Source organism: Ostrea edulis, chromosome 1 (genome assembly GCF_947568905.1).
Source record: "Ostrea edulis chromosome 1, xbOstEdul1.1, whole genome shotgun sequence".
NCBI lineage: Eukaryota > Metazoa > Mollusca > Bivalvia > Ostreida > Ostreidae > Ostrea > Ostrea edulis.
Window position 1 is genome coordinate 89,490,110 of NC_079164.1, and position 72,089 is coordinate 89,562,198.

At 36.1% G+C, this 72,089-nt stretch overlaps 4 protein-coding genes across 18 annotated transcripts in view; 3 read left to right on the forward strand and 1 right to left on the reverse strand.

Moving 5' to 3' along the window:
• Positions 1–843: 843 nt before the first annotated feature.
• LOC125675419 (AP-1 complex subunit beta-1-like) lies at positions 844–30,326 on the reverse strand. 3 transcript variants are annotated; one of them, XM_056165135.1, is made up of 20 exons: positions 30,267–30,326; positions 26,300–26,365; positions 24,429–24,534; positions 22,922–23,057; positions 22,389–22,640; positions 21,994–22,118; positions 20,945–21,013; positions 20,378–20,740; positions 18,046–18,211; positions 17,462–17,550; positions 17,223–17,325; positions 16,250–16,348; positions 13,040–13,299; positions 12,528–12,756; positions 11,234–11,326; positions 10,813–10,958; positions 10,570–10,699; positions 8,774–8,945; positions 3,608–3,762; positions 844–1,218 (listed from the first exon to the last, which is right to left on the reverse strand). In XM_056165135.1, the coding sequence occupies exons 2-20, from the start codon at positions 26,334–26,336 to the stop codon at positions 1,144–1,146; spliced, it is 2,805 nt and encodes a 934-aa protein (XP_056021110.1). In that variant the 5' UTR covers positions 26,337–26,365; positions 30,267–30,326; the 3' UTR covers positions 844–1,143. The 3 variants fall into 3 exon arrangements, with proteins under 3 accessions (XP_056021110.1, XP_056021108.1, XP_048769031.2); XM_056165133.1 differs by lacking the exon at positions 30,267–30,326 and adding an exon at positions 30,122–30,196; XM_048913074.2 differs by lacking the exons at positions 844–1,218; positions 3,608–3,762; positions 8,774–8,945; positions 30,267–30,326 and adding an exon at positions 30,122–30,196 and having other exon boundaries at positions 10,568–10,699; positions 10,778–10,958.
• An 18,953-nt stretch (positions 30,327–49,279) lies between these two features.
• Positions 49,280–50,740, forward strand: LOC130046450 (uncharacterized). Its single transcript, XM_056144834.1, has one exon. It carries the CDS (start codon positions 49,280–49,282, stop codon positions 50,738–50,740), a length of 1,461 nt encoding a protein of 486 aa, XP_056000809.1.
• Positions 50,741–55,276: 4,536 nt separating this feature from the next.
• Positions 55,277–59,205, forward strand: LOC125665977 (peroxisome assembly protein 12-like). The gene is given in 6 exon segments (XM_056165149.1): positions 55,277–55,325; positions 57,126–57,352; positions 57,790–57,931; positions 57,933–57,962; positions 58,236–58,324; positions 58,460–59,205. Coding segments are annotated over 5 exon segments (600 nt in total). The 5' UTR covers positions 55,277–55,325; positions 57,126–57,131; the 3' UTR covers positions 58,578–59,205.
• Positions 59,206–62,577: 3,372 nt separating this feature from the next.
• The window catches only part of LOC125675218 (trichohyalin-like), an 86,660-nt gene continuing 77,148 nt past the window's right edge, over positions 62,578–72,089 (forward strand). For 2 of the 13 annotated variants that reach the window (XM_048912739.2, XM_048912797.2), the window contains exon 1: positions 64,212–64,543. In XM_048912739.2, coding sequence (XP_048768696.2) covers positions 64,508–64,543 — 36 coding nt within the window. In that variant the 5' untranslated portion in view covers positions 64,212–64,507. Of the gene's footprint in view, positions 62,664–64,099; positions 64,544–72,089 lie in introns of those variants that run through there. The other 11 variants (XM_056165163.1, XM_048912762.2, XM_048912786.2 and 8 more) reach the window with 10 other exon arrangements.

Sequence of the window (72,089 nt, forward strand, 5' to 3'; positions counted from 1 at the left end):
ACTTTCAAACATGATATGTATTGAAAAAGTTATAGAAAGGATAACAAAATTTGTGAAGAAGGAAGCTAACGAACCTTTTCTTACCAGGCCCCACACAGTGCTCTAGATATGATCTGGACTCGATTTGAAATATGTATAGCTATGAAATTCCAAAATGAGGCCACAGTGTCATACATTTGAGTTGCAACAGCTCAATAATGGAATGATAGCTGCAATACTGTAGCTCTCTCAGATTTTTTTTCCCTCCAGAAAATGTCAGAATAAAAAAAATTGGATAGGACTACATTATTGCAGCTATTGGAATGGCTGCTCGTGAGTAATGTGGTCCAATTAGGCCTCTTGTTTTCACAGTTTATCAGGGTCCACAATCGATGCATTACTTGCACTCTTTCTTTAGAGCGTCATTGTAGCATGTTCCCTCTTGTTTCTTCATCTACAAAACTTTTGTTTTGTAGGATTTTTTACCTCTAGTTCTGTCAGATTATGAATTGAGGGATTTAGTACCTGCGATTTGTTGTGGAAATTTCTTGTCACACATAAATTGTAATGTCAGTTTTACAAAACTGAAGTCAAGCAAAAAAATCCGAATTTTCAGTCTGTTATAAGTATGCTAAACAAAGAAAGAATTCACTTTAAAATCCTCTGAAAAACTGAATTGTAATAAATGTAAGCAGATACTGGTACCATCATTTAAATTTAAATCTATGATAACCATCATTTATATTAAGTTGTCACATATGTTTAGATGAAGTCAAATGTGCATATAAAATAAAAAGGCCATGTGAGTTTATGTGATGTGTCCTGTTGTTCTGTATAAATGGACTTAAGAGAAAACGTGCACAATTTGATGAAAGACATTTTAATGAAGCAGCTAGAACTTTCATATAAATACCAAATAAGATATACATGTTGATAATTTGCATTTAACCTTTAAGGTGTACCTACAGATGACAACATAAAAAAGTCGTATGTGTAGAATTATGGTCATTGATGATAAAACACTGCGCACTGCTTCCAGCAATACAATATATGTAGTGACTCGGTAGATTACACGTAACGAGTTTTGTACGATTCACAACACCAACAACACATTAAAATAGGTCTGCAAATAATGCCATTCGACAAGCAAGTTTACAACAGTCTTTAGTTGTGAAGTATGGTTTCAATAGCTTGCTGTATTCCTTGGTAAACGTCCGTTGCTTTGGCCTTTAGCAATAACTGAAAAAATAAAGAATAAAATCATCACAAATCATTCAGTATAAGCCCTTTCCTGAAGCTTGTTTATTTGCAAATTCTGTAAATACTCCTCCCACTGAATAAAATGATCTAGTAGGGTGACCTTTCAGTATTTGTAGTTTAGGAGCCCTCCCCTTTATATCACAAGCATTAAACAGGTATAATACGAACACATGTAACTTTACACATCAAACATTTCTTTCACATTTGTAGGTTACAATTTCTTCATATTTCGCTTGTTCAAGTAATTCAAAAAACAATTTTGCCCCCATAATCAGAAATTCAGTTGCACATAGTTTTTGGTCTCTCTGGGTGTCCTTAAAAATTTTACTTTTGAATGGTTGGTGATAAGGATTTCACATGTGTATTCCTTGTGATAAGACCTTTTTTTCAAGTAGAAAATTTTTTGATCTCATGATCTTGACCTTGGGGTTTAACCTACTTTTGAATTTTTTTTTACCTTGGCCATAACATTTGAATGGTTAGGTCTATAAGGCTTTCATATCTCGCATGTGTATTCCTTGTGACAAGCTGACCTTTCCTTGATACCAGAATGACTTTGCTGCCATACAGGGGCATCAGTGTTTTATGAACACATCCTGGGTTTTTTTTTACATACAAGGGTCCATCATTAATTATTTAATTTTAACTCGCTGATCACTGTTTAAAACTGGACTAGGATTGTCCAAAGTGTTAGAATTGTCAAGAAAAAACTTTTCTTATGTAATAAGGGTTTCCTTAATTGCTTAATTTTTCATTTCATATCTGCATAACAAAGTACAATTAATTCACTTTGACTTCACACATATATTCTAATTTATTGCTGACCAAAACTGTAAATAAAACACTAATTTAGATTAGGCTGAAAATTTGAGCAACAAATATAGCTGCTTGGCTAATTTTATCATTGGATTTTGCTCTTTTTCCTAAAATTTGATGGGGCCTGGGCTGATCCAAAGGTCAATGGTGGAGAGTGATCACAGACTCACTAATACACAAGAAAGTCAAAATACAAGCCTATCATTATGTGAGAATGTCATAACAAGCCTATCATTATGTGAGATTGTCATAACAAGCCTATCATTATGTGAGAATGTTATAACAAGCCTATCATTATGTGAGAATGTTATAACAAGCCTATCATTATGTGAGAATGTCATAACACAAGCCTATCATTATGCGAGAATACAAATAAAGTAAACAAGAGGCAATGCTCATTAAGAATACCCCCCCCCCCCCCCCCCCCCCCCCCCGCTTACCCCAATCTCCCAAAGGGTGTTCCATGAGATGAAAAAAGCCGTTAAAGAATTTAAATGGAAACCATATTGCTACTTCGATGTCCAGTGCACGTGACCTTTGACCTTTTGACCCCAAAATCGATAGGGAACATCTTCATCCCATGGGTAGTCCATATGTATGATATGGTGACTGTAGGTGGAAAGGATAACGCTTTAGAGCCCGGAAACCATATTGCTACTTCGATGTCCAGTGTGCTTGACCTTTGACCCCAAAATCGATAGGGAACATCTTCATCCCATGGGTAGTCCATATGTATGATATGGTGACTGTAGGTGGAAAGGATAACGCTTTAGAGCCCGGAAACCATATTGCTACTTCGATGATATGGTGACGGTAGGTGGGAAGGATAATGCTTTAGAGCCCGGAAACCATTGCGTCTACAGATGGACGGACAGACAGACGGACAACCCGATTCCAGTATAACCCCCCCCCCCCCCCACAACTTGACAACTTGTTGCGAGGGGTATAAAAACCGGAGACCAACACCTTGAGATTATTACGGGAGATCCTCGCAGGTGGATACCATGCGGGATTGAACAGGGTCTGCATTAGCTGCAATAATGTAGCCCTTTTTTTTTTTTAGGGAGAGATCCCGAAAACATCAGAATAAAAAAAAATTGGATAGGGCTACATTATTGCAGCTAGGTCTGCATCAAAAAGTATAAACTTGAAGAAATGAAACAGTTAACCAACACATCATGAGAATACAGTGTGAATTTTATTTGGTTTATCAGAACGTGATGACAACGTACCACCTCTAGGTCAAAACCGTTCAATTAAATGAAATTCATGCTGCATTCTCATGATATGTTGGTGATCTGTCATATTTCTTCAAGATTAGGAGGGAATGTCAAAACACAAGCCTGCCATCAAACTTTATCATGGGAATAAAGATTGATAAAAATAATATTTTTAAAATTCACAGCAGCTGAACAACGGCAGGGCCAAGATGACTCAGATGAGTGATGTGGCCAGTGGTCCTCTTGTTTTGGTGAACACTTCAATATCAGTACTGAAACAGTGTTTTCACAAGTGATAAACAAATGCATTTATTTACTTTGATGACACTTACCATAAAATTGGGGTTATTCGGTTGTATCTTTAATTCTGCTAATACCCAGATTCCATTTGTTAATTTGAGAGATTGGTACAATATATCTTGTCCTTCAACATTTTGTTTGGCTATGGTAAACACATTGTTGTTCTTTAATTTCTGTGATATAGTGTCTAAAAGAAAATCAAGGATTTCAAAAATTTTAGTCATCTTCAAACAAAAAAGTAAGAATTCTCACAGATAAACATTATTGTACTATTGTCATGTCAATCATATCCAATCTGACAAATGTCACAATGATTTGATGATTATAAATATGATTTTCTAACAAACACCCCCATCAAAACATTTTGACACAGGTTCATATTGAAATGCAAGAGGTCAATGGGTCACAGTGCTCAAATGTCTATAGTTGCATTCTCCTACATAAAAACATTAAATCACGACAATATGTCCCTATACTTGTCCCATGGCGGGAATGATTAAGTTTCAATCTACACCACATGAATAAGTTTGCATACATATTTAAATAAATAAATATTTATTCTGTATATACATACATACAAACATACATACATAAATATCAAGGATAACCCATGAAAGCTCGAAAGCTTAATTATTTCCAAAGGGGTCCTTTGATGCACAAATGTTTACGTTAGGTCATTTATGTGGGAGGAAACCGGAATACCCGGAGGAAACCCACATGTCCAGGCAGGCAACCGCCATACCCTTTCACATACAACCACTGCCGATCATGGGGATCGAACTCTGGTCGCAGCAGTGAAAAGCGAGAGTGCTACCTCTGCACTGCCCGGAAATATTTCACCCGTGTTATCCTTCATCAGATGATTTCTTTAATGTAACAAGAGGCCCACAGGCCTCATCAGTCAGCTGAGTATTTTAGTTAAAAGTATCACTAGTCCCAAGGGCTAAAATTCTAAGAAAAATTTTCTGTTCTGAATAGATCTAAGCTAAATTCTGCATGATATTCAGCAACAGCATAAAACAAGATGTGTTTTTAAATCTCCATGCAATGCCCTCATAAGTGTATATACTGATGAAAGGCTCTATATAATATGATATTCATGTATGTATTATCATTGAATCACTAATTTGAACCCATCCTACTGTCAAAACCCTGGGGTTGCTGTATCAGCAAACTTAAAGAAGTCCTTCAAATGATAAAGAGAAGAATCACTATCATAATTTTGGTTCCACCCTGAAGCCAAATATGGGCAGCGGAAAGGGCAAAAATTACATTTTTTTTTAAAATTGATGGCAATTTAAATTCACCAATCAAAAAACTATCATAGATGACACTAAATGCAAAATGAACAGTCTTCTTTGCAAAATAGATATACATAAAATCAACCGAAAGTGTGTATATACAAATCAAACGAAAACAGTAAAATCAACAAACATAAATACAAAACGAACAGACATCGACACAAAACAAGCGGACGCACAAAGATAAACGCCAGGTGGCGTTCTTTGTGAAAGATTATGCGTCATTGAATATTGTGTTCTACACAATATTTAAAGCGCGAAATCCTCGGTTCAGCATCCCAAAATGGCCACGGAAAAAGCAGAGGGAAACACTTCTGATGTCATTAGACATTAGACAAGCCTCTAGGTTGCAAATTAAGATATATACTGGCTACCCCCCCCCCCCCCCCCCCCTTTCCCTACATTGCATTGTAGAACGAAGCCGCCCCCTTCTTTATATGTATGCTGTTGAAGTTTGGAATAGAAAACATCTTTTAGGGATATTTGGTCCCTTTTTAGCTCACCTGAGCTGAAAGCTCAAGAGAACTTTTCTGATCGCTTTTTGTCCGTCGTCTGTCTGTCTGTCTGTTAAACTTTTCACATTTTCAACTTCTTCTCCAGAACCACTGGGCCAATTTCAACCAAACATGGCCAAAAGCATACTTGGGTGAAGGGCTTTCAAGTTTGTTCAAATGAAGGGCCATGTCCCTTTCAAAGGGGAGATAATCACAAAAATGCAAAAATAGGGTGGGGTCATTTAAAAATCTTCTTCTCAAGAACCACTGGGCCAAAAGAGCTGAAATTTACCTGAAAGCTTCCTGACATATTGCAGATTCAAGTTTGTTCAAATCATGGGCCCCGGCGGTAGGATGGGGCCACAAGGGGGGATCAAAGTTTTACATACAAATATATAGGGGAAAACTTTAAAAAATTTCTTCTCAAGAACCACTAAGCCAGAAAAGCTGAGATTTACATGAAAGCTTCCTGACATAATGCAGATTCAAGTTTGTTCAAATCATGGGCCCCTGGGGTCGGATGGGGCCACAATAGGGGATCAAATGTTTACATACAAATATATAGGAAAAACCTTTAAAAATCTTCTTCTCAAGAACCACTAAGCCAGAAAAGCTGATTTTTATATGAAAACTTTCTGACATAGTGCAGATTCAAGTTTGTTCAAATCATGGGCCCCGGGGATAAGATGGGGCCCCAAGGGGGGATCAAAGTTTTACACACAAATATATAGGGAAAAACTTTAAAAATCTTCTTCTCAAGAACCACTAAGCCAGAAAAGCCGAGATTTACATGAAAGCTTCCTGACATAATGCAGATTCAAGTTTGTTCAAATCATGGGCTCCGGGGGTTGGATGGGGTCACAATAGGGTATCAAATGTTTACATACAAATATATAGGAAAAATCTTCTCAAATTAAGAACCTCTAAGCCAGAAAAGCTGATTTTTACATGAAAACTTTCTGACATAGTGCAGATTCAAGTTTGTTCAAATCATGGCCCCCGGGGGTAGGATGGGGCCACAAGGGGGGGGGGGTCAAAGTTTTACATACAAATATATAGTTAAAATCTTTTTCTCAATAACCACTGAGTCAGAAAAGCTGATATTTACAATAAAACTTTCTGACATAGTGCAGATTCAAGTTTGTTCAAATCATGGCCCCCAGGGGGTAGGATGGGACCACAAGTGGGGGGGTGGGGGGGGTAAAAGTTTTACATACAAATATAGGAAAAAGCTTTAAAAATCTTCTTCTCAAGAACCATTGGGCCAAAGAAGTTGACATTTACATGAAAGATTTCTGACATAGTGTAGATTCAAGTTTGCAAAGGGTAGTTTGGGCCATAATAGGGACTAAGGTTTTACATGCAAATATATATGGAAAGTCTTCAGATATGGGCCAAGGTGACTCAGGTGAGCGATGTGGCCCATGGGCCTCTTGTTTATTTTCGTTTGATTGACAAGAATTTTAGACGAGTTATCCTCCCCCTTTCCCTTCAGAAAAAAAACAAGCTATATGTCTGATGCTCTTTAAAAGATTCTTATGTGCATTTCTGGCAACTTTCTTGCATACTGTTATGAAAAAATAATTTGATTTAGTCAATATTAGCCCTAGATTGAAGAAATAATATAGATATGTTTCTAACATAGCCTACCAAAATATCGTGTAATTTCATTCCAATTTTACCTCGCAAAAATTTGTCATGTAATTGGATATGTAAGGTATTTTATATCTATTAGAAAATATTTTATTATGATTAATGTTTCGAATTTGAATATGGCGTTTTATTAGTCTGGATCACAGAAAACAGCGCACATGCTCTACATGTGTTCCGAATGGCTTATGAGTCATTAAACCGATTCGTAGGGAATCATCCGAGGTTTACCGAATGCTCAAATTTAAACGCCACCTAGCGTTTATTTATTCGTCCGCTTGTTTTGTATTTATGTCTGTTGATTGCGTTTTTGATAATTCGTTTCACATTTATGTTTGTTGGTGTAACTTTTTTGTTTGATTTATATATAGTGATACTTTGTGCTGATTTAATGTATATTCACATTGCAAAGAAGACAGTTGATTTTGCATTTAAGACCATTAATTATAGTTTATTGGATTGTTGAATTTAATTACGATTGATTTTGTAAAAAATGTAATTTTTGCCCTTTCCGCTGCCCATAGCCAAACCCCTACTTCCTAGGATCATGAAATTTACAATTTTGGTAAAGGACCAGTCATATTCCTTCTAAATATCCATTTAGTTTCAATTTAGTATCATTTACATGTTTTGCACAAATACATTACATGTTTTGCACATATACATTATATATACCAAGGTTGACCCCGCCCTGGAGTCTGAATCTCTACCCCAGGGATCATGAAATTTACAATTTTGGTAAAGGCTTTCCTGATCTACATGTATGTGTGGTTTTAGAGAAGATTTTTGAAAATTGGTAAATTTTTGACAGTTTTTGCCCTGCCCCTCTAGCCCCAGAAGTGCAGGAAACCTGAAATTTACAATTTACATCCCCCTTGTCCCAAAGATACTTCATACCAAAGTTGAAAAGAATTGGAATGATATAAGTTATCAAGAAGAAGTTGAAAATGTGCAAAGTGACTCCATTAATCTAAAGATATAACTCCATCTGAACACGAATCATGCTGTGGACAAACTTGAATTTACACTACATGAGGATGTTTACAAATTAATTTATCAAGGTAATTAATGTACCCTTGTAGTTCTTGAGAACATTTTGTAAAGTAATTTGAAGATTTCTTTGTAAAGCATTAAACCCTTGCTCTGACCTCTGACAAGGGTTATGATGTGAACAACCATATATCTACAATGTACATGATGTATGAGCTTGCTTATAAATTTGTACTTACCTAGTTCCTAAGAAAATTCAAAACACCCTATATATTAATTCTTATGTAACATTTTGAGCCTCTTGTGTCCCTGGCTAGGCCATGGTAGGAACAAAGTTGATTTTTTAATTTGACAAAATTGTACCCTTGTGATTTATTGAAGATTTTTCTTGTATACAATGTAAAACTTCAAACCCCTACCCTGACTTCAAGGATCACAGTTTGAAATAACCTGAATCTTCATTACAAAGAGAATATTCTTTGCAGATTACAACATTTCTAGCTCAGTGGTTTCTAAGTGAAAGATTGTTTAAACATTCACACCCCTATTTCACTATTTCTTCCTCATCTCCCTGTGGAATAGGACATGATGCATCATTTGAAATTTTAATCCCCCTTTTCCAAGAATATGTTTTGTTGCATTAGTAGAAATTCTTAGATAATAAGATCATGTGAAAAGTTGAACAACAGACAGATGGACGTTGGACAAACTTCGAATAGAAAAGTTCACTTCAGCTTTCAGAATAAAAATCCTGTACATGTACCTGCATTATGCTGTATGTTAGAAATCTCATATTGGACTTCATTTTGGGCTGGAATGTCTTTCCATGTAGCTAAAAATACACGTTTTTCCATTTCTCCATCTTCCGTAAACAATACATGCATAGGTACTAGACAGCTGAAGTAAAACACATCAATGTTGTTCTTAATTGCCACCTACAAGAAAAATATATATATTTCGCAAATTATATGGTCGTTATAACGATCTAGTTTGCCAATACAACCTAAAATTGGGTCAGGTGCTGTCTGGCGTGTTTTGTGCCAATTGATAGAACGTTCTTGACACACTGGTTTTGGCTGCGGATGACTCAGTTTGCCTGGTCGGGATGTGGGGCTCGCGGCGCTTGTGGCCAATCGACGGGGGATGCTTACTCCTCCTAGTCACTAGTCCGAAATATCTGACGTTTTCCTGGCTTTTTTATGATTTTGATATTTACTGTGCCAGGAAAACGTCAGAACTGGCGCCATTACGTAAACTGGAAATTCGCCGTCTGCACCTGGAGGCGGCATTCTCGGGCCAATTTTAAATACTTGCGAGCCGAATTTAATGTTAAAGTCATAATTAATCAATAAAACGATGCATTTTGTACTAACTAATATCAATTAAAAGAAAATATCACTCCGAAATTCGATAACATTAAGCACACAATTGTAGTCAACCGAATTTTCGCTGTCATTTGAGCGAACGAGTCATGTGACTCAAAACAGCTCAACTGTTTGTTAAAATGTTTTCATGAGGCTGTTTATGTTATTAAAGAACCCATAAAATCGATATTAGGAAGTACAAGAAGCATCGTTTTATTGATTAATTATGACTTTAACATTAAATTCGGCTCGCAAGTATTTAAAATCGGCCCGAGAATGCCGCCTCAAGCTGGAGGCGGCGAATTTCCAGTTTACGTAATGGCGCCGGTTCTGATGTTTTCCTGGCACGACAAATATCAAAATCATAAAAAAGCCAGGAAAACGTCAGATATTTCGGACTACCTAGTCACCTGATCCCACCTCTGTTGTGTCCAGGGGTCCGTGTTTGCCCAACTATCTATTTTGTATTGCTTATGGGATTTATGAGATTGATCACTTGAGGGAGAATTTACTACCTTTCAGGGCAATACCTGTATCCATAATGAAAAAAACTGGAAAACCACTTCAATTTGACCTGCTTTTAGCCCTAAAGTAGGTCACAGTGCATCAATCCAGCTGAAATGCAATCTGAACTCGTATTCTTCCGAGAGGAAGCTTGTGACAAAATTTCAGGGCAATATCTGTATCCATAACAAAAAAGGTCCAGAAGACTGTTTGACCTACTTTTAGCTCTAAAGTAGGTCATAGTGACCAATCCAGCTGAAATGCAAACTCAATTTTGCACTTCTTGAGGGTCAAATTGTGACCAAATTTCAATGCTGTACATACATGAAAGGTGAAGATAACGAACAGTGATCAATCTTTTAACTTCTATAAGGAATACAAAATAGAGAGTTGGGCGAAAACAGACCCCTGGACATACCTGAAGTGGGATCAGGTGCTTAGGAGGAGATGCATCCGTTATGGAAAAAGGTCCGGCAAACATTACCTCGGACAGACAGCACCATGACATAATACGTCCCGTCTTACAATGGGCATATAAAAACAATGTACCCTTTGTGGGGCAAATAGACAGAGTGAAGCAATATGCCCCAGCATTAGCCATTGGAGTGTAAAGAAATGGACAATGAAATTAAATGAATATTCATTAGAAATGGTACCTGTATTTACTGGACCATACAAATTACAAATGTACCTGTAGATTTGTGAGTGGGTCCATACGTTGTACTGCTCCCAATGTGTTTAGCTGTAATGAGTAACTAGTGCTCTGGTTAGGGAGTAATGCTAAGGAAATGTTTATTGGGGCTGCAGGCGTCAGACCAAAACTGTAAAAGTTCAACATTGTTTCATGTCATCAACCCACATCTATGGACCCGATTTATCATCAAAATCATCCCACATACCCTATATAATATCTTGTTTTATAATGTCTCTTTACCTATTTTTATTAAACTGTATAGCAATTCCTGTCATGGGATGCATGGCTTTGTTTGCGAATGTCAGCTCCATTATTATATTTCCCTGCTTTCTGTTAAAGGTTCCAGTCACTTCCATGCCTTTACCTTTGGAGGCAGGTAACCACACCTACAGTACACACAATTTATAAGAGTCAGTATGGTACATGTATGTTCTGCTGCCCAATGAAATGGTGCCTAATGAATACCAAATTCATCACATGCACTTTCTATCTTAACTTCAGTCAGTCACCTTATTTTGAGAAAAAAATTGAAGATGTTTATATGCCAACATGACAATGGGTCACCTTAGTATGACCTAAACATGGATTTCTTTTACATGTGCATAAAGGTATTTATCTATCATGTTTCAATGACACTGAGAAAAGTTTGCAGATAGCTCACCTCTTGTGGAGGAACATAGGATTGTATAGCTGGCATACCAAATATATCACCCAGTTCTCCTAATGAATCCCCGGCAGGGGCGGGTCCACCAAGCTGAAACATACACAAGGAGCATCTAAATCTCTCCTGTATTTGATAAACAATCAATTCTGCAGACAATAAAAATAATCCTTAAAGGTTAAAGATACATGTGAATGTATATTAACGATCATCCAGTAAGTTAAAATGTTGTAATACATACTCAAACCATATACAACATGTAGTTGTATACTTCCATTATTATGAATATAAAATTCAAATCCTGTGCCAGGTCCTATGAAGAATGAAATCTGCGCATTGTGGCTGTTTTACTATGTGTACAGATAAATGGCAATATCACTCTTATGGAGCACCAAAATTAAGATATACTCAAATAATTGAAAATATCTTTAATCATTTGAAAAAATTGTAAATTCAATTATTGCATGCAATAACTGAATTGATGCGCACATCAGATCAATTATTGCTCTCATCATTTCAATCAAAGAGAGCATGCATTAATACAATTATTATGAACAATAACTGAATTAATATGTGCATTAATTGAATAGAATTGAGAGCAATAATTTATATGATGCGTGCATTAAATGAATTGATGAGAGCAATGATTGATTTGATATGCACATCAATATGTGGTGGAATTATTGCTCGCAAAATTGCATGTAGAGCTCGGTATAAAGGATTTGATGATCTCTTTAATTCAATTGAAGATATCTTTAATTATTTACAACAATTTTGTATAAGGAATTAATGTGCTCATCAATTCTTTTAAATAAAGCAACAATTCAATTAAAGAGATCAATAATGTTGCATTGAAGAAATCTCTAATCATATAGTTGCTCTCTCTATAAAAGAATTATTTCATGCATCACTTGAATTAATAATGTCAGTGATTTAATTAAAGAAAGCAATAATTCAATTATTGCACACATTAATTGAATTATTGCTCTCTTCAATTGAATTGTAGTGCGCATCAATTCAATTGTTGATATCATCAATTCATTTGAAGAGAGTAACAATTCAATTATAGCGCTCATCAATTCAATAGAATGATTAATGCTATCTACAATTCAATTAATGTGCGCAATAATTCAGAATTGAAGATGTCACTAATTATTTGAAGAGATCTTTAATTGAATTGTTGCACACATCAAATGATATGATGATATCTTCAAATAATTATATTAAATATGTCTTCAATTATTGGAGTTTATGTTAATTTGGTGCTCCATACACTCTTGCTATCTATACTGACCAGAGAATCCAAGCCTTCACTCAAGAGATCAATGCCTCCTCCACCCTGTACAGGAGTTTGTGATGTGGGCTGTGGGGGATACATTTGCTGCTGCTGCATGGAGGGTTCTCCAAGGTCCATGTAGAGGAGGTCTCCGATGAGGGAGTCCACACCCGGTATGACTGTAGCCTGAGGTCCTGCCGGGGTCTCTGCCTCCTGTGTGGTCACTTGCTCTTCCCCAACATTTCCTCTGCAGAAGAGTACATATTCTTTTCAACAAGGATGATTTGAAAAAAAAATAATGCAATTAAATTTCAAATGCCATTCATCACAGTACTTCATAGAAATATATAAAAGTAATACATGTAATGAAAAAAGGTTAGGTTTTTACACAGCCATTACAATTCGTTTTGACAATTTTTCCTTCTTTCAAAAATGTGTAATATGATATCTTCAAACTCTGGTTTTCGTATTACTATCTTCATAGTTTCACATTTGTAATTGTTAGACATTGTCCACGAGAATTGACTTACGACTGTGATCTGGGTGGCAGGATTTTCCGTAGAGATGATTTGCTGCCCTCCACAAAAGCATTTGGAGGCTTATGATACACAGAGGCTAGACTGGATATATTACAGATTAACTCGTCCAGTAATGTGGGCTCAATGAGATCTTCTTCCTCATAGATGAGCAGTTTCTCGGCCAGGACGACCTCTTTAGCAGCTGCCGGGTCAGTGGACAGAAGTCTCCAGTAGATGTAGCCTCGATCGCGGAGGTCAGGATTGTCACTATCCTGTGTGATACATAAAATGGACATAAATTCATCACCTATGTTGATTAAATTTAATAAAACATGGATTCAACTCTCCTACCAGTCAACTTTTAAGAATTCACTCTTAATCAATATATAATCATATGTATATTGAAGATTTTAATTACTGATTCATACATGCTAACTTCATACATATTTACTGTGTGACCAGACTCGGCACTAGTTGTACAAGTTACTGTGTGACCAGACTCGGCACTAGTTGTACAAGTTACTGTGTGACCAGACTTGACACTAGTTGTACAAGTTACTGTGTGACCAGACTCGACACTAGTTGTACAAGTTACTGTGTGACCAGATTCGGCACTAGTTGTACAAGTTACTGTGTGACTGGACTCAACACTAGTTGTACAAGTTACTGTGTGACTAGACTCGGCACTAGTTGTATAAGTTACTGTGTGACCAGACTCGGTACTAGTTGTACAAGTTACTGTGTGACCAGACTTGACACTAGTAGTACAAGTTACTGTGTGACCAGACTCAACACTAGTTGTACAAGTTACTGTGTGACCAGACTCAACACTAGTAGTACAAGTTACTGTGTGACCAGACTCAACACTAGTTGTACAAGTTACTGTGTGACCAAACTCAACACTAGTTGTACAAGTTACTGTGTGACCAGACTTGACACTAGTTGTACAAGATACTGTGTGACCAGACTTCACACTAGTTGTACAAGTTACTGTGTGACCAAACTCAACACTAGTTGTACAAGATACTGTGTGACCAGACTTGACACTAGTTGTACAAGTTACTGTGTGACCAGACTCAACACTAGTTGTACAAGATACTGTGTGACCAGACTTGACACTAGTTGTACAAGTTACTGTGTGACCAGACTCAACACTAGTTATACAAGTTACTGTGTGACCAGACTTGACACTAGTTGTACAAGTTACTGTGTGACTAGACTTGGCACTAGTTGTACAAGTTACTGTGTGACCAGACTCAACACTAGTTGTACAAGTTACTGTGTGACCAGACTCGGTACTAGTTGTACAAGTTACTGTGTGACCAGACTTGACACTAGTTGTACAAGTTACTGTGTGACCAGACTCGGTACTAGTTGTACAAGTTACTGTGTGACCAGACTTGACACTAGTTGTACAAGTTACTGTGTGACTGGACTCAACACTAGTTGTACAAGTTACTGTGTGACCAGACTCAACACTAGTTGTACAAGTTACTGTGTGACCAGACTCAACACTAGTAGTACAAGTTACTGTGTGACCAGACTTCACACTAGTTGTACAAGTTACTGTGTGACAAGACTTGGCACTAGTTGTACAAGTTACTGTGTGACCAGACTCAACACTAGTTGTACAAGTTACTGTGTGACCAGACTTGACAATAGTTGTACAAGCTACTGTGTGACAAGACTCGGTACTAGTTGTACAAGTTACTGTGTGACCAGACTCAACACTAGTAGTACAAGTTACTGTGTGACCAGACTCGGTACTAGTTGTACAAGTTACTGTGTGACCAGACTCGGCACTAGTTGTACAAGTTACTGTGTGACCAGACTTGACACTAGTAGTACAAGTTACTGTGTGACCAGACTCGGTACTAGTTGTACAAGTTACTGTGTGACCAGACTCGGTACTAGTTGTACAAGTTACTGTGTGACCAGACTTGACACTAGTAGTACAAGTTACTGTGTGACCAGACTCGGTACTAGTTGTACAAGTTACTGTGTGACCAGACTCAACACTAGTTGTACAAGTTACTGTGTGACCAGACTCAACACTAGTAGTACAAGTTACTGTGTGACCAGACTCAACACTAGTTGTACAAGTTACTGTGTGACCAGACTCGGTACTAGTCGTACAAGTTACTGTGTGACCAGACTTGACACTAGTTGTACAAGTTACTGTGTGACCAGATTCGGTACTAGTTGTACAAGTTACTGTGTGACCAGACTCAACACTAGTTGTACAAGTTACTGTGTGACCAGACTCAACACTAGTTGTACAAGTTACTGTGTGACCAGACTTGACACTAGTTGTACAAGTTACTGTGTGACCAGACTCAACACTAGTAGTACAAGTTACTGTGTGACCAGACTCAACACTAGTAGTACAAGTTACTGTGTGACCAGACTCGGTACTAGTCGTACAAGTTACTGTGTGACCAGACTCGGTACTAGTTGTACAAGTTACTGTGTGACCAGACTCGGAACTAGTTGTACAAGTTACTGTGTGACCAGACTCGGTACTAGTTGTACAAGTTACTGTGTGACCAGACTCAACACTAGTTGTACAAGTTACTGTGAGACCAGACTCAACACTAGTAGTACAAGTTACTGTGTGACCAGACTCGGTACTATTCATACAAGTTACTGTTGACCAGACTCGGCACTAGTTGTACAAGTTACTGTGTGACCAGACTCAACACTAGTAGTACAAGTTACTGTGTGACCAGACTCGGTACTAGTTGTACAAGTTACTGTGTGACCAGACTCGGTACTAGTTGTACAAGTTACTGTGTGACCAGACTCAGTACTAGTTGTAGAAGTTACTGTGTGACCAGACTCGGTACTAGTTGTACAAGTTACTGTTGACCAGACTCGGTACTAGTTGTACAAGTTACTGTGTGACCAGACTTGACACTAGTTGTACAAGTTACTGTGTGACCAGACTCGGAACTAGTTGTACAAGTTACTGTGTGACTGGACTCAACACTAGTAGTACAAGTTACTGTGTGACAAGACTCGGCACTAGTTGTACAAGTTACTGTGTGACCAGATTCGGCACTAGTTGTACAAGTTACTGTGTGACCAGACTCGGTACTAGTAGTACAAGTTACTGTGTGACCAAACTCGATACTAGTTGTACAAGTTACTGTGATTACTGATGTTAGCCTGTCTAATCAGACTCGACACTGTTGTATAGGTCTTATCAATACTGATACTAACCTGTGTGGCCAGACTTAACACTTGTTGTACAAGTTCCTGTGTGTCTGTTGGTCTTTTTAAAAACAATTTCACTATGGCTGTGAGCAGCTGAAGTTGCACCTGTAGAAAATATCAAACCAATTAAAGAACATTTCATTAAAGTATTAGCTTGTTTTGTCTTAATGAATTGACATACATGTACACTGTACATGGTTGGTAATCCAATAATCCAAAGTGATATTCATGCAGTTAAAGTTCCAGTATAGCCTTGTGAGTTTTATTTTACAAAGACAAGCCCGTGTATCACTGTTACATTGAGACATTAGCTGAATAACTACCAAGGTGATGCTTCTCCATTACTTTTCTTACGTAAAATGAGCCATTTTTGGTAGGTAAAACATTGACAAGATATTACAGAATAAACAAAATACACTGTATGTGACAATCAGAAAGCCTTAACCATGAAACCATTTACTTACAAGCTTAGTCATATAATACTGCGGAATCATTTTAATTCGTGGGACTCAATGTTCGTGGGTAATCATAATTTTGCTGGTTCGACATGGGTAAGCGATACGATGTCACTAGGAGAGATAAGTCTACTTGATTTGAAAAATGTTCGAGGACACGTAAATTCGTGGGTAAGAGTGACCCACTAACTCCACGAACATCAATCCCCCATGAACAGTGATGATTCCACGGTATTTCAAGATAAGGTGAATTTTCCCTCGTTATTTTTCATTCATTTTGTCCTTATACTAAACAGCGATTTTAAAACTGAGTGAAAGTAAATTTCTTCTTACTTTAAAGTAGCAATTTAAAAAACAATTTTGGACGAATTTAAATCTGGAAAAGTGCATGAATTAATATAACACAAGGTAAAAATTCCTCTGTATACATATTTTACATATAGTGTATCATGATATTTATATGTACAGATTAAAACTTTGATTAATCCAGTTTTAATCTGATAATGGATTTTCTGACATTTCACCTGAGTATTTTCATCCTGGAATCCTTCAAGGAAACTTTCCAAGAGTTCATCTGCGTTGTCTATTCTCTCTGCATATTCACCAATGATCCAAATCATGGAAGCTCTGTATGAAAATATAGCGACAATTTTCACCTGTGCAATCAAATCATGATCTGCTGATGAAATATACTTTAAAACATTTTTTCTGAAGAAAAGATTGCATGGTTTTATGAAATATATGTTTTTGAGCTTTAACTTACTTTGCTTCAGGTTCATCCAATGTGTCCAGATTTTCACAAAGTGTGGCAATTATGCTTTCATACTTGTTGGGATATTTTCTGAAGATGTCCTGTAAAAGTACAGCAATAATATTAATGATAAATTTTTCATTTTTATAAATTAAATTGCATACATGTTATATCATTAATATATGTCAAGTTCTTCAATGCTTATATTTAATTCAAATTTTGGATTTAAAGAAAAAACTGGATGTGTTGGAGCAACACAATGCCTCGATGGCCATATATCTCTGCTAAAAGTTATCCAACTGACGCATGCATACACATGTATATTACTTGACATGCACATTTTCATAATATACCTAAATCCCAAATTTCAATTCAATAAGTCGATCCATGTATGACTGTGATAATGAGTGATACTGTGAACTGTTTGAAGTTTTACATCACTTACATCCTACAGTATCTTGTTTCTACAATAAAATTGGGGTATATTGCCAGGTCTGTTTTAAAGCTAGCATATTTTGATTGTTCCTGGTTGTGGCAAGTAAAAATGTAAAATCAATATAAGGTTGTATATATGAACATTCCTGTATCATCAGTACCTTAATGACCACAATGGCCTCCTGTACAACATAGTTAACCTTGGTCTGTATAAGGTCCAACAGTGTGCTGACACACCTCTCAGCAGCAGGCGCCACCTTGATGGCACAACGACCAATGGCTCGCACCGACTTCCTTACAAAGTCAACGTCCACTTCCGTAGCATACCTACATGTACATGTATTACATAATTCAAAATTCACCATTCCTCTTTGTACATAGTGTTATCCAATAATTTTAATTTTGTCTGCATGTCCTAATCTGAACTGTTCATTTTCATACTGTACTTCCTCATTAAATTAGACCTGTCCTTATGGGACTAATACATACCCCCTATGGGGCCCAGTCATATCAGGAACTATTTGAAATGTTGTATAGTTGAAGATCAGGGAGACATGATTTCTAACATACATGTATTCATGTTTGACCTAAATACAAGTTTTTAGGATACACTATCAATAATCAGAGTGTAATTAAGAATGTACCAATTTTTAAGAAAATCCATGCACTAGTCAATAAGAAGGTGTCTGAACAAAATCATGCCCACAAACAGATGGACAGACGGACAGACAGACACATAGGATGATTCCATTATATCTCCCATAAACTTAATCAGTAGTCTGTGAGAGAACATGTCATCACAAAATCTGAAACATTATCGATTCAAGAATAGAAATGACTGGGTTAAATTGCTTTAAAGTATGTTATATTTATCATAGAAACAGCAGTACAAAACATACTAGAAAAATGACATATAAAATGTAGAATTTAAAAAAAAGACAGAAGTACTTTTGAAATGTCATATGTATATCTTCAATGTTATTATAACATCTATAATGTACAAGGTCTGTAAAATGTCAAGTAAAAGCTGTGAGGAGTTGGTTATTCGAAGTAGGTACCACGCTTAAAAAATGACAAAGTGGCAACTACATATAAATTTTTCAAAGAATGTCCAATCACTTCCAAAAAGACACATGCACATCTTCAATGCTTCCATAAAAGCTGTACATGCAAGGTCTGAAGGATGTCAAATAAACGCTGTAAGAGCAGTTGATTTCCAAAAATAGGTACCGTCTATTCAAGACATGCTTAAAAATGACAGAGTTCAACAACACCTAAATTTTTCAAAAAAAAAGTTTGATCAAATTAAAAAAAAACACATACACATTTTCATTGTGTCCATAACAACTGTACAAAGTTTGAGGAATGTCAAGTTAGAGGTGTAAGAGAAGTTGATTAAACAAAATAGGTACCATCTATTCAAGACATGCTTAAAAAATGACAAAGTTCAACTACACCTAAATTTTTCGAAAAATGTCTGATCACTTTCAAAAAGACACATGCACATCTTCAATGTGTCCATAACAACTGTACAAAGTTTGAGGAATGTCAATTAAGTTAGAGGTGTGGGAGGAGATGATTACACAAAATGTGTACCCTATTACAGGGATGCCTGCCCACCATTCACCATACTATAAGCCAGATGCATGTTGTGCAACCTGGCCAAAAATGACAGAGTCCATAAAGTCAAAAACAAATGCCTATAGAAGAGAGAGAACTTGTCCATTCATGATAAAAAATATCAGGTGCACATCTTTATATGGTGAAGGATTGATATACAGATTTAAAACAAAATCCATGAGCTAGACTCTGAGAATATGACTGGACAAAATCTTGTCTACAGACAGACGGACATGCTGATTCCAATATAACTCCCCAAAACTTTGTTTGTATGGGGTCAAACTTCCACCAGAGTTTGTTTGCTCACAAACCAAACTCTTCCACTTAGGCATTATGGGATAGCGATTTCTTAGGCCGCGTATACTGTGATGTCACTGTAGAATGACAAAAAAACATAATGTCAAACGTAAACAACTTTCAAAACAAGAACGTAAACATCAAGTTCATTACTTTACACAATAATTTGAACAGAGTCTCCCTACTTTTTGATGATCTTTTGATCATTTTATGTTTAAAATAAAATCCATACTTTTATATTAATGCTCTTAATATCAATATCTTCAAACTTTTAACTGCGAACTACCTCTTTAGTGTTATTTGCCTGCGTGATAATCGCGGACTCACAATATACAAATCTGTATATTGTGGTGCGTCACATAGGAGAGGTCTATTCGTAGGTGACGCAATGAGGCCTTGACGGGGAGTTTGTGTATGGGGTATAATAATTAAAGCAAGTACACGAACAGTTCATGTTTTTTGTTGTTATTTTTTCCCCTCCCTTTTGTGAGCATAGGAAACACAAAAGAATTTAAAACTTTCAACAAATATTCCCCAGTTACATAAACAGTTCAATAATATCCTGTGGCTACTCACTCCTTGAGTTCAGCCAGGACCTGTGCTATGTTGGCCTGGGAGGTCAGTCTGATCATGATGTCCAGTTTCTCCAGCTTCACATAAATGGGGTCATTGTACTTAACAAAGAAAACCTTCATCTCGTTCTTCAGGATCTCTTGTCGTTTCTGGACAACCAGGTTGATGTTCCTGAGGGCCACATACTGGATTTCTGGTTCAGCAGACAGCAGAGTGACCAGTGGAGGGGACAGTTTTTTGACTAGGGTAGAGATGTAATCAGAGTTGACCTCTAACATCTCCATAAACTTCATGATGACCTTGACAGCTGACAGTACAACAGCTGCATTAGCATGGGCTAGTCTGGGTGTCACTCGCTCACAGACACTGAAATCAACATCTTCATAAATATATCTTTGGATTGCAATAATATACAATGTTTTAGTTTAATTAATTCCTTCCTCATTCAAAGAACTTTTTAATGAAGAATAATTCATATATCTGTAGTATATATACAATTAAAATTTGGTCTCTCTTTGCAATTTTTCAATGAACCTGGTTGAATAAAGTATATAACAGTATATCTTGAACCTTTGAGCCTCCTTATCATCTTTTGGTGTGTAGTTTGCAATGGCATCCAGAATAAAAACTTGTCCCCATCTAATGAAAAATAATATGAAATAAATAGTACATGTTTAATGTACACGTGTTTCAAGACATCAATCTTTATGGAGCGCCAAATTAACATAAACTCAAATAATTGAAGATATCTTCAATTATTTGAAGATATCATCAATTCATTTGATGCGTGCAACAATTTAATTAAAGATCTCTTCCAATAATTAATGATATCTTCAATTCTGAATTATTGCGCGCATTAATTGAATTGATGATATCATTGATTCTTCAGTTGAATTGATGCGCGCTTTAATTGAATTAATGATCTCTTCAAATGAATTAATGATATCAACAATTGAATTGATGCATGCTACAATTCAATTTAAGAGAGCAATAATTGAATTGATGCGCATTAATTCATTTGATGAGAGCAATGATTGATTTAATGCGTGCATTAATTCAATTATTGATCTCTTCAATTGAATTAATGATATCTTTAATTCATTTGAAGAGAGCAATAATTCTTTTAGATAGAGCAACTATATAATTAAAGATATCTTCAATTCAACATATCTTCAATTGAATTAAAGATCTCTTTAATTGAATTGTTGCTCTCTTTAAAAGAATTGATGCGTGCATTAATTCCTTATACAAAAGCATTGTAAATAATTAAAGATATCTTCAGTTGAATTAAAGAGATCATCAAATTATTTATACCGAGCTCTAAATTAATTATTGCGAGCAATATTTCTACGAAATTGATGCTCTCATCAATTGAATTGAAGAGAGCAATAATTGAATTAATGTGCGCATTAAATCTATTATTGCTCTCATCAATTCAATTGATATGCGCATTAATTCATTTGATGAGAGCAATAATTGATTTAATGCGCGCATTAATTCAATTAAAGAGAGCAATAATTGAATTGATGATATCTTCAAATAATTGAAGATATCTTCAATTATTTGAGTTTATGTTAATTTGGCACTCCATAAATCTTTGACTTGAGAAAAAGACCTACTCTGTGCATTCATTAAGTGCTGTCAGCAGTTTGTTGATGGTGCTGAAATTCATTTCAAGCACCTGCTGAGCTGTGGGTGAAGAATCCAGGATTTCTGATATAGCTGCTACTGCATTAGCAACCACCTAAAAATCAATTCAATACATGAACAATTACTATAGCCACCCTCCCATCAACCCACACCCCCAAAAAGTTCCTGTGATGCAATTTCTTAAACATACACATATAAAAGTACCTGATTACAAAATATGGATCTACAAATAAATGACATTATTTGGTCAAGAAATATGTGTGAAAATGATTTACCCCAGTGCAAAACTGGAACTTGGAAATTTAAGGGCCAGAGTGTTCTTAATGAATTAGATCTGATTATGCAATATCCTTAATAACACTACCATTGGGTTGGAATCAGACAGCATGTCTCGTAGTTGATCCAGAAATCCCTGGTCCTCCACCAGCTGGGCGTTGATATTATGTAGTTTGGCCACACACAGAGCAGCAGTCTTCCTGACATAGGGGTCCTCGTCTTTCAGACAGTTTTTCAAAGGGTCACATCCCAATAGATAGTCAATAATATTGTCCACTCGGATACAACCAATGGTCCGCACAGCCAGGGCTCGAATCAGTGGATTTGAATCCTTACAATCCTATAAAAAACACACAATTTTCTCCTTAAATCTGAATTTGTTGTGGAGTGAAATAATGAAAGTGCATTAATTGGCTTTTGTAAGAATCTATTTTTAAAAACCAACTTGTTGAGAACTGTAACTTTTACATTAATTTCCATGTATTCATGTATGACATGGATATGTAATCACACAAGTTCTTAAATTCTACATATTTTGACCATCAGTTGATAAGAATAATATAATTTCAGCCAGTGATTCAGAAATACATTGTAAAGAGTTCAGTATAGCTATAAGCTTACCCTGACAAAAGTACTGACTGCCATAATGGCCATATCTGGCTGACTTTTGGCGTAATTCATTAAGTACAGATACACCAGCTTTTTCAATTCCAAGTTGTCAGTCTGCATGCAGTTCAACACATCGGGGAAAAGGGCACTATCCACAGAAATAAACATGAGGTACTGTGAGCAATGCTCACTAAGAATACCCCCCGCTTACCCCAATCTCCCATAGGGTGTTGTTAATAGGCATAAATTACCTCTTTCCTCAGTGTAAAAATATAGTATGCCTTTGTATAAGAAAATGGAAGATATAGTCCAAACACAAATCCATGGTATAAACCTATAATTTTGACCTTGAGATCAAAGGTCAAGGTCATAAAGAGGTCATGAATGTACATGACACATAGTCTCATGGTGATACACCCATGTCTTATGGTATGACTATGTCAAAACCCTATTTTCAATTTTGACCTTGGTCAAAATTCAAGGTCATATAGAGGTAATGAAGGTACCTGACACATCGTCTCATGGTGATAGACTCATGTGTCAAATATGGTATGCCTATGTCAAAGAACAAAGAAGTCATGGCCCTGACACGAATCCATTGTAAAAACGTTTAATTTTGACCTTGAGGTCAAGGTCATATGGAGGTCATGAAGGTACATGACACATTGTCTCATGGTGATACACTCATGTGTCAAATATGGTATGCCTATGTCAAAGAACAAAGAAGTTATGGCCCGGACATGAATCCATTGTAAAAAAAAAACACCTTTAATTTTGACCTTAAGGTCAAGGGTCAAGGTCATATAGAGGTCATGAAGGTACCTGACACATCGTCTCTGACACGTCTTTGATCCACCTGTGTGCCAAATATGGTATGCCTATGTCAAAGAACAAAGAAGTTATGGCCCGGACACGAATCTGGAGACAGACAGACGGACGGACAGACAGACAGACAGACAGAGTGATTCCTATATACCCCCCAGAACTTCGTTCGGAGGGGGGGGGGGGGAGTATAATAATAATGAAGAGTATAATATTTCAAATCCATGGAGAAGAAACCACCACTGCTTCAGTTAATTTAAACATAATTTTGATCATTTCATGGTAGAACAAAATAATTTTATCATGCAAAATAGATTCAAGATTTTCTATAATTTCTCTTTTCTAGTAAATAATACATAAAGTGGCCAATGACAATATCTCCATTTTTTGTTCTTGAAAATATTTAGCATTAGCATTATAGTGAATAAAATGTTCAACACAAAATATTATCAAAAATTTCTTTAATCATTATGAGCAAAGATTGGAAGATTTCATGAGAAGAGAAATTAAAGTCCTGCTGTTATCGGAGAATAATCATTGGCATGATCATCAACAAAATATTAGAGTAATTAAAAAACAAACAATCATTCTGGTAATTATGTATTTTCAAATACAGTTGGTTGGTCATCATTTACCCATCTAAAGCAGACTTCACTCAAAATTCCAACACTTGCACACTCAGCATCTGTAACATTACCTGACATCTTTTCCTACTGTCATGCTTGCAATAATTTTTTTGACAGCCTCCTTTTTCCTCTCCTTTTTATTACTTTGTAATTCTGTCTTCAGTTCAAATACTTCACCTATTAAACATTTAGTTTCAAAATCCAAAACCGTTCATACTAGGGCTGAAACGATTCACCGAAATATCGATACTGTTCAATATAAACGCTCGATTCAATATTCGATTCATTGCCTCGATTTTCGGTTCAAAACGTTTATTACAAACGGGTTCAGTAAAATACATCATTCTCGGCCAGTACATATTATTTCTACCTGCATGAGGGACAAAATAGCATCAAATAATGTTCAAACTGTTTTTTGCCTTGAGGTTGACAAAAATAATGATAAACTATATCAGTTTAAACTACAGTGAACAGACATCTCACCGTTTGGGAGTTTTGCTTTTAAAATTATGAATTTGAATCTTGATAATTAATTTTTTCTTCAATGTTATTATTGGTTTCTTCTGTAAATTGTAATTGTATTGAAAGTATTGAATCATGGCATAAGTATTGCAATATGCATCGTATCATGAAGGGGATGTATCGTTTCAGCCCTAATTCATACCCAGATCATATCAACAGAATTAAGATACATGCATGTATATGCAAAGATAATTTTAAGGTTTTTGAGATATTAGTATGATACATGTATCTTATAGTAAGAGTTATAATCTGAATTTGTTATCAAGAGAATTAAATCAATTATAAACAAAGAGACTAAATGTCATCCACAAATATATGAAATTGATGGACAACATAGTTAAATATCAAATAAAAAGCAAAAAAAACAAGAGGTACTGTGAGCAACGCTCACTAAGAATACCCCCCGCTTACCCCAATTTCCCAAAGGGTGTTGGTAATAGGTATAAACTACCTCTTTTCTGAGTGTAAAAAACAAATGGCATGACAAACCGAACCATATTGCTACTTCGATGTCCAGTGCGCGTGCCCTTTGACCTTTTGACCCCAAAATCCATAGGGAACATCTTCATCCCATGGGTAGTCCATATGTATGATATGGTGACGGTAGGTAGAAAGGATAATGCTTTAGAGCCCAGAAACCATATTGCTACTTCGATGTCCAGTGTGCTTGACCTTTGACCTTTTGACCCCAAAATCGATAGGGAACATCTTCATCCCATGGGTAGTCCATATGTATGATATGGTGACGGTAGGTGGAAAGGATAATGCTTTAGAGCCCGGAAACCATTGCATCTACAGACGGACGGACGGACGGACGGACAGACAGACGGACAACCTGATTCCAGTATACCACCACCCCCCCACAACTTGTTGCGGGGGGTATAATAAATAAAAAAATTTAAAAGCAATATGAAATTCCTTGAATAATTTACGTAGCATTTTAAATGTTTTTAATCATCATGCAAGATATCCTGACTTTTCAATCCATATTCTTAGGTGTACACAAAAAGAAAACTTTCTAATTCATCACCATAAATTCATATTTGTGATGTATCTCCAAGGCAACTTAATTAGTAGATTATCATCCGGGGTCACAAAAAAATAAGGGGCGGGTGGGAAGATTTTGTTTTTAATTTTTATTTCCAAAGGAAAAAAAATTAATGATAAAAGGCATCACACAAAGTGTTATAATTGATCAAGTTAACATTCAAAGAATCCTTGGTAGAAGATATAAAACCAACATTCATTCACTCAATTTTGTAACTGGGAATAAGCAAGACTTTAGTTTGTTTGAAATCGTAATTTTTGCGAAAATAAAAAAAAATCGGAGTGGGCCCTTTCTTGAGGGGTGGGCGGGGATGAAAATCTATCAATTAATTTTAATTGGCTTAATGTATTATCTTTTTTATGGTTAAGTTACCTTTTTTGGTGGTGTTAAAGTACTTTGAGTCTGTCATTTTGACTGTAATTATTCAATGTCGATCCCCTGAAATAGAAATTCAAACATTTAATACTATGTACTATATATACATGTACTAGATAGTCAAATATGAACACTATCATGCAAAAATATTGAACTCCTGAATCCAAGAACATTCATGTACATATTAAGCCATCCTTAAGAAATTTAATCTATTTTATCTATCACAATTAATGTAACCATATCATCACAAGTAAATTCTACCTGGGCTGGCTTATAATCAAATTGCTCAAAAAAATAATATCGAAAGTTTGTTGGAATCTGTTAATTATCAGGTCAATAAATGAACCATGCCAATTTTAAAATCAAAATTTGTTGCATAGTGTATATATATATATATATATATATATATATATATATATATATATATATATACTGAGCTTGCTTCCTGGTGGAATATATATAATGTATGATTTCGAGTAGTACTCCCAAAAAATAATTATATAAAATTAAACTTTCAATCTGCTGCATCGCACTAATAAAATTATATGAGACATGTTATAGCGCACTACAATTTATTCAGGTCTGATGTGTATAACAATTCATAGATTGTGACCATATAGGTCATCCTGAATTTTTAAACATGCAAAAAGTACAAAAGTTACATAATATCCTCAGGAATCAGGGTCACCAGAAAAACAATTGTGTGAAATTTTCCAGTCTGATATCAATGTACATGTAGTACGTATATTAAATTTGAATTCTCATCAGTCGCACGGACTTAGAAGGAAGAATGGATGCAAATTTATGCACCCCTTCTGTAGTAAACACTTTGAAGATGAATTTTGCATTAAAACTTATATACTACATGTACATTATAACTATAAAGTAGTTGTCTACCTTTCCTTCTGGTTTTCAACGACAGACTTGACTATATGGAGCGCACATGAACTCAAATAATTAAGAATATATAAAGATATCTTTAATCATATTAAGATATCATCAATTCAATTATTGCACACAATGATGCACACATCAAATCGATATGTGCATCAATTCAATTATTGTGCCATGCTTTAATTGAATCAATGCGGGCATAAATTCAATTGATGAGAGCAATAATTAATTTGATGCACATATTTTAAATTGATGAGAGCAGTAGAGTAATTGAATAGATGTGCACATCAATTAATTCAATTATTGGTCTCATTAATTTAATTGATGCGTGCATGAATGTGGTGGACTAATTATTGCTAGCATTAAAATTTAATTTGAAGCTCGATATAAATGATTTGATGATCTCTTTAATTCAATTGAAGATATCTTTTACATGTAAGTTTGATTTAATTATTTACAATGCTTTTGTATAATTGATGCTTTCAAGCATAATTGATGCTTTCAAGCATCAATTCTTGAGAGCAAGAATTCAATTTTAAAGTCTCATCAATTCAATTGTGGGTATGTTGAATTGAAGATATCTCTATTTATATAGCTGCTCTCTCTAACAATTAAAAGAGCAATGATTAAATTATTGTGTGCACTAATTGAATTGTAGCACTCATATCAATTCAGTTGTTGACATCATCAATTCATTTGAAGAGATTGAGCAACTGTTTACAATTCAATTATAACACTCATCAATTCAGCAAAATAATTAATGCTATCAACAATTTAACAATTAATATATGTGCAATTATTCAGAATTGAAGATGTCATAAACGAAGAGATCTTTATATAATTGATCTGTGGCGCACATCAAACGATTTAATTGATATCTTCAGAGAAAAGATATCTTCAATTACTTGAGAGTTTGTTAATTAGGCACTCCATGCTCTACACTAAAACACAGACAATTTTGAGCATATAAATGATCATCATCTCCCCTATAGCTAGATAAATATGCTGCTTTGTTTTGTAAACTTACTACTCCTCCAAGATAACCTGTATATATGAGATCACATGTAAGATAAAAAGAATAAAAATATGCTCATTTATCAGCTTATTGGTCCCAAAAATTACATCCATGCAAGGACAAGGACAATCTATTATCATTAAAATTTTCATTCCAAGATACATTGTATATACATCATAATGTTTACGTCTTCTTTAAATATATACACATCTCAAAACAACTTGTCTGACACATGCATTGTAATGACTGTTGATTACTTCACAAATCAATTAGACTTAAATTAATTTTGAATGACAATGATTTATTTGCACAATAACAACAATTATTGGCAAATTAAGGCATATATTATAGATTATACCATCATAGAAACAATAATATTCAAAATACAATCTGTGATTTGAATGCATGAATATGGCACCAGACAAAATCATATTATTTTATATTACACTGCATATAAGGTGTACATAAGATAAACAGGCCATAATAGGAGAGAGGAGAAAATCTGTGGCTGCACCAGGAATCGAACCCTGCATTACTAGTCAGGTGCTCTAACCACTGAGCTATCCAGGTCGATATCCACGGTCTGTATAGCCCCAATTGCTACATATTAGGTATATAGGAATAGTCATATATATATATTATAGTTATAAATATACAGTTGTATATAGTATATAGTGACTATCACTGAGGACTTTCTCATGATAAATTATGTAGTCATATTGGAATCAGCTACTTTAAGAGGTTGGGAACACTTCCCCTACAGTGAGATATTATTCTCGCTAGAACGCGATTGTCCCTCTCTAGCGAGAGTAAATATATCCCGTACAACCGAGATAACATCCGTGGAGTACATCTCTTCATGTTTCACGTGAAAAGAAGAAAAGGGGTTAAAATGTCTGATACTTCTGCAAATATATTAATCAAAACAAAAAACACTCACGATTTGAAGTGGATTTCAGACTGCTTCCCTCTTACACAGCATTTTTGATATGCAATATCTTGACTATGTTGTCAATTTCATAGAAACAATTTGCATCATGTTGGGTGTGTGTCACACTTATTCAGCGTTGCACAGGATTCACCATTATTTTCACTAATGACGCCAAAACACCTGTTTATGGTCATGTTTACTTTCTCGCTAAAGAGGGATAATCGAGTTTTAGCGTGAATATCTCGAGCTCGATCGCTATAGGGGAAGTGTTCCCAACCTGTTTAAGGAAATTCCTTCAATTCTTCAATAAAGACAAATCTTCAATATATTTAGACAGTCATTTCAACACATTATAGGAATTGGAATTCAATAATAATTTTGACCTAATATTGTCATCATTGATCAGTTTATAATCAAAGTTATGCAACATTAATAATTTAGTGTATATAGGGATTCTCTTTCTTGTTAATAACATTTACACAACCATAGAAAGTGAGTTTCATTTTCTATGTTATTACTATTGAACAGTTTACAAATTCTATTATTATGTTCAAGTCCAATAAACAAAGGCAACCATGCAGTAACGTCTCAAGTCAAGAGGTGATTGAACTATCTTGTTGAAAATGCCAGTCTGTCGAGGTAGTTACAGGGTAATTTCTGTGGAAACGAAGGGGAGGGGTGTATTTATATTCGGTGTATTTATATTCGGTATTTTGATAGGAAAGACCGAATATAAATAATTAACCCCCTCGATCGTTTCCATAGAAATTAGTTAGGCCTACATTGATGATTGAATTCAACTGTTCATTAATCAGATAGAAAGTATAATCGTCGACGATAATTAGAGGAATATTTTGTAACTTTTGACAAAGTGATTAGTCGTGAGATGTTTTAATTTTGATACTTGAACGACAATAACTCCAACACATGCTTGTACACATGTCATTAAGCTGACAATATATTCATAATCCTAGAGTACCCATAAATCGTTCCCGTAAGCCCGTCCGCGTCATAGCAACTGTTAGTCTGGTCCCCGCCTCCGCCAAAACGTCAGTGATGAGTGACGGGGGCGGGGACCAGACTAAGCAACGGTCAGCACATGCAAATCAAATTGATAAACTAACCTTTTCATCAACTTTAACAACAAAGTACTATACCCGTCATGGGTATGAATATTTTTATATGTAAAAATAGAATTCAATAGCGGTATCTGTGCTATTTGGATCTCGTGTAATTAGACCCAAGGAAAGTGAATATGATTTAGATGTCAAAATAATATGGAGCGCCAAATTAACATAAACTCAAATCATTGAAGATATCTTCAATTATTTGAAGATATCATCAATTCATTTGATGCTCGCAACAATTTAATTAAAGATCTCTTCAAATAATTAATGATATCTTCAATTCTGAATTATTGCGCGCATTAAATGAATTGATGATAGCATTAATTCTTCAGCTGAATTGATGCGCGCTTTAATTGAATTAATGATCTCTCCAAATGAATTAATGATATCAACAATTGAATTGATGAGCGCTACAATTCAATTGAAGAGAGCAATAATTGATATAATGCGCGCATTAAATCAATTGATGAGAGCAATAATTGAATTGATGCGCGCATTAATTCATTTGATGAGAGCAATAATGGATTTAATGCGCGCATTAATTCAATTATTGCTCTCTTCAATTGAACTAATGATATCTTTAATTCATTTGAAGAGAGCAATAATTCTTTTAGAGAGAGCAACTAAATAATTAAAGATATCTTCAATTCAACATATCTTCAATTGAATTAATGATCTCTTTAATTGAATTGTTGCTCTCTTTAAAAGAATTGATGCGCGCGTTAATTCCTTATACAAAAGCATCGTAAATAATTAAAGATATCTTCAATTGAATTAAAGAGATCATCAAATTATTTATACCGAGCTCTAAATCAATTATTGCGAGCAATATTTCTACGAAATTAATGCTCTCATCAATTGAATTGAAGAGAGCAATAATTGAATTAATGCGCGCATCAAATCTATTATTGCTCTCATTAATTCAATTGATGCTCTCATCAATTGAATTGAAGAGAGCAATAATTGAATTAATGCGCGCATTAAATCAATTATTGCTCTCATTAATTCAATTGATGCGCGCATTAATTCAATTGATGAGAGCAATAATTGAATTGAAGCGCGCATTAATTCATTTGATGAGAGCAATAATTGATTTAATGCGCGTATTAATTCAATTAAAGAGAGCAATAATTGAATTGATGATATCTTCAAATAATTGAAGATATCTTCAATTATTTGAGTTTATGTTAATTTGGCGCTCCATAATATGCGTTTCTCGTAATGAAGGAGGGACTTTATGACTGCTTTTACAGCATTAATCTTTGAAGACAAGGCGAAAGGAACATCAAGGCAAGGTAGAGGACCCCTAGGACTATCATTTACCACTTTCAGTTTGGGGCTTTAGTGGTACAACCAGGTGGCTCCCGGGGATCGGAACATATTTCGAGTTCCTATTTCTAAACAACAAGGGGTGACAAGGACAATGTATCCATTGGTTGCGGTAGAGAGTACTAGGGGCTACTCGATGCCATGTAAAGAAGAGCTCTGGGATACCCAGAAGTATTGTTTAGCTCACCTGAACTTTGACGTTTCTCGTAATGAAAGAGTGGGTTTTATGACTGCTCTTCCAGCATTAATCTTTGAGGACAGGGCCGAAGGAACATCAAGGCAAGGTAGAGGACCCCTAGGACCATCATTTACCACTTTCAGTTGGGGGCTGTAGTGGTACCACCAGTGGCTCACGGGGGTCGGGACTAATTTCGAGTCTCTATTTCTACTCAAGGAGGGGTGACAAGGACAATGTATCCATTGATTGAAGTAGAGAGTACTAAGGGGTACTCGATGCCATGTAAAGAAGAGCTCTGGGATACCCGGAAGTATTGTTTAGCTCACCTGATCTTTGACATGTTTCGTTTCTCGTAATGAAAGAGGGGGTGTTATGACTGCTCTTCCAGCATTAATCTTTGAAGACAAGGCGGAAGGAACATCAAGGCAAGGTAGAGGACCCCTAGGACTATCATTTACCTTTTTCAGTTTGGGGCTGTAGTGGTACCACTCGGTGGCTCCCGGGGGTCGGGACAGATTTCGAGTCCCTATTTCTACTAATTGAGGGGAGACAAGGACAATGTATCCATTGATTGAGGTAGAGAGTACTAAGACGTATTCGATGCTATGTAAAGAAGAGCTCTGGAATACCCGGAAGTATTGTTTAGCTCACCTGAACTTTGACATGTTTCGTTTCTCGTAATGAAAGAGGGGATTTTATGACTGCTCTTCCAGCATTAATCTTTGAAGACAAAGCGGAAGGAACATCAATGCAAGGTAGAGGACCCCTAGGACTATCATTTACCACTTTCAGTTTGGGGCTGTAGTGGTACCACTCGGTGGCTCCCGGAGGTCGAGACATATTTCGAGTTCCGACTTCTATTCCATGAGGGGTGACAGGGACACTGTATCCATTGATGTAAGTAGAACCTGGCATGGAGTACTTGATGCCATGTAAAGAAGAGTTCTGTGATGCCTGGAAGTATTGCTTAGCTCACCTGAACATTGATAATTTTTGTATCTCGTAGAGAATGAAGGGATTTGGTGCCTGCTTTTAGAATATTAATCTTTGAAAACAAGGCGGAAAGGACATCAAGAGAAGGTAGAAAAACATAGAGCTATCATTTGCCGCTTTCGGTTTGGAGTTGTAGTGGTACCACCCGGTGGCTCCTGGGGTTCGGGGGAGATCTTGAGTTCCATTTTTCTACTCTACTAATGACGAGGGTTTCAATTGGTTGGAATATTGCTGGAGATCCTATTCATTACTCGATCCCAGACAGACAATATCTGATAGTGTTACTTACCTCACCTGAACTATGCCATTTTTTGTGTCTCATGGAAAAGATAATGGTTTATTAGGGTTGGTATGCAACATATTCTAATAGAGAATTTGGCATAGTTCTAACTGCACTATGCATTTTGTACGAAAGGATACGCAAGTGAAAGGATACATATTTGATATTGATTTATATGGTGATTGCCACTTAATTTAACTTGCAATCGCTATTTAATATCTGGTGGCCTCCACTTAGATTAACTGGCAGTTATCACTAATTGAATATGTAGCTTTTGTCGAAGTTTTGCTGCTTTTTGGGTCAAAAGGTCAATGTCACTTCGAACTTGTTGAGAAAAGCGTGTAGACATTCAACGGGCCACATATTTTTGCTTGGCTCATACTTCAGGGGGGGGGGGGGGGGGGGGGTGGCAGCTGCAGAAGTTGTCTTCAAAATTGTCTAAGTCAGATGTAACATAATACTATCTAAACATTTCTCTTTTGCCAAAACTTCTATATCATTGATTAGGCTTGGTTTGTGGTTCGTCCTTCATAGCATGCGTTCAGTTCTTTACTCACATTCCTACCATTCACGACTACTATAAAACAAGAGGTCCATTGGTCACATCGCTCATCTGAGTCACGTTAATTGGCTCTGTTGATTTTCACCTGATGTAATTTTAATTTTGCTCACACATTGTGGCCACAACTTCGGCTCAAAAGATCACGTCATAACCGCACTTGAATTCTCAGAACATGCCTGAACACCATTATGGCTAACATAACCTTGTTTTTTCTGGAGAAGGTGAAGGTTAACCTTCGAGTTCCTCCTATTTCTAAGAAAACCTAAACGATTAAATATCTTATTAACTATTTAAGGTAGAGCTTCCATACTTTGTATATAATTTCCTTATGGCAATAACTTTCATGCAATATCATGATCTATGCCATTTCTACCTTCATTTTCTCCTGTGGTAAGCCCTTAACATTTCATGCATGATCTATGACCTTGTAAACCTTTTATGCATGTAATGCTAAGGGCTTACCACAAGGAATATATATGCAATTTTGAAAACATTACTTGAAATTGTCCAGGATGTTTTAAATAAGTTTTCTTAAATGTACTCGTAGGTTAAATACCAAGCTCACCTGGTTAAAAAACTTGGTACGAAAATAAGGAATGTGCATATGAGATATGGGACCCCTATCACTCACCATTCATACGTTATGAGCTAGATTAAAATTTCTGACAGAGCGACAGGAAAAACAATATATACACCTCTACTATAGTCGCAGGGATACAAACAAGAGGCCTATGCGCCACATCGCTCACCTGAGTCACCTTGGCCCATATCTGAAGACTTTCCATATATATTTGCATGTAAAACCTTAGTCCTTAATATGGCCCCAACCTACCCCTGGAAGCCATGATTTTTGCAAACTTGAATCTACACTATGTCAGAAAGCTTTCACGTAAATGTCTACTTCTTTGGCCCAATGGTTCTTGAGAAGAAGATTTTAAAAGATTTTTCCGATATATTTGCATGTAAAACTTTGATCCCCTATTGTGGTCCCACCCAACCCCCGGGGGCCATGATTTTAACAATTTAGAATCTGCACTACCTAATAAAGCTTATCTATAGATTTCATTTTTTCTGGCCCAGTGTTTCTTGAGCAGAAGATTTTTTAATGACCCTACTCTATTTTTACATTTTCTTGATTATCTCCCTTTGGAAGGTGGCCTGGCCCTTTATTTTAACTATTTAGAATTCCCTTTACCTAAGGATGTTTTGTGCCAACTTTGATTGAAATTGGTCCAGTGGTTTTTGAGAAGAAGTAAAAAAAAATTAAAAGTTTACAGACGGACAGACGGACGGACATACGGACGGACGCCGGACTACGGGTGATTAGAAATGCTCACTTGAGCTTTCAGCTCAGGTGAGCTAAAACTTTAATCTATACAACGTGGAAACATTTACAAAGGTGCGGGGGTTGGGGTCTACTTTGTAAATTAACCAAAAGTTTCACAGACAACACTGCTCTTAATTGTAAAATTCGCGCAAAATTACTACATGTAACCATTGCTTTACATAAAATTGTTCTTGATATCAACTATCAATAGATAAATATGTTTTGTTTGTCACGTCTTCTTTGTGTCAAAGTTTTCACAATTTCATATTCTCTAGCACCATTGGTTTAACTTCAACGAACCTTAGCACACGCTATCCCTATGTGTAGGGATTTCAAGTTTGTACAAACGAAGGAGAGCCTTCGCTTCCAAAGGGAGTCATTCAAGAAAAGGGAAAATGGGGAAGGTAATGAAAGGTAATGAAAGGTGAAGATAACGAACAGTATTCAATCTCATTACTCCTAAACGGAATGCAAAATAGAGAGTTGGGCAAACACAGACCCCTGGACATACCAGAGGTGGAATCATGTGCCTAGAAGGACGGAATATCCCCTGTTGACCGGTCACACCACCAGTGAACTCTATATCTTGATCAGGTAAACGGTGTAATCGGTAGTCAAATCAGTGTGCCAAGAACTGCCTAACAATTGGTATGCAAGGTGAAGATAACGAACAGTGATCAATCTCATAACTCCTACAAGCAATACAAAATAGATTGGTATGAAACACGTCAGACAGCATTTGACCCAATGATAGGTTGTATCGGCAAACTAGATCATTATAACAACCAAAGAATTTGCGAAATGCTGACTTCACACGAGATTGTTTAAACCCCTGTAACATCAATCTGTTTGCAAGTAGCGTGTCACGATTTCAAAACTGATCATACGTATAACAAGTTCTTGTGCATCGAATCAGTTGAGAGATATAAACACCATATGCAGGTGATAATGGAATATTGGTACATAAATATGGGAAGTTGACGATGGAAAAGCTCATCCCGTTTGTCATAAGGATATATCGAATCGACATATTCAGCAGGAAATTAGTTTGAACAATTCTAATTTGGCCTGTACAACCTTTAAAGACCATGTATTTCATCCTTCGGTGCCGGTTGAAGTAAAATTCATGTGGTAAAGCTAGGTACTGAAGGTTAAAATAAGAATTGGTATACTGTCTGATAAGATAAAATACTACAACAAAGCGTATAAAGAACATCTAGAAACTGGTAACTTTGCGCAATATTTAGCCTAAATATGACTGAAACTGAAAAAGACTTTGACGGTGATGAAGATATGATATTATGCCGGGCTCACGAAGGGGGAAATTATGATTCTGATAGTAGTTATCATAATACGCCTAGCAAAATACAGAAAAACTGTAAGAAAGCAAGTTCTCACACAGATCAATAGACATGGCGGAACACCCGACAACACAGACGACGTGAATACCAAAATAAAATCAGCAAACGACACCGAGGACACAGAATCAGCAAAGGACATCATGAACAAAACAGAATCAGCGAAAGACATCATAGACAGCCCAGAATCAGCGCAAGACATCATGCACAACATAGAATCAACAAAAGACACTACAGACAGCAAAGAATAAGCGAAATACATCATAGGCAACATAGAATCACCGAAAGACACCATAGGCAACATAGAATCACCGAAAGACACCATAGGCAACATAGAATCACCGAAAAACACCATAGGCAACACAGAATCAGCGAAAGAAATCATAGCAACCCAGAATCAGCGAAAGACACCCTGGGCAGCCCCGAATCAGCACAAGACACCATAGACAACCCCGAATCAGCGAAAGATATAATAGGCAACCCAGAATCAGCGAGAGACATCCTGGGCAACCCAGAATCAGCACAAGACACTTTGGGCAACCCAGAATCAGTGCAAGACACCATAGACAACCCAAAATCAGCGCAAGGCATCATGCACAACACAGAATCAACAAAAGACACTATAGGCAGCACAGAATCAGCGAAAGACACCATAGGCATCATAGAATCAGCGAAATACATCATGCACAACACAGAATCAGCAGTTGAAACAGAGCAGAGCGTAGATTGACATAATCTAATCATACGTTAGGTAACGATTCACAAGATGCAGAAAGTACAACATATATGAAAGCAGTTTCGATCTAATTGAAGATTCTTCAGATGAATATGTACTTCCAGGTGAAGGTAAGAGAAAATGGCTTAATAGTTAAAGTTCTCTGGGGAAGAAAAAATATGAAACGTACATTTAGAAAGATTAAAAAAATATCTGTACTAGTGAAAATGAATGTGAAGACAGTTGCAATAGCAGACTTAATGAACCATCTACTTCTACGACTAGTATATTGAGATGTAGACAAAAGCAAAGAAACATAACAGAATGGAAAAGAAATAAAGCCAAGCTGATTTGCAATAAAGAAAAGGCATACACAAACTGCAGGGGCAGTGATATCTTTGTGAGAACATAGAAAGAAACAACTTGCAAATGCAAGTACAAATGTCAAGACCAGAGGTTGGATATATTTCAAAGTTACTGGAATCTATCATACGATCGCCAAAGAGATTTCATAAGGTGTCATGCAATAATGACAGAAAAGCGTGGAAAAACCAAAAATCCAGAAGAAGAATGAAGAAGAAAACACACTATTCATTATTATTTGCCTATAGATGAGAGCAAGGTAGAGGTATGCAAGGAGACACTTTTAGGAACTTTGGATATTGGTGAGAAAACAGTTACGTACGCATTAAAGAAAAAAAAGAACCCTTTCTCTTCAACAGAAAATAGAGGAAAACATTCCAAAGAACAAAATTTCAGAGGATGACAAAATTTTTATCAGAGACCACATCCGTTCATTCACAAGAACAGAATCTCATTACTGTAGAAAATCAACTGAGAGAGAATATTTGGACATTTCTCTATCCATAAGAAAAATGTACAATTTGTACACTGAGAAGTGTAAAAAGGACTGCAATGAGGCACATAAATATTGGCTGTATGATAAAATATTTGGTACCGAGTTCAATGTATGGTTTCATAGGCCAAATAATGATAGATGCGCATTTTCTGATGCATTTGGAAAAATTAAAGCAGGAAGCAAGGATGGAAAAGCAAGAGATCAACTGAAAATGTGATGATCAAAACCATCAACTTTGATTTGCAAAAGGTACTTGTCACTCCTAAAGCTCAAGTATATGACTTATACTACAGCAGAAAACTTGCTACTTACAACTTCACTATATTTAATGTAGTTACTAAAGAAACTGCAACATGTGGTACATCTAGAAACCATAGCAAAGCGAGGAAAATGGGGCGCTTCGTGTCTTCTTGACTACAATAAAAGTGTGGGGTCAGTCGATGAACTGGTGTACTATTCAGACAGTTGCACCGGACAACAAAGAAATTTACCATTTAGTGGGATGTGTCTCTACTCGGTTGTTAATCTTCCAATTCAAAAGATAACACGCAATTAGTTTGAAAGAGGGTACTCACAAATGGAGGGAGATTCTGTTCACGCTACTATTGAACGATCCACAAAACATGCAGATATGTATTCTCCCAGTGATTGGATGCTTGGTGTCCGCAATGCTAAAGTAAACCCACCCAAGTATGTAGTGAAGGAGTTGAAACACACAGGTGTATTAGATTTCAAAAGTCTTACAGATGACTGTATGGGCAACAGGGTTTTTGAAGAAGATGGGTCAAGAGTAAAATGGAACAATATCCATTCATTTCAGTTTCGAAAGGAAGACCCTACCAAGATATTTATCAAATACGAAATCAGTCAGCCAGAATATACATCACTTGATATTCAGGGAAGAAGCAGTGTTGCAAGGCTGTGAAACATGAAAAATTACATCTTAAACCCCTTTATTCAGCCTTATTCCAATATCAGATGCCAAGTTGAAAGATCTAATGAATCTATGCAAGGAAAACATTATTCCTCAGAGTTTCTACTCACAGCTTCCGTACAAGGGGAATATGTGCAACGTTCTGGAAGAACCCGATGAAGAAGACAGTTCAGATTGACTCAAGATTACGGTAGAGCATCTCATAATCTGTGTATTGTGTGGTTTTTGTTTGTCAGTTTTGCCAAGTAGCGTTCCAAGAATTCATTTTATTCACATGATTCCATTTGAACAAACCCACAAAACAGGTTTGTTTCTTTTTTCTGATGTTGACGCGTAATCCGATGTTGATGCGTGTTCTATTAATCTATCTGGTTTTTGTAGATCACATTTTCGAAGATTTCTGATATAAATGTAGCTATCCATTAACGATTATTTGTGAATGTTAGTAGATTAGCAAGCTGAACTGATATTCTTAATGTTGATTTGTGGGATGAAATAATGAAAGTATTTTTCACACTATTCATGGGTGTGTGTTTTGTTGAATGACAAATTCAGATATGTTTGTTTTGAAATAGTACATCCTGTGAAGTACACAGCCATGTACAAACTTCTGTGTTCCATTTTATAAATGGAATGAATAAATGATTTTTTGAACATGATTCACTTACGTAGTATCTGTTTCATTCCCATTCTGGATAATCTAAAATGGCGGTAAGTGGAAGTTACGAACTTAAGTAAAGTAAACAATGATTGAATACTAACAAACCAAAAGGACGTATATGTGAAAACAGGGTTAAAAACAGATATCAAACAACATTTAAAGTATTTTTATATGTTTCTAAATCGATTCAGACACTTTGTACCATATCAAAAGTTTTAGATCAGGTTTCTGATTTTTCTTTTGTGTTTTTCTCTTTTGTTTGAACTCAAACTTTGCATACACATACGACCGTCTGCCTCTACAGCGACGATATGTCCAGGGGTCCGTGTGTTCCAACAGACTCTTGGAAGACCTGATCTCCAATCTGAAGAACCACTGAACTACAAAAAACCAAGGTTCCTTAATGAAATGCAAAAATAACAGTCCCGGAACCACAATAAGGGATTGGGATCTATTGGACATTTTTAAAAAATCTTTTTCACGAATAGCGTACCACAAATTTAGACCATTGCTTAGTGCCCAGGGCCGCAGCAGTGAGAGTTCTTTCATTTACCTATGCCTGCTGCGAGAGGGAACCTCCGTTTAAAGGTCATATAAGAAAGATCCCACTTCTAAACGCCGAGTGTTTGGCGAAGTAGCAATGGCTACTAATGTTTAGGTCTTAGGTGTGACGCGGCCATAGCATAAGCGGGGCTATAACTCACGACCTTCCGGTTAAGAAGCGAAGGCCCTACCACTGAGCTACCGCGACCGACCAGGATTAGTAATGTTAATTTGCAAACATCAACAGGAAGTGTAAATTCAATTTTGCTCAAATTATTGCCTCACTTTGGGTGGGACCACAGTATGGAACAAAGTGAATATACAAGGAAAACCTCAAAACCCTTTTTCTCATACAGTGCTTGCCATGCTTAGTCATACATGTATCAATATGCAAGCATTAAAAGGTAGTGTAGGCTGAAGAAATAAATCCACCATATTGATACATGCAAGGTGAAGATAACGAACAGTGATCAATCTCATAATTCCTATAAGCAATACAAAATAGATAGTTGGGCAAACACGGATCCTGGACATATCGTCGCGTAGATAGTTGGGCAAAAACGGACCCCTGGACACACCGGAGGTGGGATCAGGTGCCTAGGAGGAGTAAGTATCCCCTGTTAACCGGTCACACCCGCCGTGAGCCCTATATCCTGATCAGGAGTTATCCGCATGCAGTCAAAATTAGAGTGCCATTACTTCAACTGATGAGAGCAATGATTGATTTGATGCGCACATCAATTCAGTTTATTGCTCTCATCGATTCCAGTGATGGGCGCATCAAAGTGGTGGAATTATTGCTTGCAACTTTACATTTGGAGATCGATGTAAATGATTTGATGATCTCTCTAATTGAAGATATCTTTAACTGATTACAACGCTTTCATATCAGGAAAAAATGCGAGCAACAATTCAATGTTACTGTGGATTTGTTGAATTGAAGATGTCTCTAATTATATTCATGTAGTTGCTCTCTCTCTCTAAACTGAGAATTAATTCGTGCATCACCTGAATCAATATCATTAATTCGATTGAGAAGAGCATCAATTCAATATTATTGCGTGCATTAATATGATTGATTGCATGTTGTTTAACGTCCCTCACGAGAATATTTCACTCATATGGAGATGTCACGCATTAATATAATATCAATAATTGAATTAAATGCGCGCAACAATTCAATTGAAGAGAGCAATAATTCATTTAATGCTTGCAATAATTGAATTATTGCTTTCTTCAACTGAATTGTAACGCGCATTAATTCAATAAATGAAATCATTTGAAGAGAGCAACAATTCAATTATAGCGCTCATCAATTCAGCGGAATGATTAATGCTATCAACAATTCAATTAATGTGCGCAATAATTCAGAATTGAAGATATTACTTATTTGCGGAGATATTTAATGGATTCTTTACATGGCATTGGGTATCCCTTAGTACTCTCTACTTTAATCAATGGCTACATGGTCCATGTATCCCCTCAATTAGTAGAAATAGGGACTCGAAATATGTTCCGACCCTCGGGATCCACCTGGTTGTACCACTACAGCCCCCAACTGTAATTGGTAAATGATAGTCCTAGGGGTCCTCTACCTTGCCTTGATGTTCCTTCCGCCTTGTCTTCAAAGATTAATGCTGGAAGAGCAGTCATAAAACCCCCTCTTTCATTACGAGATACGAAACATGTCAAAGTTCAGGTGAGCTAAACAATACTTCCGGGTATCCCAAAGCTCTTCTTTACATGACATCGAGTACTCCTTAGTACTCTCTACCTCAACCAATGGATACATTGTCCTTGTCTCTCCTCAATTAGTAGAAATAAGGACTCAAAATCTGTCCCGACTCCAGGGAGCCACCGAGTGGTACCACTACAGCCCCAAACTGAAAGTAGTAAATTTATGATAGTCTTAGGGGTCCTCTACCTTGCCTTGATGTTCCTTCCGCCTTGTCTTCAAAGATTAATGCTGGAAGAGCAGTCATAAAACCCCCTCTTTCATTACGAGAAACGAAACATGTCAAAGTTCAGGTGAGCTAAACTATTCTGCCCCGGAGGCAGTAGTATAACCAATCGTACACAGTTACTCCAATACAAATTCTGAATAATATATTTATTTCTCCCAAGTGATGTATTCCATAATACATGAAGATGAGGCTGAGTAGATGTGTGTGTGAGTGTGATACTACTGCCTCCGGGGCAGAATAGTAAAAGGATTACAACTGGCCTGACTAACACTACACAATGGATCCAAATCTATTGGAAAACGAAAACATGGAGGATTCATCAGGAGATGTGAGACCTCAGCGGAATATAAAATTGACGGATAAAGGTCAAGAACATTTTGAAGACCTCATCAAATCGCACCAAGCTCGGATTGCGAAGGCATGGAACACATTGGACATTTGTTTAAAAAGCATTGATAAAACGCGTGAAGAAATGGAAGAATTACTCGCTTTGCATACAGAAATTAAAAAACTAGGGACTGAATTAGAAACACAATGCTCGGACTATTTACAATTCCTAAACCGGCATAATTCTGACAATGAACTGGAACTTTTCAACAGAACTTTGAGAGGGTACCGTTTGATGGTGGACACTTCTTTGAGGAAACTCACACTGAAAATTGAAGATCTGAAATTCAGAGAAAATGCTTCAAGATCTTCTAAGCAAACTATATCGTCACACAATCTAAGTCAGTCATCAGCAGTATTAAGAAAGCGGGCAAAGGCAGAAGCCCTGAAGGCTTCCCTCAAATTTGCGGAGGACCAAGCTCTACTGCAGAAGAGACAGGCAGAACTGACACTACGACATGCAATTACAGACAAGGAAAATGCTGAGCTAACTGCTGAAATGAATTTACTGAGCATTAAACGTGAAGCATTAGAGTTAGAAGTTGAAGCACAAGTCTTCGAAAATGATGAAAGCCGTTCCATTAAATCAGTGTTGGAAAACTTACAAACTGAAAATTCTCAAAAAAGAACAAGTGCATATGTTCAGAACATTTCATCAACTTGTAATGAAACTCAACCAGTGACAGTGTTTCAAAATCAACCAACTGTTGAACAACAAAATGAATCAGAAACTCCACAGCCATTGGAAGTTACATCATCATCACCCCATCCAGCTGTGACCATGACAACTTCACAACCTTTTATATATGAAGCACCATTTATGTCGTCACAACCTTGTATATCTACAGCTCCACTCATGTCAAGGTCACAGTCCCAAACCTACGGAGTCCCATTTGTGCCAACATCACAAAATCAAATGTATGGAACTCAATCAGTGTCAAGAACTCAGCAGTTTCCAATTGAACTTACAAAGTTTCTCTTAAAGAAAGACTTGCTTTTGTCTCGATTGACAACATTTAATGACAAGCCTGAGTTTTACCCAACTTCGAAAAATACTTTCAAGGCAATCATGCATGAACTTGAGGCAACCCCATCCGAGGAAATAGACCTACTTATCAAATGGACTGGACCGTTATCACAACGTCACATTATGAGCATTAAAGCCGCCAACATGAACGATCCTGAGCACGCATTACGTCGAAGTTGGATTCGTTTGGATGAACGTTTCGGCTGTCCAGAAATGATCGAGTCAGCCCTGAAGACTAAATTAGACTCTTTTGAAACATTGACCACAAAAGACCTTCATCGGTTGTATGATCTTTCGGACATTCTGGATGAGATAGAAGCCATTAAGGAGGACTCGCGCTATTCCTGTCTACTTTCGTATTTTGACAGTTCCTCAGGAGTGACACCGATCGTCAAGAAACTTCCAAGTTATATTCAAGGAAAGTGGACTAATGAAGCAGTGGCCTACATGACTATGAATGAAGTGTCATATCCGCCTTTCAGGGTTTTCGCAAGATTCATCCGGGGGCAAGCAAAGATCAGGAATAATCCTTCTTTTGCTTATGACAACAAAACAGACACACTGAGAAGGAAGCCAGAGAAAGTTTCCACGAAGAAAACAGACTGTGTTCAGATGGGCGATGTTTCAGTTAGAAAGTGTCCACTTCATGGGACATATCATTCCTTGAATAAATGCAGAGCATTCAGACAGAAGTCATTGGATGAAAGGAGGAAATTTCTGAAAGAGAAAAATATATGCTTCAAATGTTGTGATTCTCATTCTCATAAGCGAAGAGACTGTACTGCTCAAGTGAAATGCGAGGACTGTGATAGCACAAATCACCCATCAGCTCTACATGTTTTTGTTCGTAACACAAGAAATCATGGCGGGGAGATGCGAAATGATGGAAGACGCAATGACGGGGAGACACAGCATAACAGTGTAGGCTCCATGTGCACACAGATTTGTGGAGGACAATTTAATGGGAAATCTTGCTCTAAGACTTTGTTGGTGAAAGTATTTCCAAAGGAAGACCCTCGACAAGCCATAACTATGTATGCTGTCATAGACGATCAGTCGAATCGTTCTTTGGTCAGTCCTATATTTTTTGACCTGCTCAAGTTACAAGCTGACTCAACAGTTTACACACTCTCATCATGTGGAGGCACAATTCGTACTACTGGAAGAAAAGCCAGTGGATTTGTGGTGGAATCATTGGACGGTAGCTGTTCCCTTGATCTCCCGACACTTATAGAGTGTGAAAACGTACCCAATGTGAGAGAGGAGATACCGACTCCAGACGTGGCTCAACATTACAGTCATTTGAGGGATATATCTAGCTTCATCCCTTCATTAGACCCAAACGCTGAAATACTATTGTTGCTTGGTAGAGATATAGTAGAAGCACATCATGTTGTAGATCAACGAATTGGTGGAAGAAATCAACCGTATGGACAGAAATTACGCTTGGGTTGGACAATTATTGGAGAAACCTGTCTTGGCAAGAGGCTATTGGTACTTTGCGGAACGGAACGGAACCGATTGTGGGGTACCCTAAGGGGGAATCCACTGTAAAAAAAAAAATTTGGTTGTAAAAATAAAATACTGGACTTTAATCTTCTAGTTATATACATAATTGTGTCCATTGATGCTGGACTAAGAGAAGTAGAGAGTTGTAAAAGAGAATACCGGGAGTTAAAGTTTTATTTTTTAAATATACAATTGTGTTCAATCATCTGACCTTTACTTCTGCGTTGATATCTGTAGTTAATGTATAAACTATGCTTAATTTTCGATTTGCATTTATTACTGATATAAATTGGATATTTTCTGCGCTGGTTCCGTTCCGTTCCGCAAAATACCAATATCCGTGTGGATATTAGTATTTAACGGAACGGAACGAAACATCGAAATTCAAGTGTTTTTCTACAAGTGCAAGTAGTCTGTTATTATTCAAGTGTTCTCATTCTTTTTAATCACATCTTAAGACACCGAATTCTCTCACTTCTTTTTCTTTTGTGTTTTTTTTTCGGGGGGTGGGTGTAAATTAATGCCACGTTATTTTCTCCTGTTTTTGTTGAAGCTTTAATTTTCATCGGTTTATTATTTGATCACTCTGAAAGTCAGAGGAATTGTTAATTTCAAAAATCAATATACATATAGATATATATAGGATTCCGTTCCGTTCCGCTAAATACCAATAGCCGTGTGGATATTAGTACTTAACGGAACGGAACGAAACATCGAAATTTAAGTGTTATTCTACACCTACAATTAGTCTCTTGTTATTCAAATATGCTCATTCTTTTTAATCGTACATAATCTTAAGACACCGCATTATCTTTTTTCCCCTATGGGGGTGGGGTGGAAATAACTGCTTTCACACACATACATGTGTTTTTGAACATGCGTGAAATTTTTGATTGCAATTTGTTTTGGTTTTGAAGATGCATTTTCACACGTGTTAAATCGCATCTTCAGACACGGAATTCTGTTTTCTTTTTCTTTGGGGGGGGGGGGGGTGTTCTTTGGGTTTTTTTGTTGTTGTTGTTTTGTTTTTTTTGGCAAATTAATGGCACGATATTTTCTCCTGTTTTTGTAGAAGCTTTAATTTTCATCAGTTTATTATTTGATCACTCTGAAAGTCAGAGGAATTGTTAATATCAAAAATCAATATCCATATAGATATATATAGGATTCTGTTCCGTTCCGCTAAATACCAATAGTCGTGTGGATATTAGTACTTAACGGAACGGAACGAAACATCGAAATGAAAGTGTTATTCTACATCTACAATTAGACTCTTGCTATTCAATTATGCTCATTCTTTTTAATCGTACAGAATCTTAGGACAACGAATTATCTTTTTTTCCTATGGGGGTGGGGGTGGAAATAACTGCTTTCACACACATGCATGTGTTTTTGAACATGTCTGAAATTTTTGATTGCAATTTACTTCGGTTTTGAAGATGTATTTTAACACCTGTTCAATCGCATCTTAAGACACCTAATTGCCTCTTTTCTTTTTCTTGTTTTTTTGGGGGGGAGGGGGGGGGATTTTTGGAGGAAGGTAAATTATTGCCACGTTATTTTCTCCTGTTTTGTAGAAGCTTTAATTTTCATCAGTTTTTTATTTGATCACTCTGAAAGTCAGAGGAATTGTTAATTTCAAAAATCAATATACATATAGATATATATAGGATTCCGTTCCGTTCCGCTAAATACCAATAGCCGTGTGGATATTAGCACTTAACGGAACGGAACGAAACATCGAAATTTAAGTGTTACTCTACACCTACAATTAGTCTCTTGTTATTCAATTATGCTCATTCTTTTTAATCGTATGTATGTTTTGATTTCACTTAAATATTCTCCATAGGGACTTAAACAATATTCAATTATAATTCAAGTGAAAATGTATATTCCAGATACGAATAACGGTGTAGATATTTGGATTGTGTGAAACAGAATAAAATGTAATCATGATTAATTAGGATTATGTGAAACAGAATAAGATGTAATCATGATTAATTTCCTTCCGCTGTTTTATGTCCCCGCAACTAAAGTTGTGGCATCAGTGCATTTCTTTATCCTGTCCCAACTTTCGAATGATGCGGATAGGGCTCTCATAATTCATTGTGACAAGACCTTTCTGTTGGCACCGAAGTTGTGTATCTTAACTTTTCAGAAAACACAATATATCTTGACCAATGCGTAATATGAATCGAAAATTAATATTCCTTGTGATATGATCCTTTGTTGTCATCAGAGTATGTTTACAAACACATCTTGTTAATTATGTGTCCCCTCTTCCAGGAGGAGACATTGTTTTTGCACTTTGTGTCCATTCGTCCGTCACAAAATTTTGTGAACGCTTTTCCTCCTACATGGTTTATCAGATAGACTTGAAACTTTGTACAATGCTTCATTGCAATTTGTAGATGTGCATGTTGTTGGGACTGGAGGATCCAATGATTTTCCTAAAAATTATAGTGGATCCAAGAGGGATGATAAATGTTAAATTAGGTTGTGAGTGTGTCTCCTCCTCTATGGCCAAGGTTTATCCAATATACTTGGAAACTGTTTACAATACTTTAAATGATATTTGTATATTGTCGGGACAGGAGGATTCTTAAAGTTATAGTGGATCTGAGGGGTGGAGAGTGTAAAATAGGTTGTGAACACTTCTCCTATGTGGCTTATGGGAGTTCATAATGTCTATGTTTCTGCTCATGCTTTCTCCTCCAAAAGAAATGCAATGTAATGACAGCCTCTTTTTTTTCACAACACGAATTTACAAGTCCTCCAGTCCCACAAGACACAAAAGTAATTTATATTCCGCAATTTTGAAATAGAAAAAGCCATATATGAACAAAAACCTCTGGCATTCCGTAGCTCAGTTTTTGTGATTGGATAATCATTGAAATGTGTAATGAAAAACACACATTTTAATTAAGTGAACATGTAATTTATTATCATGATCAAACAAATGACGTAATAAACCAAGTTCAAACAAAATGACGTAAAAGACCAAAATATACAAAATTAATTGGCTGGGACAAACAACCGTTTGCTAATGACTAGGTTTGCAAATGAGCTAATAAACATGTAAATTACAAGAATTGATCCAAGCCAATATACATATAAAAAACACTAACAATATCATATAGGTGACGCACAAAAAAGGCCACAAAGCAATGAAACATGCGAACAAGTTGCATGTAAATTGCTGAGCCACCCAAGGAATGCCAGTTAAATCATCCGAATCCAACATGACATTGTAAAGGAAATATTGAAGATATGATACAATTTAAATAAATAATGAACAAGACAAAAACAGACTAGAATACACATATGAAGAACTGATTCGGGGAAAAATCAAATTTACTCATAAGGCATATATAAGCAATGTAGCAGTAAAACTCTTCAGCAGCAAATAGATTCTGTCATGCTCAGAATAATAAAAACCACAATTTCTACAGTATCTGGAGACTTGAGCAGCAGTTAAATACTGGCCTGCTCAATATTAAATAAACTATACAAGTCTAGATTTAACAATAACTAATAACAGACTACTTGGACTTGTAGAGTAACACTTGAATTTCGATGTTTCTTTCCGTTCCGTTAAGTACTAATATCCACACGGCTATTGGTATTTAGCGGAACGGAACGGAATCCTATATATATATCTATATGGATATTGATTTTTGAAATTAACAATTCCTCTGACTTTCAGAGTGATCAAATAATAAACCGATGAAAATTAAAGCTTTACCAAAAACAGGAGAAAATAACGTGGCATTAATTTACACCCCCCCCCCGAAAAAAACAAAACACAAAAGAAAAAGAAGTGAGAGAATTCGGTGTCTTAAGATGCGATTAAAAAGAATGAGAACACTTGAATAATAACAGACTACTTGCACTTGTAGAAAAAACACTTGAATTTCGATGTTTCGTTCCGTTCCGTTAAATACTAATATCCACACGGATATTGGTATTTTGCGGAACGGAACGGAACCAGTGCAGAAAATATCCATTTTATATCAGTAATAAATGCAAATCGAAAATTAAGCATAGTTTATACATTAACTGCAGATATCAACGCAGAAGTAAAGGTCAGATGATTGAACACAATTGTATATTTAAAAAATAAAACTTTAACTCCCGGTATTCTCTTTTACAACTCTCTACTTCTCTTAGGCCAGCATCAGTGGACACAATTATGTATATAACTAGAAGATTAAAGTCCAGCATTTTATTTTTACAACCAAATTTTTTTTACAGTGGATTCCCCCTTAGGGTACCCCACAATCGGTTCCGTTCCGCAAAGTACCAATAGCCTGGCAAGACTCATGTACCAAGATCAATCAATACGTACAAAACTCATCTCCTGGGATCTGGTCGTGCGTCATTGATGCCACCTTGCACCAACGAATTCAAGATTAGAGAAGAAATCAATCACGTCTCATATGGTGTGAACTCAACAGATGCTTTAACTTGTGAGAGCGATAATTTCGGCAAGGATGTTTTCCGAAGAACCAAAGACGATGAGAAACCTGGGATGTCAGTTGATGATTACCAGTTTCTTAACATTATGGATGATGGTTTTCAAAGAGATGCAAATGGTAATTGGATCGCTCCACTCCCATTTCGCCATCCGCGACCACGACTCCCTAATAACAAAAGTGTTGCATTGAGACGAGCAAAGTTGCTGGAAGCTTCACTAAGAAGAAACCCTTTGAAACAAGAACATTTTCTCACCTTTATGGAGGGCATTCTGAGAAATGGACATGCTGAGTTAGCACCACAATTGTCACATGATGAGGAATGCTGGTTCTTACCGATATTTGGTGTGTATCACCCAAAGAAACCAGATCAAGTGCGAGGAGTCTTTGATTCATCAGCGAAATACGAAGGATTCTCACTCAATGATGTCTTGTTATCGGGTCCTGATCTCACAAACAGCCTTCTTGGAGTTCTAATGCGTTTTCGGAGGGAACCTGTTGCAGTGATGGCAGATGTACAGCAGATGTTTTACTGCTTTAAAGTGAAAGAAAATCATCGCAATTTTCTACGATTTTTCTGGTTCAAAGACAATAATCCTAACAACCCAATGGTTGAATACAGGATGACCGTCCATGTATTTGGCAATCGGCCATCGCCGGCAGTAGCGACTTACGGGATTCGTAGAACAGTACTGAATGCCGAAACAGAATTTGGACAAGACGTTAGAGATTTTGTGATGGACAATTTCTATGTAGACAATGGACTTATGTCGCTACCTACGGCATCCGAAGCTACAAGTTTGATAAGGCGAACACAGAAAGCTTTACTGGTTGAAGGCAATATGCGGCTGCATAAGATTTCTTCGAACAGCGAGGAAGTTTTGGGTTCGTTTCCAACAGAAGATCTTGCCAAAGATATGAAAGATCTAGAGTTCGGGAAGGACCTGCTCCCAAGTCAACGGAGTCTTGGTCTTAATTGGAATTTGGATGATGACAGTTTTTTCTTTGAGGTGACGTCAAAGAATACAGCATGCTCTAGAAGAGGAATTCTTTCCTGTGTGAATAGTATATTTGATCCCCTGGGATTCCTTGCACCTGTTGTCATAGAGGGAAAGAATATTTTGAGGACTCTTGTTCAAAGCACTATTGACTGGGATACGCCACTCTCATCAGACCAAATAGAAGTTTGGGAGCGTTGGAAAGACTCTTTAGTTCATTTGGGAAATTTGAAGATTCCTCGGACATATGCACCTATGTCTTTGGAAAACTGTGTTCACAGATCAGTCCACGTTTTTTGTGATGCCTCAGAAATGGCCATTGCTGCAGTTGGTTACATTAAAATGGCGTCTCACGACAACAATGATCAGTAGGATTTGTTCTAGGAAAATCGAAACTCGCTCCAACGCATGGACACTCAATTCCAAGACTGGAGCTATGTGCGGCAGTATTGGCAGTAGAAGTTGGTTGTTCTATAGCAGATCACTTATTGTTACCTATCGAGGAGTTCAACTTCTATTCTGGCAGTAAAGTAGTGTTAGGGTATATTTTCAACACTACACGCCGATTCTATACATATGTCACAAATCGTGTCTCATTCATCCGGAAGATGACAAAACCAAAACAGTGGAAATTCGTATCTACCGAATATAACCCTGCTGATCAAGCTACCCGTGCACTACCATCTCATCAACTGAAAGACAGTGCATGGTTGAATGGACCTCCTCATCTTGCTAAGCATGATCAGAAAGATGTTCGAGAATTTACCATGGTGGACCCTGATGCAGACAAGGAAGTGAGAACAACTGTGACTTGCTTCAAGAGTAACACTAACACAAAGACATTAGGATCGCATTACTTCCCAAAGTTTTCGACTTGGAAAAGTCTTGTGAGAACATTTGTGCTGCTCAGACACATTGCAAAGTCTATTGCTAAGCGAACAGACTGTAGAGGGTGGCATTATTGTTCAGAGTCAAACACTGTGGAAGCTTTTCAAGAGGAGGAGAAATTTATAAAAAGACTGTCCAGAGAGAGTATTATCCAGAAGAGGTTTGTCACTTGACACAGAAGAAACCATTACCTCCTTCAAGTTCATTGCTCTCTTTAGATGTGTTCCTAGACTCCGATGGAATATTACGAGTAGGAGGAAGATTGAATAAGAGTGGCATGTCTCGACAAGAAGTCAATCCTATCCTGATATCGGGGAAGCATCACTTAGGAATCCTACTCGTTCGCCATTTTCACAACATAGCCAAACATCAAGGTAGAAATATCACCTCTGCTACAATTAGGATTGCAGGATTTTGGATTACCGGTTGCAAGCGTTTAGTATCGTCTGTCCTCTACAAGTGCGTAAAATGCAGGAAGCTGCGTGGGAAATTTGCTTATCAGAAGATGGCCGACTTGCCCCCTGACCGGTTGGAACCAGGACCGCCCTTCACCTATATCGGTATAGATACCTTTGGACCATGGGGAGTGGTGACACGCAGAACACGAGGTGGTGTGGCAAATTCGAAACGTTGGGGTATCCTTTTCACTTGCTTGGTATGTAGAGGAGTTCACGTAGAAGTAGTAGAGGAAATGACCTCTTCATCCTTTGTCAATGCCTTCAAGCGCTTTGTCGCCATCAGAGGAAATGTCAAACAGGTGCATTCAGACAGAGGTACCAATTTTGTGGGTGCTACTGACAGTTTGATGATCGATGCAGTGAATGTTGAAGATGGGCCGGTAAAAAACTATTTGTTTAACTCTGGAACTGTGTGGCTTTTCAATCCACCACACTCCTCCCATTTTGGAGGCGTTTGGGAACGTCTCATTGGAGTTACTAGGAGAGTATTTGACTCTATGATGATGGATATTCCAAAAGGAGGTTTGACTCACGAGGTTCTTACTACATTCTTAGCCGAAGCTTGTGCTATTGTGAACAATAGACCTCTTGTACCTGTCTCGTCAGATCCAGAAGACCCAACACCTTTGTCTCCTTCACTGATACTCACTCACAAGCCTGATGCCACGGTCACCAATGTACCTGTTGAAGGGAAGGAACTTTATCGCTCTCAGTGGAAAAGGGTTCAGCATTTATCGAACACCTTTTGGAAAAGATGGAGAACGCAGTACTTGCAAACATTGCAAAACTTCAGAAAGTGGAAAACTGAACAAAGAAATTTAGCCGTCGATGATGTACAATTGTAGTTCTTTTGAAGGACCATACAGAGGTTCGCAACAATTGGCCGATGGGACGTGTGACAAAGGTGTTCCCAAGCAGCGATGGAAGAGTTCGTAAAGTTGAAGTGATGGTGTACCGTGAGGGACATTATTCGTTCTTTGTGAGACCTGTGAATGAACTTGTGGTTCTTGTATCCGAGGAGTGATGTGTTCTATGACTGTCAAATACTGTTTGATTCAATGAACTCTATTTATATTTTCAGATAAATAAGCGTTACGCATTTGTGTATATATGTTCCTTAATAGTGATGTTAAATAACATCAGGCGGGGAGTGTTATGCCCCACACTATGGTAATTTGGTAATTTTCCATTTTTATCTGTTCAGGAGTTATTGTTCTTTTCAATTATTGCAAAGTTTTATTTAGAGTAATCTCCCTTTAACGTATATTGCCGCCATCTGTTTTTCAACATCTCTAATTTGTGGCCTACTACAATGTAAGTAGCTATGCATTATATTTGTGCATTTGTAGAATTGTTTTTTTTACAATATTTAAATGTTGTTCCCATCGTTAGTTTCATTGAGATATTTTATATAACTTTAAATTTAACAGACATTTCTACGGTACGTGTCTTAGGTAGATATTGTATATTGTAGTCCCTATGAGCTTGAACAATTTATTTTAGGCTTTGTGCAGTTAATTTATAGTAATGTTTGCAATCTATGTGAATTATATATGTAGTTAATGACATATTTCCTGCAATTTTGTTGATAAGTACTTATATAAAGTAAACCCCTATTTGTCAGAAAAAGTTATGGAAAGCACTTGGTGTCATTAAGTATTTTTCTTGAATTTTTCTAATGTACAGTCATAGGACATAATTATTCGCCACTTTCAAAATGGCTGTCATGAAACGCACGTCCACTTGGTGAAGTTTGAAAGTTGTTTGCTGTGGATAGAATTAAAATCTTACCTCAGTATTTGGTCAGATTTCCTTTCATCCTGATTACCTCCTTTAGTCGCCCTGGTATAGAATTATAAAGGTCCTGTACATAGTTTAATGGAATGTTTTCCCACACAGTCCGAATTTCCGCTATAAGATCTTGTCGTGAGTTTATAAAATGGACATGGGTTTCTAGTGTTCTTTTCAAATGTAACCATATGTTCTCTATTATATTTAAATCTGGTGACTGTGCTGGCCATGTTGTTGTATTAATATTGTTGTCAGCTACATAATCTTTAATAATTTTGGCTCGATGAACAGGGGCATTGTCGTCCATGAAAATGTAGTTGTTCTCCGGGAAATGCCTGGCTATTACTGGCCATATATTATCATCAATTATTTGTAAATATCTTTGAGCATTAATGTTACCTTGGATATCAGTCAAAGTGCCCATACCTTGAAAACAAATGCATCCCCAGATCATAACACTTAACTTTCGTCGCGGAGCAGGACACGCGAGTTGGGGGTTATACTTTTCATCCGCTTTTCGCCACACGTATACCTTGTTGTTATCCCCAATAACAATCTGACTCTCATCACTGAAAATCCATTTACACCATTCTTGCTGAACTGTCCAATCTTTCCTCTCCTTGCACCATTTTGTAACACGTTCTTTTTTATTCACTTCACGAACTGCCACTTTCTTCTTTGCAACCCTCCGTACATATCCTAATTTTTTTATTTTTCTTTCAACAGTTTTTGTACAAAATTGATGATTCCTATTTTCATTAATAATGCCTGTTATGTCTTTGTAAGTACGTCTCCGATTTTCTTTGATGACCCTTGAAAGTTTGTTAGAATCCCTCTGCGTGAATAGACACTTACGGCCCCTTCCCGTGCGATTTTTCACATCAGAATGCTGTTTGAATTTCTTAATAACACTTCGCACGGTAGATCTGGGTATTCCTAAAGTCCTTGATAAGTTAGAAACATTTCCGTTCACTTTGTGTGAATTAACTACGAGATTTCTGACTTCAATGCTCAGCTCTTTCCCTTTACGACCCATTTCAATCAACAATGTTTACTAAGTTTATGATCAATAGCAGACGAAAAAATGTATGTGTACACGTCATCAATTTTAGTAGCTTGACCCTGTTGTAAAAATATGAAGGGGAAATTTGTTGTCTATTTATAGCACGGGGGTCTATTTTCGGTTCCTAATCGCAAATACAACGACATTTGCGCACAGGGTGGCGAATAATTATGTCCCATGACTGTATGGTGTGCCATTATAGATATTATTCCAAAATGTAATTTCATTCTTTGTACTTTTACAGCCTTTTACCACACTCACACACACATCTACTCAGCCTCATCTTCATGTATTTTGGAATACATCACTTAGGAGAAATAAATATATTATTCAGAATTTGTATTGGAGTAACTGTACGATTGCTTATACTACTGCCTCCGGGGCAGAACATAAACAATACTGCCGGGTATTCCAGAGCTCTTTCTTTTTTTTTTTTACATGGCATCGAATACTCCTTGGTACTCTCTACCTCAATCAATGGATACATTGTCCTTGTCTCTCCTCAATTAGTAGAAATAGGGACTCGAAATCTGTCCCGACCCCCGGGAGCCACCGAGTGGTACCACTACAGCCCAAACTGAAAGTGGTAAATGATAGTCCTAGGGGTCCTCTAAGCTTTCCGAATGGCCCCCATGGCACAATATTTTATCTCCTGAAATTGAAGAGTTCCTATAGACCGTACTGATACATGTATTTGATGGAAGTCATCATTTGAAGGCAAAATGTTTACAATTTGGGAACGGAACCTAAACGGCAGGTAATGCAAAATCAATGACTTATTAGAAGCGTCAACAGCAGTGTAACCTTAGTGCACAGTAATTGCTAGGCCTATTGTGAGTGCTAGAACTGGCTGAAGCTAAAATTAAATTTCCAGACATGAACTATGAACAGATGAAGGACTGCTCCGAGATTACATGAACTATGAAGTTCCAAATATTCAAACGAGCCGAATTTCAGCCGAAATTACAGTTGCATGTAAAATTTTGTCCTATTTTCCTCTACATTGAAATGATAGGAACAAGAGAATATCGTAGTACTTTTTCTCATAAATCACTTGGGCCAAAAAACATAAATAATATGTTTGTTTCAGGTCGCCTATGATTTTAAAAAAGGGTCGGTAGGTAGGTTTTTGTTTTTTTTTAAATATAAATAAAACATCTTTGAAAAGGGTAATGGGTCATTAAACTTTTCTTTATATGTCACAGGAACTTCTACTGGATAAGTGTGAAATAAAAATAAAAACGTTCGACTACGAACGGGGTATCATCTGGTGCTAGCAGTCACTTCATGGAAACTGTCCGCCTTGCAGTTCTGTGGGTGATACGCTTTGAATAGGACACTTAATATCAATTTGTGCAAGACAGTTGTCATAATATTTATGGGGTTCTGATATTGCTTGCATTTATGTAACCTTAAATTGCGAACACCGAAGCAGCTTCTAAAAGATGTGCCGCCATTCTTGTTGTCGGTATTGTTAACTTGTACCAAAATCATTTCGGGTAATAGTTCGTACATCGATAAATTGAAATCGGAAAATTGAAAAAAAAATTGATATGGTCGGATATATTTAGGGTCGGTCGGGTGACCTGAAACAAATATATTTTATCCATCTGTGCATGTTTCTGTCCGTCTGTTAGCTTTTGTAATATGTCTGTGTCACATCTTTCACGCTGTGAGGCTTAGGACTATCAAACCTTGTGGTTATAGCTGATACATCTTCAGGGAAAGTTAAATTGTGTCAGTACTCGGACAGAATATATTTCTGTGGCCTTAAGAATCGTTTCAAATTTTATGGTAAATGTATACGCAAATCATGTCCGGATCATATTATATACACTTTTTAGACCCAGGACAATCAAAATTTGTCAGAATTGATCCATCTTTAAAGGTTTTGTGGGGGTGGGACCCAAAAGTATATTACTGTGACCGCATTTTGGAATTATATAGTTATACATATTGTGAAATCATGTACAGATCATATGTTGCACATTGTAAGGCCTAAATCCACAAAACCTGGTCCAGTTGCAAATGACTGTCACTGCTTGTAGCTTCAAGAATGCAAAGTTTAACATGTGTAATATGCATTTATATGTACATGTAGAACTTTCCAGATTGGTGTATTATGTACCATAGTTAAGATTTAATCTTAAATATAAGAAAAAATATAGAACTGAAATGCAAATCATAAGAATACAAAATATTTATTACTAAAGTTTGCAAGCTGTTACAGGTCAGAATAAACCCTGGCTGTGACCAACAGAAATCAATCAAATTACCAATTTCAAAGTCAGAACAGCATGAAAAATAAATATCGCTGTCTAAGAGGTTTCATGAAACTTAGTTGAAGTATACAGCTATAAGTTGTGTTCCTCAGAATGTTTTCTTGTGCAAGGGGACAGTACTATTGGGTGAATGTAAAGATCGTGTAGCAAGTTCAGTACAAGACCATCACCATTATCTTAACTTTTTCAATCAGCACTTGCATTTCTAAAAACAATCCATGACTGTTATATATAATAAGTGCATTATTGATGTTTGTTTCATGTTTTTATTGTAGAATCAAATGCTGAAGCAGTTATATAAGGTATCTGTAGCCGTTTACCGATACATTCACATGAGCTGGGAGGGCAGCATGCTAATGTATCAGATAGCATACATGTTTGGTAAAACCTCCTGGCACTCTCCTCTTCTTCACCTGTCAGGAACCAGGCTTTCTCATGCAGAGGAGGAGGAGGATGAAGAATCGGACAGACTATCTTTTTCTGACCAGTGGGCATCTTCAAGGTCAGTTTTTTTGGCATTTTGGCTATATCTTTTATTCAGTGTACACATTTTTACAGGTTTATCATCAACTGCTTGGTAGCATGAAATAGATTTATAAGAGATAGGATAAAAACGTAACAGCTTGGTAGCATGAAATAGATATATAAGAGATAGGATAAAAACGTAACAGCTTGGTAGCATGAAATAGATGTATAAGAGATAGGATAGAAATGGTAAAATGATGAATGTTATATGACTAATGCACAGAATACATGTTAAGTTCCAGTTCAGTATTTGCATTGAATCCATACCTTATTTGAGCAGATTTAGAAATTATCAAGATTTGTTGATTTAACATATAAAAATATATATATAGTAAGATTTCGTAAATTATTACTTTGATAGAGTTATTCCCCTTTGTCTATTGAAAATGTTAACATGTATTATTTTTTTTTTAGTGTGCCTGGAAAACTAAATTTGGCCATAAGAAAAATCCTTGGTGTAAAAGCTGTCACCCTGTCCACAGGTTTGTCTGTGGGTGTGTTTTTCCTGCAGTTCCTGGAGTGGTGGTATTCCAGCAAAAACAATGCACCATCTCTGATTGGCCCTGCCTATACCTGATCCCCTAAAGGTACATCAAACAGAATTAATTAAAAAGTGTGCTGACCCTTTGTTGCAGATGGGAAGGATCAAAATATGCTTTTCTTTTTGTATGAGTCAGTCTGGTTGTTTGTCTGAAGTTCTCTGCATGTGTTACATTTTCCTTAAATTGGCTTACAACTCGAGTTGAGAAAGTAAAGACATTTCAATTTCTTTGCCAAAGCAGTGTTAAAGACTTCAGCTGAATTTGTAGAAAATGCACTGAAATTGTTGTTATGAAACATACATTTAAATATATTTGTAGGCTGACAGAGATTTAATTAAAACTTCACATGATGTTTGTCCATTGTGTCTGAAAACTCGCACAAACCATACAGTACTTTCAACATCTGGGTAAGCCTTTCTTGATCATTGTAAGATTTCATAAAATATTCACAGATTTAATTAATGCTGCAGATCTGTGGAAATAAATCCTAAGTATCAATTTAAAGAATACTTTTATGGTGATTTTTTTTCTTCTGTATACAGGTTTGTGTTCTGTTATACCTGTATCTATGATTACATCAAACAGCACCAATGTTGTCCAGTCACCAGCTATCCATCCAGACAGCAGAACCTAATCAAACTGTACCCTCCAGATTCCTGAACTAGATCCGAATGTGAAATCCATGTCTATTTGGCTGTGATAGATCTCAAGGGTCAGAGTTGAGATAGATGAAGTAATTGACTTGTGTGAATGTTGGACATGTATAATTTGCATCTAATCTTGCAGATGGTGATATGCTTTAAGCATCCACTGAACTTTACACTTCTGCTATCATAACTAGTTTATTTGTACTCAGAAATCAAGGCTAGTATCCAATTTCAGATCAAATTATTAACAGGTATCTGCAAATTAAAGGTGTTGCTCAACTTGATAAAATGTTGAATGTAGTTGACTTTTCTATTTATCATAATATATTTTCAGTGACAGCTAGTCACCAAATATCAGATAATCATTACATATAATAGGAAGATAAAAGTTTTCTTTTGTCTGAAAAAGATTTTATTAATTTATTATTACATCAGTGATTAATGTAAAAGTGATGTCATCACAGAGAACGACGAAGTATGTTTTAGAGGTAAATGATTTCAGTGTTGTTTGTTAATACTCAGTTTTTGGAATCGAGAGTTGTTGATATTGAGGAAGATTTGCTACTACATGTATGTGTATTATGTTTTCAGGTTTATTAAGATTTATATACAGTGAGTATGAATTAAATCCTGAAAATATAGTCCACATTGTTCTTACTAACCATATATTTGTTGGATTCTTAACTAATATGTTGATAGCCCAGTTGTTTTTCATTAATGTGAATATTGGCCTATACAGGTCTGTTAAAATGGTGGGTAGTGATTGGTCCTTTCCCAAATACATATACTCATCATTAGACTGAATAGCATTAGTGGTTTTTGATAAGACCATGTTAAGCACATCTGCAGTTGTGAGTCAGATCTTCATATCAGATACAACAAACAAAATTATGCACATTCCTGTCACTACTGCTGGTGGATATTTGTGTGACTACACTTACAACTAGTGATGTCACTACACTTACAACTTTTGATGTCACTACACTTACAACTAGTGATATCATTACACTTTCAACTAGAGCTGTCACTACACTTACAACTAGTGATGTCACTACACTTACAACTAGTGATGTCACTACACTTACAACTAGAGCTGTCACTACACTTACAACTTGTGATGTCACTACACTTACAACTTGTGATGTCACTACACTTACAACTAGTGATATCACTACACTTACAACTAGTGATATCACTACACTTACAACTAGTGATGTCACTACACTTACAACTAGTGATATCACTACACTTACAACTAGAGCTGTCACTACACTTTCAACTAGAGCTCTCACTACACTTTCAACTAGAGCTGTCACTAAACTTACAACTAGTGATGTCACTACACTTACAACTAGTGATATCATTACACTTTCAACTAGAGCTGTCACTACACTTACAACTAGTGATGTCACTACACTTACAACTAGAGCTGTCACTACACTTACAACTTGTGATGTCACTACACTTACAACTAGTGATGTCACTATATACATGTACTCGGAGCTGGTGATGTCACTACACTGAACAACTTGTAATTTAACTGCATGTATGACTTCAGGTCACTACACATACATGATGACGTTTCTAAATCAAGGCAGACTACTGACAAAACTAGTTGATGTTACAGGGGTTTAAACAGTCTTGATTAAAGTCCGCATCTCACAAATTCAATGTTCGTTGTAACAATCTAGTTGGGTTTGACGTGTTTCATACCAATTGCTAGGCCGTTCTTTACAGACTGATTTTGACTATGGATTACTCCGTTTACGCGATCAAGATATAGGGCTTATGGCGGTTGCATTTGACCGATCAACAGGGGATGCTTACTCCTCCTACACACCTCATCCATGGTATGTCCAGGGGTCTGTTTGTGCCCAACTCTATATTTTGTATTAGGAGTTATGAGATTGAGGTTATGAGATTGATCATTATTTGTTATCTTCACCTTTTCATACAACTGCATGGTGATGTCATTAAATACACCTACGAGTTAAGACATCACTACTTATAATAATAATAATGATTGGTTTTATATAATACTGCCGCGGCCACCACCGATGCCACGATTGTGATTTGATGATAATTTAAAACCTTCATATACATACTTCAATATGGTTTTAACATAGTGCAGTATACTTGGATAGATGTACACCTTTGTAGGTCATTGCAAAGGTTCTTTCAAACTTGCAAGATTGAAAATGTATTACAATCTGTGTTCACTGTTACATGAATAAAGGCATTCTGACAGTGATATGTTTTATGTGAAAAGTAAACATGAAATAACCACTATGGCATTTATCCTGAAACTTTTAAGGTATGTGGGACTAGAACTCTAGTAGGGAGGGTATGGGCACCCCACTAAGAGGCCACAAGTGTGGAATAATCTACCATCGATCCAAACAAGACACTTCAAGTCAAGATAATCACGGTATTAAAGTCAGATAATAAATCTTGTGAAGGAAGGTGATCTTCAGCAAAAATATCAATTGCTCCATGTAAAAGTGTATGATTTATTGATTTTAAAGACAAATCATGGGGCTAAAATATGTATGTGTATTGAAGTGTGCATATTTAATGACGTACAGGGATTGTGAGTTCACAGAAATGTGTATCTGTTGGTGTTCTAAATAATGAAAATGTCATTTATTCAGGAAAAATTAACAAACAGTCTAGCATATGAGGAATATTTTTTTTAACCTAGTAGTGAGAATAAATATGATTTTGATTTAATCATTTCAGTATTGTTGAAGATATAGGAATTCGATACTCTCAGGGGAAACAAGTTTGCAACATACCAATGAGTAAATGCTATGATGTGTTGTTAGGAGATTTTGAAGTGGCTGTCCAGCACCTGATAGGGGTCAAGTGGGGGAGGGGGGATATAATGATAGCCATGACTTGATATGAGCTGTTGATCTGCATGGGATATATTTTATAGAGGGGAGAAGAATTTATCTACCTTCTGGTATTGACAGCATCAGATCACAGAACTGTTGATAGAATGTAGATCTAAGGTTTAATAACAAAGGGCATTTTTCCAAAGATAACATATACATATATGTTCTGCATATTTGGATAAAGACAGAGAAACAGGGAAAGATAAAATCTCTTTCAGAACAAGCACCTGATGAAATTAATTTCTTGCATTAAGAATCTTCATGTCAGTTTTGATTTTATTCATTACTAGGTATACTGTACAATATATGTATTTCAATCACTTTCATTAGAATTAGGATTCTTGAAGATCATTTCAAAGCTATTTTAATTAAAATTAATAATTGGCCATTAAAGACATTAATTAGAAATTTAAACATGTAATATCTTAGCATGAGGCAATGAGTCAGGTTTTGAAAACTGAGGCCTAAATGACTGAACTTGAAATACTCATTTATTGAATAACTATGGACCATTTCCTATTTGTTCATGTGGAAGGAATGGGGTTTAAGAATAAAAATAAAAGAATTTCACACTTAGTTCTACACCTTGGTTTGTTTGTATGACCAAGTTCTGGCAAAAACAAGATTTGATAGTGAGGTTGATTTTCAAATAAATCTTCATCAATTTCAAATTGAAAATGTACCCTCTTTTGGATTCTCAGTGTAATAAAGTTAATAAAAGTCAATGAATGGAATAGTTGGAATTGATAACAGCTGTTGTTTTATTGACTTTAGGGAAAGGTTCATATACCATTATGATAACGGTATGGACCGGCTTTTTGGAGAGCCTTTATATATTTATCAAATTGTAGAAATTTTGGTTTGAACTTTTCGAATCCCTTCAAGATAAAATTCCATTTAGCAATCTCATAAGTCATGTACAATACCTCAATAGGGGGATTTTGGTATATAATGAAGTGCATTGTGGCATATAAGGAGAGTGTTTGCGTAGAAGAAAGTTGTATTGAAATTGTGCATACATGTACACTCTGTGTTGAAATTAACAGTGTATGCTTGGAATGATTTACTTCTGTTCTTCATGTGGTATTGGGTCTGAGAGGAGTGTAAAAGCATTTGGATATACTCTTTCTAATAAAGATTGGATAAAAACTCAACATTAAAGGACCCTCTAGTTTATCCCTGCTACTAGTTTCACAAAGGAGGTATGATAATACTTTTTCACTTCATGTTGTAATAGTAGACGTCACATTTCTTTCATGTAAACAAATCTGTCCTGTTACAGTAGTTTCATAGTTGCAGCTAAAATTTCAGGCCATTTTACGATTGTACAGATCTGCAATATTTTTTGCCATTCAAAAGATGAAGCTCAAACATAGACACATATAAAATGTAGTAATAATCAGTACTATGAAAGTCAAGTGCAGCAAGATTCATTGCTTCTTATTAGGATGGTCATTATGTGGTCATTCTGAATTCATACTGAGACCAACTCAGATAAACTTGCACTCTATAGGTCAAGTCATACTCGGACCAACTCACACTCAGATAAACTCACATTCTATAAGTCAAGTCATACTCGGACCAACTCACACTCAGATAAACTCGCATTCTATAAGTCAAGTCTTACTCGGACCAACTCACACTCGGGTAAACTTGCATTCGATAGGTCAAGTCTTGCTCGGATCAACTCGCACTCGGGTAAACTTGCATTCGATAGGTCAAGTCTTACTCGGATCAACTCGCACTCGGGTAAACCTACACTATAGGTCATGCAGTCATACTCTGACCAACTCTTACTCATATAAACTTGCACATGTCAAACTTGGTAAGTCTAGGAGGAATTTAGTAAACTAAGTTCTTGGATATTATTGTTATGACACTTTTTAACTGTAAATGATATGCTCTGAACAGATGACTACTTGATGCAAAAAATGTGGAGACATGACAGAATAAGCACTTAGAAATTCTAGTGTAATAGTGTAAATGAGATTTGATAAATTACATGTACCGAATTTAGAGACACTTAAGCTTTCATGGCATTAGCTTTAGAATGGTCTCCTGAAGGCTATAGTGTTGAGCCATTAACATTACCTATCTGGTTTGGTATGCTGGGCCTGGTCTTTTGACACAACTGATTTTACTGAGTAAATATTTTTCTATTTTGTCAATACCATCTAATTGTAGCTTGTTATACAATTTGAATTCGTTGGAAAGACCTCTTTTATGATAGTTGAGATTAAGCTAGCTAATTTTGTCAGAGAAATTTCATTCTGGACATTATTAAAAGCTAGCTGTTTCAAAACACAATTGATTTTCGTCTTTAATCACGTTAGTCTTACAGAATTTTTTTTGATGAATATTCTTTTATGAAGTTGAAATTAAAATCGGAATTGAAAAGTTGCCCATGTTTCATTTCCACAGGCAATTATTTGTTTACCACTTTGATCTGGCACTCGTATACTCGTTGGATCTTAACAATATATCAGGAATTCATGAAAGTGTTTCGCTTAAAACTCCTCCATTAAAATCCTAGCAGATTTGAAAAAGATAGGATTTGTCTTTGTAAAAGGTCTGTCAGATGCTTCACTCTGGCACAATGCCAATAGCACCAATCTCCTAAATTCTCCAACTATATACTATCTGATTTTTTTTTTCAATCGGCAGCAATCATTTGCAATATTCTGATAGATCAATAGAAATTTTGCCTGTCCCTGCCTGCAGATATTTAACAAGTTGGTGGAATATCGCCTCACCTGGTCAGGGAAAAAATTGTCACAGTCTTTTAAATCTCGTCAACATCACTGCCGGGCAAAGACATTGAATGCATTAATGTGTCATATTTAGTTTCGGGTGTACTGAAAAAAATTTAATGATGTTAGAAAACAAATTATGAATGGACTTGGATTATTTTGGTGCTGGTCACTTAATTTGATGATGGGATTAAACCAAAAGATAATGCATGAAACCTTAGTAATCCCTATGGATTGATTTTTAGCTTTGTGACTTTAGACAAATCACATCTGGGACGTTTAATTGAATTATCAGAATGTCAACTCAAAGGAGTGTGGTTCAGAAACCAAAGGTAACAATTGCACATTTTTAAATCACAATTCAATTTGGATTCATTAATGTAAAGAAATTGAAAAGTTTGGAATTCTATCACTCATGGTACGTGTAATCTGAATAATAATAGATTTTCTGATATTCAAATGAGTCTTGTTAATTTCTCTAAATTTTATGTAGATGTTAAAGTGTATCCTTAGCAAGGATGTTGATATGATAGTAAGCCACAATTACATGTATATAAATTCACAGGAAGTACATGAACGTAAAATTTTATTAGAAAGATTAGCTGGAGATGTAAAACATATTGCATTAATTTTTGTAGGTGAAGTAATTGAAATCACATACAGTACGTACATGTAAAGTTTAGATTGTTTTAGTATGGTAAACAAACAGGTATAGGTTCCATATAATTTAAGCTTAATGAAGAATAAATGTATGCATGCTCAGCCCCAATTCTGTCCTTCAAAATTCTTTGAGTCACTTCAAGAATATTACATTACAATGTCATATAGACATTGTTGCAGTTATTCTCTCTCTCTCTCTCTCTCTCTCTCTCTCTCTCTCTCTCTCTCTGCAATGTAAAGCATGTATCATAATGAAGTTTGCAGTTATGTTTCATGGAGAAGTTGATTAATGAATCTTGGCAGGGTTCCTATTTGAAATAATTATAATAAAGGGCATAATTTTTCAACAGGTAGAGTACTCTTAGTTATGGTTTGTGTTTACTTTAATTAACTCCCTGTGTTAATCAAATAACACTATTCATGTGTTTTTCTTTGAAAATTCAAAAAAAAAGTCTGTCAATTAATTTCCTTTATCTCTCCACTGTGTAGGTTAAAGTAAAACAACCAGTTTAGGCAAATAACCATGATTTATTATAAAAGTCTGTCATTAAAAGTTGAAATTTTAGCGTTACAGAAATACATGTACCTTAAATGTAAATGATAGTGCATTCATTACAGTAAAAGCAAGAATTTGAATATCAGGTAACTATACTATGGGTAAAGTTGCAAATGGACATGTGTATGCATCAGGATGTACCAGTGTCTGACTACCGGTAATGTGCCAAATTTTCTTGATTTTATAAAAGGGAAATATAATAGTCACTGGTGGTTTGAAAATTTTACTGGATGGCCTTTTTTGGAATGAAGATTTTTTGGCAGCAAGATGGAAGTCTGCAGAGATTGATATGTCATTAGAGTTTAGATAAATTTGTTCAGGATCAATACCACCTTTAAGATGGCACGTTTAAAATTCTGGCCTGATTTGAAGGTCATCTTGCCTACATAACTCATGCTGTGCATGTACAAGATGTATATCGTGTCAGGTGCTGTGACAGATACCAAATCATGCCTAGTCATTAACAGTAGTTAATTATTTTTAAAATATCGGTCATAAACATCTCTTATCTCAGACTTTTAAGTTCACGAACTGATTGATATTTGTAGTAGGAAATATTTACTATACATAATTAAATCCCAGTTGATATTTTGTTGCCTTTTATTCTTTCAAAAATATGTGTAAAGTGTTTCCAAGTTCAAATTGTATTGCATATTGCACATTAAGTCAATTGGTTCAAAGTAAATTCATCCAAGTGGATTTCAGGATTTTGGAAGGAAGGTCAAAATATTTCATTCTCTTGGTGCCAGCTATAGCTGTTCACTCTTATTATGAACTACCCCCCTCTCTCTCTCTCTCTCTCTCTCTCTTTCTCTCTCTCTCTCTCTCTCTCTCTCTATATATATATAGAGAGAGAGAGAGAGAGAGAGAGGCTCTGATATACATTTGTATGTGTATAGTGGTGTCTATTTTGAACGTGTGGTGAAAATCTCGATCTGCCAAAGAAACAAACATTTTTCTAACACATAAAATCTTTATGTATCCAAAATATTTGATTGCCTCTAATTCAGAAAACTTTCATGTTCAGAAAACAGGTTAGTAAACACCAGCTGACATGTGAAGAGGTAATTGGGCTGGTTATCTCAACAGACTGGGGTACTCTAGAGCAGGACATATTTCATATCCACGGATTTATTGGGATATATAGATGTTTCAAATTTGACCACAAAGATTAAGAAGGGTTTTGAACTATTTTTGTATAAAGCTTATGTGGGATAGATGATATATGGCAATTTATACGCCATTAAACTGTGTGTCTTTTTTGCCACACGAATATTTGCAGATTTATCAGTAATAGTAAATTTTCTATTTTGTTATTTTTTTTTATCTTTCTCTTTTGTTGGTTTGCAGCATTGAAGAGAAAATTTTCACATTGACGCCTGTTGAGGTCAAAATTTAATTGAAATTCTCCATGTTGTGTGAATAATGACATTGCTAGAATACTGCTTTTAAGCTGATTTCAATATCCGCTCAGAAACAGTCACTGTTAGTTCTATACAATATTGACTGCAAAAATGAGCAGTCGGCCAAGAGGAATTGATGTTAACGTAACTTCAGAGGTTAGTAGATTCGAAAGCTGATAGTCTAGCTGTAGGAGAAATTGATCCATCAGTGGATTTTACAAACATTGTAAATATTTTAATATATTACAAAGAATATAAAATATTATTTTGGAAATATACTGGTATTTGAATATTTATGATAAGCAATAAGGGTAGTTTTATTAATTGTGTGTTGCTGCTACAGAGGGACCTAACTGTGTGTCTGCATCCTGCATGACCACCCTCTGCTTTCCATTTTATTTTTTATCTTCAAGCTAAGGTTTAGCACATCTACCAGTCACTGGTATTTTCATGATGAAATTGTGAAATTGAATGGGACCTTCGATATCATGGGAGCGATACTGACATTTTAAAGTGTTGTAATGTTACCTTAACATTTAATTTCAAAACCACGTTGATTTGCAAAGAGAGTTTGCGAAATTGGTTCATTGGGTCCCTGATAATCTCATTAACTGATGCAAAGTATCGCTCCAAAAATCTTGCATAGGTAATGACTTGTGCTCTTTAAATTTATAGGAATAATGGTATTATAATGAACATACCATGATTTCATTTATAGATCTATTAATATTTTTTTTAATGTATAGTATAGTTGTTGGTTTCATTATGCATCACTTGGTGTAAAGGTTGGGATAATTGATATCACAATGCTAGCAGTGTATAACAGATAATTCCATTTAAAATGACAGTGGAATTGGACCTCATGGGGAATATTGAAGTTAGCAGTTTTAGTATTGGAGTGTTTACTTTAATTGGCAGAGTACAATGAAACACCACTTTGCGTTGAACTCTTTTTCAAGTCCGATCAAGGCCTGAAGTCCCAGTAGCATGATACCCCTAACATCAAAAACATAAAACCTATATATGGCTTGATACAATATGGGCAATTTCTTGGCTTAGAATCATTTGGTCTTACTGATTATTAGGGTAGCTCACAGGTTCTGCAACTTTCAGAGTTACAGTGAATTAATTCTGTAGGCCTTTAGTCTGCAACAAATATCATGATTGTTTCAATACCTCTGGAGATCAAAGAGCATTGAACAGTGGTCAAGATTGTGGAAATTATCACTTATTTAAAAAGCATTTGTGGATATATACTTCAATATGTGATTTTGATAATAACATGGTGAAATAATGTACACATTATATATTTTTAAATGGCAAAAAAAAAAAAATGTTTCAGAGGGCACTTAAAGTGATTTGTGTAATCCCCAGTTGCCATCTCAGAATAAATATTTGGTTTTCTTTGTAATATTGTATTGACAGCGTATCTTTAAATTACCTGGTTTAAAGATGTGCAGTACTTGAATTTCACAAAATATTGACATTCAGAATAAGGAACTTATTTAGCTTCAATAGAGATGAATTCGAACACAGTTGCTCTTTTGAATAGCATTTAAAGTTAATTTAAAAGACGAAAAAAATTTGAACTTTAATATAGTTAAAGTTCCATATGCATGGTTGTTTTGACTGTGAAATGTGGTTTTTAAAATTTTCACGGCAAATGCTCGTAAATCTAATTTAATGGAAAAAATTGCATGCTCTTGTTTGTCGGTGATGATTGCCAATTTTCTGCATTGATAATAAAAGTTACTGTTTTGTGAATATCACATTATTTTGGTTTTCTTACATGTAAGCACTGGTCATGCAGTTAGCTGTGTATTTTTAGGTCATCTGAGTAAACTCAGGTGACCTTTTGCAATTGGTTGTTGTCCCTCGTTGTTTGTTAACAATTGAACATTTTTATTAACTTCTTCTTGATAACTACCATTCCAATTCTTTTCAAATTTGGTATGAAGCATCATTGGGACAAGGGGGACATAAATTGTAAATGTCAAGACTCCAGCACCCCTGGGCCCTAGGGGCAGGGCAAAAACTGCCCAAAATTGACCAATTTTCAAAAATCTTCTCAAGAACCACACACGTGTAAGAAAAACTAAATGCATAGTGATGTAGAGCAGGAAAGCCACTACCAAAATGTAAATTTCATGATCCCTGGGGTAGAATCCAAGGTTATGACTTTAGGATGAGTCCATATTAGTCATATCTTTTGATGTTTTTTGTTAATACAAATATTATTTAAAGCCTTTTAAGTGTATGCACTTTTGAGGGCATTGAAGTTTTAAAAACACATCTTGTTTTACATTGTTGCGGAACATTAGAATTTAGCTTAGATATTCAGAACAGGATTTTTTTTTTCTAGATTTCATAACACATAGAAGTAGTTATACTTTTTCACTAGTATTCAGTATTCAGGCCTGTGGGCCTCTTGTTCATGATTTATGGAAAATTCTGAATTTCACTAATTGTACTGGAATGCAGTTGGCATGCAGAGATTGAACTAAGTCATGCTAGTACATGCAGAGATGCATAATGTTTCACTAAATTACTAAAAGAGTTTAATGTACAATACATTTTTCTTGTTGAAGACTTTCAACCATTTTCCATTTTGGTAAAGATAACTATTTTCCCCACTGTCCCATACAGTCAGAATGCAGGTTTGATAACTTGTTTAAATAAAGGTTTAACAAATGTCCGATACTAATAGTTTTAGCACCAGGGTGTGTAAACTTGGTTGGTATCAATTTTTCAATTGATGTTGACATTAAAGTTTTCAATGAATTCAATCAACATACATGCATGCATACCTTTAGGTACTTTAAAATCATTGCTTACATGCAGTGATGCAAAAATTTTCAGCAGAATTTTCTAAATGTATTTTCTTAAGTTTACGTTTTATAAGGAAACTTTGCATTTTGTTGTTTGGAAATAGGTAAGATTTGTAAAACTAGTTATGATTTTAGCTGTGAATTATGAATTTTTGATCATATATATGAATTTCCTGGCATTTTCTTTTAAATGACCATATCTTGTTAGCTGAGTCCTATTTGGCTTGAGAAAGTATTAGACCACATATGTGTTGATCATGATGAGATCTGGGTGATATACAGATACATTTAGAATCTAGTTTTGATCAATGTACCTGACGTGTGATTTCCATTTAAATAACAGACTGGGGTCTGAAATGTTGACAGTTTTCAAGGAAAGTGCTATTTTTTGTGATGCCATATTCTATAAGAAGAATTGGTTTTTGGGAAATGTAATTATGACAATTTCAACATTTAAATCACTGAATTTCAGAGAAATCAAACAGTCTTAAACCTATTCTTTGTATGTATATTGTTGAAACTCGGGTCCTTTTGTCATTCAAACTATGCAAAGGGTATAGATAAACAGCAACTGTCATGGATTGATACAAATTTCACGTAATACTGATAACAGGTGTGAAACGTTTAGATTTTTTTTCCTTTTAATAATTAATGAAAGGGAGATAGGTGTAGAATTCCCACTACTATATCATTTAGGTGCCACATACACCATTAGTGTTTTCTTGCAATCATTTTCACTGTGCACCCTTGTAGGTAAGAGATTTTATTAGAGCAACCAAATGAAGATGATTCACTTGCATTTTAAACCTTACTGGTTGTGTATAGATCTCCCTTGTCCCCTCCATTACTCGTACAGTGAGACACACGAAGATAAGCATTCCACATTCAATGTTTGGGATGTTCAGTCTGCTCCATTGCTTATATCATTAAACTGTTTGTTACATCGAAGTAAAAATATATCCCCAGTAATATTTATATATTTCAGCATCAGTTATAATGAACTTTGAATATAATGAACAATTCAGGTCGGTCCCCTGACTTTCGATATATTCGGTGTAGACTGTAGTTGTCAGTCTGCTGTCATTCTTTGGAAGGAGAGGAGAAGCTAGCATTATTCATTTCAGATTATTTCCAGTGATCTAGGGAGTACAGGAAGGTCAAGTGTGAAGTGTCTTCTTATATTGTCAATCATCTCTGTCATAAGTCGGATTATTTGAATGTCGTAGTACGGGCGGGATGGATGATGCGCTGTTTGATCTTTGTATCGAGAATCAATGATTTAGTTACTATTTCATTTTTACTTTAGTCAGGCTCTGAAAAAAAAACCCAGTTGTTAATAGTTGATGAAGGGTCAATAACCTTTTCACAAGTTTAAATCTGAAAATTGTTATAGTTATAGGTGTAGTCGATTTTACATTGGAATGTCAGGCACCAAAGACTCTAGAAAGGCATTAGTTTTATAGATTGTTAGGTTTTCTATTTGTCTGGTGTAACAATATTAAACTCATCAATTATCCAAAAACAAAAATTTCAAGTTAGTTCTTGCCAGAAAAATAGCAGCTAATTTTCTGTTTGAATGTTTTGGTGAAGGTCATGCCTATAGTTTTCAGTAATGGGTGCAATGTGCCATGACACTGTAAAACTTTTTGTCTTGGAGTGTCTTCCTATATCAGGCATAATGAGTGTTAAATTGGAGTTGTTAAAACTTGTCGTTTTTCTTAATGGTCCGCGAGACACATTTATCTGCAATTTGTATACAATTGAGGATCTGTAACATTTAAAATTTTAAAACTCTGTAAACAGAAGTTTTTCAAGAAAGAGTTCGATAAGCTGCATTTATATGGATAGTTGAGCAAAAAGAATTCATGATGGGGCTTACATGAGTTATTGGGTAAGAGTTTTAGTTCTGTAAAATCATGTTGTTTTGCTCTAGGAGTGGATTAGCATCTGTAAAAGGAATATGATGATACCCAATTGAATATATGCCGGTTCTAATTGTATTGTTTATTGGGGTTTTTTGAGCGTCAGCATTCAGGTGCATTAGGATGTATATCGTGTAGTGGCTTTGTTCTGGTAATCCATTGAGAGTGATTAGGTAGTACTGTGTACCTATACAGATTAGTGTATGGAGTCTGTAAGAAGACTATAAGTCAACTTTTCCTTTGATCTGTCAGGTAATCAAAGGTTGATTTTACACAGCATGGTTTCATTCTCCTCTGTACTGTAAAGGTACACCGGGCTCTTTAGATAGGACTGTAGAATGGTAAGTTATGGGAACAGCAGGAGACAGTAGCACTGGAGACCTTGGCACTGCACATGGGGTGTCTTGTTTCACTCACATCTGACAAGGGAGTAAAACAAATCTATGCTCCAGTCGATAAATAGTGACATTACATTAGCTGTGTGTTTGATGTTCAATTTTTATAATCTA

Bases quoted from the DNA above. Each gene is read 5' to 3' on its own strand.
- LOC125675419 (XM_056165135.1), bottom strand. From the start codon at position 26,336: ATGACAGACTCAAAGTACTTTAACACCACCAAAAAAG. The intron at 21,014-21,993 runs GTAGGTCTTTTT...ATTTTTCATTAG, and splicing joins GCACTTAATGAATGCACAGA to ATGGGGACAAGTTTTTATTC. The intron at 1,219-3,607 runs GTAAGTGTCATC...TTATTTTTTCAG, and splicing joins CGAATAACCCCAATTTTATG to TTATTGCTAAAGGCCAAAGC.
- LOC130046450 (XM_056144834.1), top strand. From the start codon at position 49,280: ATGCCACCTTGCACCAACGAATTCAAGATTAGAGAAGAAATCAATCAC.